This window comes from Cinclus cinclus, chromosome 7, assembly GCF_963662255.1.
Source record: "Cinclus cinclus chromosome 7, bCinCin1.1, whole genome shotgun sequence".
NCBI classification, from domain to species: domain Eukaryota; kingdom Metazoa; phylum Chordata; class Aves; order Passeriformes; family Cinclidae; genus Cinclus; species Cinclus cinclus.
Window position 1 is genome coordinate 15,923,998 of NC_085052.1, and position 72,089 is coordinate 15,996,086.

The window sequence follows — 72,089 nt, forward strand, 5'->3', positions numbered from 1 at the left end:
AATGCCTTTGACATTTAAGTGCTGCTTGAATCTATTTAAATAACCATGTCTGTCAGTTATCCTTCTTAGGAGTTTCCATGTATCACCAGGGCTCAGGAACGGTCTACTACTAAGAACTACTCCATAAATAGTTTGGCTTCTGTAGGTACTATGAACGTCAAAGGCAAACGACATCATATGCATTAAAATCACAAAGCACACATACTTCTGTGAGTGTCTGAAATTAAATTGTTTAAATACAAATGTGAATTAACTTTAATAAAGATAAAATGTTCAATACTGTGGGAAAAAAAAGGAGAGTAAAGGAGATTGAACAGAAAATAAAAGTAATATTCCAGCAGAGAAACTTTAAAATTCATGACAACATTTCAAAAAGAACTTCTATTGGTTTCTGATATTTCTTTCCATGTCATTTCACACCTGACAGCACAAGAGTGCAATTTTAAGAGTGAAAAATACAAGAGAAGAAAAATCAAGAGAAATACAATAAAAAATGCTTAATGATATTAGAGTGATTATGGGACAGCCCAGCTACATCTGAAATATTTTATTACAAATAAAATGTATCACCTTACAGTAGTACCTAATTAAAAATTCATGCTTGTTATCTTTATTGTTATACACAAATAGTGTAGTTTATCCTCTCTAAAAATAGATGAACATGAGGGAGATTTGGTGAAAGCCTGATAAGCATTTTAGATGATCTTGCACATAGAAAAATTGATAATAAAATGATAGTAAATTTGTTAGTTTACAAAAATGTAAACCCCCAACCTCCCTGCCCTGAAAGAAAATGGTATCACTTGGTCAGGTTGCCTGTATTCACTTATTCTCCCTCCAGAGAGTGGCATGCCACTCTATTTCACTGAATTAATGTGATCACAATATAAAGAATTGATGTTTAAACTGATTTATCATGTGTGATAAAGATGAATATGTAAGCTCTACATAGAAGTTAATTTTTTAGAATTTTTTAGCTGGGCATGAGACAGATCCTCTAGAAGCACCTTCTATTTCAAAGAAACTACTATATGGAATGTTCCAAAGTCAGTAAAAAAACATGACTGAAGACATAATGCAAGAAAATATTATTATTCCTTCTCATGATTTCATTGAGACTCCTCAACATCCTCTTCTTTTAAAGCACAGAATGAAAAGTAATGAGCTAGAAATACCGAAGATGACAAAAAATAATTTAACTCTGTATAGTTACATATAAAATTCTTTTCAAGTCTCTACTCTTTTATATTGATCAAATATTGAAACTGCTAATATTGAAATTGAGTAAGAATAAATATGCCTTTCTTCTGCTGTTTTCTTGTAAACTGTGTGTGTGTACAATGGTGAGAACACTTTAGTGTGCTGCTCCAAGTTCCTATCACTGAGTCACCTGTCAAGAAGATGCTGCAAACACACACCCACCAGGGAGGGGCCTGGCCCCCAGGCTGCTGGGTGCAGCAACCCAGTCAGAGAAGAGGAGACAGGCCAAAATATGTTTGTAATGTGCTGATTTTCATACACCTTTTAAAATCTGTAGAGCAACTGCAGTCTGACAAAAACTAGTGCCATCATAGTGTTTCATATCATGGTCAGAGGGAAAAGTAATGTTAGGTGTCATTGAGCATCTATCAGTGACCTGTTCTTCACGCTCAAGAGTATTTGTGTCAGTTGCCCATGTTGATTCTTTGAGATCTGTTGATAAAAACAAATGTCAACACACTGTGGCTTCTGGCAGACAGAATATGTTGTAGTTTGGCAATATTCTTTTCAAATTAAGAATGGCCAAAGGGTGTATGTGTTATTTTCTTACACCAAGACTCTCTCATAGCTTCTGATCTATGGGGAGGCCATAAACAGAAGTAAGGTTAGATGTGATGCAGTCCTCCTACTGTACTGGAATTCAGATCTGTTTCAATGAGCATATATAATTTACTGTCATAGCGGGCACTTAAATTCAGCCTTCTCACTCATGTAGCTTTGGAATGTTTGCTCCTCAAATTCACCACATTTCCCACCATTCCTTTTCTATTCATATGTGTAAGGTTGAACTTCTAATGGCAGAAAAATTTAAACATGCATAACCATATATCTATATCTATATAGAGACATGGTTTTCTATGGCATATCTATGAACAGATTCAAGATTCCCTCTATGCCTAGTATTTGTTAAATATCCTTTTCATACTATTTGATAGAACAGACATCTCCAACTTTTCTGAAGAAAATGTAGACCCTGACTGAATATTTATGCTTATAGAATAAAAATTTTACTGTTTCCTCAGTTTGAATTTCATCAGTTTGCTGATTTTATTCTTTCTTTTGGCTCTCTGTTTTTGAAGAGAAAAAAAAAAAAAAGGATAAGCCATATCTGGCTGTGCTAAGCCAAATTCTAATTCTTTTGTTCCATCTTCACCTAGGTAAATCATTTGAGCACTTGAGCAAGTTCTGTAAGGTCTTAAGGATTTCGCCCATTTTATTCACATATAGCTTCATAATTATTTACTTTTAGTAATCCAATTTCTATCATCTCCTGACTATTTCAAGGAAAACTAAGTTCCACCATTTAAAATATTTCTTCGTAACATTCTGTTTCCCTGCCCTTAAGTGCCTCTCACAAATACACGTGTGTACATCTGTGCACGTGTATGGTGTGGGGTAAGTATCTGCATGGAATTTCTCATATGAAGTTTTAATAGGAATTTCTGTGCACACAGTACAGTACATATACTGTGAATGAAGGAGATAACATACAGGTATAGATACCTCCATATCAGACAATTTCATAAGAATTAATTGGTTAGTTTAAAATGCTAAAATGATTCCCTGAGGATTTATGAGCTAAGAATGCTCAGGGGTTTAGTGTCCTGACATCTCTTTAATTAGCGGTCTCCAAGATCTCACACTAAGAAGAAGCTAAGCCAGTGCCTTCTGTCATATCTCAAGAGTATCAGAAGGCTTGGAAGCCACAGAGGAAGATGAATGTATTATGTCTGTGAGCTATACAGTATGTACAAAGTACATTTTTCTTACTAGTAACAGGTTAGAACTTCTTGCAACCATTCCTGCTTTGATGGTGATGCAGTTCTAAAAGAAATCTAAGAAAAATCCAGCAAAAATGGGTGAGGTAAATAAAGATGCCGTTGAAAAATACTTGGAGAACAATCCCCAGTTTGCCAAGGAGTATTTCGACCGAAAAATGAGACCAGAAGTGGTGGGAAGTATCTTTAACGTGAACCCTGGAGATGTGAAGGAAGGAGTCAGCTTCAAAGACATGTCCCGTCTGGAGGAGTGTAACATAATTTTTGAGTTGATAACAGAAATTCAGGATGAGGCATGTGTTATGGAAAAGATAGTGCACAAGACCCTGCAGAGGCTGGCACAGCTGCTGGCAGCTGATCGGTGTAGTCTGTTCATTTGTCGTTCCCGGAATGGTATTCCAGAGGTAGCCTCCAAGATTCTTGATATCACTCCAACTTCCAAATATGAGCAGAATTTGGTGAAACCAGAAAATGAGACTGTTTTTCCTCTGGACATCGGGATAGTGGGATGGGTTGCTCACACCAAGAAGTTTTTTAATATACCTGATGTGACAAAGGTAAGTGACTTCTCTTGAGGAATGGTGTTCTGTGCATTTGCTCACTCAGCTTCCTGCCCCGGGCTTGAGATAAAATAGTTGCTCTTCACAAAAATCTCAGAGACAGAAATCTAGACCAACGTGAGAAAAGCATCAGTAGAGATGGCATAAAATCCAATAGAACCACATCATGTAGCCTAGTTATGTGTTTTCAGTGTCCTTGTAGTAGTTGTAATGCCAATGACTATAATAATGGAGGAAAAATATTCAATTAATAGAGACTATCAAATACCTGAGTTTCTGATGAACAAGGCAGGTTTGTATTCTGTTTTCCAGTATGGGCTTGCAAGGGTTCTCTGTTATTATTCCATGCTGCCATACATGCATCTCTAAATCATTTAATTTGCAGCTTTTGTAATGAAGATATATCCCTATTAGTAAGTGAATGAGGACAGAGGAGGATGATGTCAACATACATGTACAGCTTCATGTCAGTGTTTGATTATGAGTATGTCTGGATCCAGGGTTTTTGTTCAATACTATCTATAGAAGAAAATTATTAAGTCAGAGCTGTTCTGACATTTTTGAAGTCCCTGTTGAATCTGTGCTGAATCACCTTCTTTACGGTGCTGATAACAGTTTATTTATTATATTATTTATTAATTTTATTTAAATCTTTACTATTATTATTTTTTACAAATGGTAATTAAAATGATGAGAGGCCTAACAACAGTGAAACACACAAGATGTCTGCATTAGAAACTGCTCTGAAATACATGGGGAAATTTAAACATGTTTTGAATTTTAAGATTTCTTTAAAAATAACTAACCTTGTATCATCAAATGCTAGCATCTTCATTTCTTTTTAGTCCTATGTCAAAAATCTGAACATAATCAACTGGTGCTAAGATAATTATCAAGATAACAGTCTGGATTCTCAATATTTCTTATACAGTCAATTTAAAATTCCAGAATATTTTAGAGATAGAAATCACTACAGTGTCCTGAACTCCACATAAATAATCAAAATATTTACATACTGCAATTAACTATGTTTTGCAGGAGGTAAACAAAAAATAATATATTTTATCATGCTAAAAGTTATAAAGGACTGCTTTTAAAGCTCAGAAACAAATGAATATTTATATATATGCAAATAACATTCCAATATACAGTAAACTGCCCCAGATATAAGCAGGAATCACAGTGGGAAACAGAAGACTGACTGATTTGAAAAAACAATGAGTTCGTTTTCAACTGACCACTAATATCCTTTCTTCAATGGCTGCTGTTCTGACAAGAAGTGTCTGATTTACTGCCTCTTACCACCACGTGGGAAGATTGGAGGATAATCTGTCCAAGTTCATAAGACTGATTACATGAGAAAAGATCAGGAGGATCAAGAAAGATGTGCCTCCTATCAGACACTGCTCTGCTTCTTAATATCATTATGTGAGAGGTGCCTGGAGCAAGACTAACTAAATATTTCTGTGTTTGCAGTAGGATTTGTTCAAAATTTTGTAACAAATATTATTTATGTATGCTAAAGGAAGATAATTTTTCTGTCCATCTGATCCTGCTAGGTGTTTTGTGCTCACAAATTAATTTATGTCAGATAAGTATCTCTTACTATTCAATCATTATAAGGTAATCTTTACTTAGGCACCCATTTACTCTCTTAGGATTACTGAGGTCTATGCCATTAGGCACACATTTAAAAATGCAATTCAACTATGTTCCCATTAATCTAAATTTGGTAACTAAATATCATCAGAATATTGACAGTTTATTAGATAATTGCACAACTCCCAGAGACTTCTCTGGGACCAAGGTTTGATATGAACAACCCTGAAGATCGCAGAACTGTCAGCATTTTCATTCTTTGTGCACTGAAAGTCAATGTCCAAGTTCACACACCTCACACAAGCAGAGCTCCCAGAATTATGTCACCAGAATCTTTATCTCCACCCAAACCCAGAACTGCAGCTTGAGTCAGTAATGTTTAAAGCTACAATTACTCCATGGCAGCAGAAATACGCAGCCACTGAAATCTTTATGACATTTTAGAAAGGACAATTATTTTTCAGTTCACTACATACACACTTAAGTCAAATGAGATTGTCTGCTACCCAAATTCTGAACAAAAAATGACAGGAAGAGTTAAGCCAGAGAAGAATTTTGCCCCTACTGCCTTGTCAGAATACAAAATGCACAATGATTACATATAGTTGGCTATAGTACCTTAAAAATGTTATGTCTAGCCACTTTTTACTGTTGACACAGTCCATATGCAAACCGTATAGTGTTTTTTAAGTCTTAAGTACATGACAACATCAACAAACTCATGGTGTGACATTTTCACATTTCAATCATTACCCCTTTATAACAAAAGTAAATGCAATAAAAGATCACAACAGCAATAAATAATTGAAAAAAATAAAAGACTCCACTTTTAGTGCCTGGTAACCAGTTCTTTAGGGATTATCTCCTTCTTCTAACTGGAAAGGTACCAATAAACGTGAGGAAGCTCCTCATCCTGACTAATGCTCCAGAAAAGAAAAGCGGAGGAAAAGATACAGACCTTCAATAATTAACTTAGTAGTCAGTCTTCTCCCCACAAGATTATGGACCTGTTGACTGTGAGAGCTAATAGTGTTTAATCCAGGATTTAATTGTTGTGAGAAACAGGAGGCCAGACAGGACCATTACCCTAATAATTTGTCTCACATTATTCACAGGGTCTAGCAGAGCATGTGCCTCAAATATTACAAAGTAAATACTAGGCAACAAAAAATTGCGTATTTCCATTAATATTCTTTTAACACTAACTGATAACACAGACAACATTATAAAGGAGAGTACAATTACCTTACATTTTTCTCCAAGGTAGTATTTCCATATGAAACTAAGAACTAAAAAATAGTTCTACAAGAAGTATGTATTTTTTGGGGAATCAAAATCTCACATTCTTGGCTTGTAAGAACCAATAGTAAAGACCTTATGTATTTGCTTTAATCAATTACCTATTTAAATTATTGCACTGTTCCTTTCAATTCAAAGGTATTTGAAGGATTTAATGAAGGACTGGAAACTCAAGAAATAACATTGTCTTAGTTGAGTATAAAATTATAAAAATGGTGCAAAAATGCTTCAAAAGAAGTGACGGCTTTTGGATTAGACCTATAAAGGGGCTGAAATATTTTGATGCTGAAATTACCAGCATTACTGGTAATTACTGAAACCCCTCATTTTTAGAGGGGTTTCTTCACCCCCAGCGAAGAAACAACACCATGGGAGATTCCAATTCAGATTAAGCAGCCAGAAGAGTGATCCTTGCGGCACCTAATTTAACCACTGGAAACCTATGATACAAATCAACTTAAACACATCTTCAACTTGCAAGCATTGGTATCATCCCTTTGTAAGCTGATCTAGCTTCAGAGCAGCAGCTCCACACTTCAACCCAAGAGTGGGAGAGACTTTAATTCCAGGCCTCTCTAAACTGACAGGAGTTTCAGATTAATGTAGATGTTCTGGTCCCCAGACTCCAGGCTGTCTGAGGTAGTTTTTGCATGGGAAAAATATGCACTGTAAATGTTAATGTCTACTCTTCCATTTCATCTCATCTTGATAATAAACCCCAGATTTTCAGAGACTCATACTCAACAAATACTAACTGGTAAAATGGAAACACGTTTCAATCTTCTATAATGGCAAGATTCAGTCAATTTACCAGAAAATATTTTAACACAGGAACAAATTTATATTAATTGTTCCTTCCAGAAGAAAACCTAACCAATTCTTTATTTACTATTCCAAGAGGGAAGTTTCCAAAACTGAAGAAAAAATGTACATCAAAAATTAAAATTAAAAGCTCCCTTTTATCTAATTTTCTTGTTTCACATGAAAAAAAAAAAATAATACAAATCCATTTTCAAGAAACTGAAAAATAGTCAATACATATGGCAAATAACAAGCAGGTATTTCATTGACACAATTGAAAAGTTCAACACCCAAATGCTATTAAATATATATTAATTTCTCCTTGATTCAATTTTAGAACTCTAGTCACGTTGACAATAACAAAGTAAATTTGTTCTGTAATGCTAGTAAGCTATGTCTTAAAATTAAATTTACATCTCTGAAAATATGTAATTTTTGGAGTGTGGCCTAAGAAAGGGCCAGGTAGATGACAGTATGTGCTTTTTATTTTCTATTCATACACAATTATATCATTATGAAACAAAAACATTTTTGAGTTGAAATTAGGCTAAGTAGAACTAAGAGATGAAGCATTGTAGCACATTGATACCACCTATCAAGTGGTTAAAATTTTGAGATATTTGAGCCAATGGAAGACAACCAGTGGAAGAACAAAATATCAGGAAGAAAATACTGTAAAACTACCAGAAAGAAAACCAGAAACATGTGGAGATAGCGCAAAGAAATACGCGCAGTCTGAGCTCATCTATCCAACACAGAACCTTCCTTCCACCCAACAGGAGCTAAACAGTCTTAACTGCAAGGGCTCACAGTAACCCCTTCTTCCTCTGTGCTTTACAAGGGGGAAAGGAAAACAGGCATCAGCTGTCTTGGCCCTATCAGCTCACCTGCAGGATTAAGTCTTATCCCTTGATGTGTTGGGTGACTTCACCCGCAGGCAGCACTGCACGGAGGAGTGGCTGGAAAGCTGCCTGGCAGAATGGGACCTGGGGATGCTGATCAACAGCAGCTGAACATGAGCTAGCAGTGCCCAGGTGGTCAAGAAGGCCAAGGGCATCCTGGCTTGGATCAGAAACAGTGTGGCCAGCAGGAGCAGGGCAGAGATTGCTGCCTTGTACCAAGCACTAGTGAGGCTACACATCGAATCCTGGGTCCAGCTGTGGGCCCCTCACTACATGAAACACATTGAAGTGCTGGAGCACCTCCAGAGCAGGGTGACAAAGCTGAAGGAGGATCTGGAACTCAGGTCTTATGAGGAGTGGCTGAAAGAGCTGGGGGTGTTAAGCCTGGAGAAAAGCAGGCTCAGAGGGGCCGTATCAGTGTGTACAAATCCCTTCAAGGTGGGGGTCAGCCACTTCTCCCAACTAACAAATGTTAGGATAACAGGGAATGGCCTCAAGTTGTGCCAGGAGAGGTTCAGATTGGATATTAGGAAACATTCCTCCATCAAAAGGGCTATGCTAGCTGCTCGTGCTAGCTAGGTGCTGGTGCTGGCTCCCTGCAAATCCAGCAGATGTTGCACATCTTAGGGCCTGTTTAAAGAATGGATCATTGTACAGCAAATGGCTTGGTGTCTCAGCATTAAATAGAGCTAGTAGGAAACGTCTGCAAATGTACTGCAGTTAGGGAGCTAGCAGCAGACTTGTTTTCTGTAACTTCCATTTTAAAGCATATTTTGTGATTTAACTGAGAGGTGAAAGTTCAAAACATTGCTCTAAAATATAGTTTGATTCATAAGATCAGGCTCAAGTAGACTAAGTGTCCACATTCATGTATTCATGGAAGCACCAAGATGTTCTTCTGGCTCTGGTACTGCAGACCACATTTCTTGGTGATTTGTTTATCAACATGATTTCTTAGATATTGTGAAAAGTGATTTTCTTGAGTAAAAAGAAAAAGCTTATGTTGCCAAGAGAAAATATTTTTAAAACTGTCAGAAATAAAGGCTTCAAAACTCCTAGAAATTACATATAAAATATCCAGCAATGAAAAGCCTAAATCAAGGCATGTTTTGCTTGTATATGCAAATCATGTGAGACATGGGTCTTTGTATGTGCTGTGGGAATGCTGCCAATGCATTAAAAGGTATTTTTATCTTTCTACTTCACACTATCTAGGCATAGGATGGCTTGAGATTACTGAACCTTCTGTTTATTAACAGAGAGTTGTATTAAAATGTTTCTATCCTTTGCAAAAATTGCATGACCAAAGTGCTTTTTCCAAACACTTCTGGTCACCACTGCTTGTACCTTTATTAAGGAGTTACTAAAAAAAGTAAGACACAGCAGCTGAATCCTGCTGATTCAGCTCATTTGGTGTCTTCAGATCCTCTTTATGTGTTCAGAAATCCAGGAGTGTCTGAAATGAAGGAATAAATGTTATTTATTCCTTCACAGCAGAATACAGTTCCCCAAACCCAGGAACCTGGGCCTCTCCAGGGATGCTAAATGCTCTTAGTGACAGAGGGATTGCAAAACAGGGTCAAGTTAAAAGTCTAATTTACTGGGTTTTCAATGGCTAAAACAGTCAGAAGCGCAAAACCTGAAGCTCAAAACCACACCCAAGTCCAGAATGATTGTGTCAGTAGATAATACATCCCACAGAAAACCGAGTATTCCCACGTAATAACATACTTCTTTAGCAAGCTGCAGGACAATATTTGATTCTTACACAAAAGAGACAGATTGCCTGGCATTTCCTCTGGATATCTGTTAAGTGCGATACTCCTATACCTTTCTCTGAGAAAAACAGAAAATAACAACTTAGGGAGTTTGCTGGAAACAAAGAAAGCATCCCCTTTTCAGGTGAACAATATATTCAAAAGTGGCTACACTTTCGAGGTACCTAAATAGAGCCTGATACAATGAATGAGATTTATGGGGATGACATAAGCTGTCCTTAAGGGAGTCAATTCTCTGTAAGAGAGCCCAGAGCATAAATACAATATTTAAGAGTGACTTCCAGACATTTAATTTGTTTAACTGAAATGCAGCCCTAGAAGGAAATATAAAATGGAAACATTAAAGACGGACTGCCTAAATACTATGAAAAACAAGGGAAAAGCCCAAAGTCTAATACTTTAATGATATAATAAAATTCAGTCTTTCTGTTAGAGTTGTATGCTATAAATTCAACATACATTAGAAACAATTGCTAGAGGGAAGAAGGGCAAAAGGAAATGAAGAGGAAAAATCTAAATAATAGACAAACAATTTTAGTTCTGGCATTTCCAAGCATTGTCATGCTTGATTTTATAACCTAGAAAATGCTTATTTGTTTGGGGTTTGTTTAAGTAGCTTTATGTATAATCTATGAAAGCTGAAGTTGCATTATGTGGCGTCCTGCAACATTCTCCAGCCTATCAGCAAACAAAATACCTAGGGATGCACCACGCAGATCAGGTGCCCAAGCTGATGCAGTAATGAATAGCAGCAATGTTTGCCAGCTCTGGGGATAGACATGCAGTGTAAGTGGGTTGAGTGCTCATCTCTGAAGAAGTTTGAGTACTGACATGTTATCAGTGAAATGTGAGGGGGTGGAAAAGGCTCCAGGGAGACAGTCTGGCTATTTTAGCTGCTTAGTAGAACCATGGCATTTCTCAGTACTCACATATGAACAGATTTCAAACCTCCAACTCCTGACTCACCTCATTCAGATGTATTTTCCTAACAACATAACATATCAACCCTTGACAAACAGATTCTCCTGAAATTGTTTAAATCCCTTTTTTATTAAATTAAAGAGAACACTAAAGCATTCAAAGAAAACACAAAGAATTACTTGGAGATGAGGAAATAAAACAGTTCTCCACAAAGCATGAACTAGCTTCTCTGTATTTTTACATGCAAAAAATAAAATAATAGCTTTTGCTAAACCCTCCTCAGCATTTGGTTTTAAGGATGAAAATGTAAATATGAAGTAGTGAGTTGTGGCTCATTCATTAGTCACATGGCCTTATTCCCACAGGATCATACACTCAATAAAAGCAGCTCTGGTACTATATCCTCTACATATATCCTTTCCTTTCACCAAAAGAATCTGTAGAGCTGGGAGTAACAGGGATGGGAGTGTGTCAGCCTAATAAGAAACAGGTCAGCCAGATGAATACTTGCTGGGGATGCTCCTCTGCCATACATATTTTTATACAAGACAGGAGGTACTTTTAAATACTGTATGAGGGAAATGCATAATGAATTTTATTTAATGAAATAATTAATTAATAAAAATATTAACATACCTATTAAATAATTCTCTAAAATGCAAGCCATATATATTAAGTTCACAGGCAGTCACAAGGTCATATTATTACTTCACTTACTCTAAATTTTGCACATTTTTAATTCCTCAGCATTATAATAAAGATGTGCACAGAATTTGGATTCAGAAGCTATCTTCATAACCAATGCCTCAGTTTAGCTTGCACATATAATTCTAAAAGATTGAGTTAAGTAATGATAGTGAGGGCTTTTTTTTCAAGTATAAATCTACTGCACTGTGAAACAGTGCTCATAGCATTGCAAACATCAGATATCAAATGAAATGATCATTTGCTCTTGGCATGGTAATTGTTGTGCATTTAACTTGTGATTTTTTTCACTTTTCTTTCAGAACAACCATTTTTCTGACTTTATGGACAAAAAAACTGGCTATAAAACAGTCAATATGTTGGCAACTGCAATTACACAGGGTAAAGAGGTGCTTGCTGTTGTGATGGCACTCAACAAATTAAATGCCCCTGAGTTCTCAAAAGAGGATGAAGAGGTAAAATGTCACACAATAACATGGCTTTTAGTTCAACAAGTAGTTTGAGTGACTCTATATCTTAATTTAATACTTCTGTCTTATTTTTGATCTTTTTCATTTTTAGGTATTTAAAAAATACCTCAACTTTATATCTTTGGTGGTAAGAAATCAGCATACATCATATCTCCACAATATTGAATCACGAAGAAGCCAGGTATAGAAGCAATTTCAAATAAAAATTCTTCATTTTTCTCTGAAGCAATTGTAATTCCCACTATTTTAAATTCTTGTAATCTTATTGAAGTAAGGATATAATCTATTTATTCCTTTTTAATTTGTTAACAGTGATGCACCTTATAATTTAATTCTGGAATGCCTAGGATTCCTATGTTTATGTTTTCTTACTGTTTTGAACATTATCCTCTTTCTCTTTTGTTGTAAATAGATGCTTCTGTGGTCTGCCAACAAAGTATTTGAAGAGCTAACAGATATAGAACGACAGTTTCATAAAGCACTGTATACTATTCGAATGTATTTGAATTGTGAAAGATACTCTGTTGGTCTGCTGGACATGACTAAAGAGAAGGTAACAACTATTTTTCCTATTTGCTAGAAACTCCTAAGGTGAAGTCTAAGCAAATTGTAATTCACAGATGTGATATTAGCTAAGAACACAGAACTGATTTGTTTTTTCCTTTTTTCCTGTGTATCATTTTCTCAGGAGTTCTATGACGAGTGGCCAATCCGGCTGGGGGAGGCAGAGCCTTACAAAGGCCCCAAGACACCTGATGGACGAGTGAGAATATTAATTTTTCTTTTTGCGAATCTTAAGTTTGACATTGAAGTTGTACAAGTCACCTAGATGGTTTTATATTTTTATTTAGGAAGTCAACTTTTACAAGATTATTGACTATTTGTTACATGGACAAGAAGAAATCAAAGTTATTCCGTGAGTATTCCTTGGCAGCTTGTGAATGTGGAAATCACTTATTGCTGGGATAGAATAGCATGTCTACCTTGTAGAAATAAATTAATTTCATTGTCTCTCAAAAGGTCACCTCCAGCAGATCACTGGTGTCTTGTCAGTGGATTGCCAACATATGTTGCTGAAAATGGTCTTGTAAGTTCATAGTAAAACTAAAAACTAGCATTTTAAATCATGCAGTTGTTCTGATTGAACAAAAAAAACCCCAAACCTCCCCATAGCCAAAATCTTCTACAAAAATATTTCCAGTGCCTTTGGTTCCCAGTGTAATAATTTGAATTAGTATTTTGGGTGGAGACAAGGCCTCAGCACAAATGGTGAAAACAGCAGGATAATTTCCCTCAGATTGTGGTGATATCAGAAGAATAATGTGTGTGTCTGATGTCACTTTCCAGGTGTGCTAAATGTCACCAAAAATGTCAAAGTAAGAAAATCATCACATGCAAGGCTTTAAATTTTTCTTAATTTCCTATAGATTCTTGCATAGACATACGTAATTCAAAGTCAGGATGCGTGACAGTTGTGAGTAAACCTGAGGTATTTTTAAGAGAGCCCTTAGTACTCAATTATTTCTTTCTAGAAACCCCCATGCCATTTTAAATTATAAGTGATTTTCTTAACCATTATGCTTTTGCAGTGTAAGACACTGAAGGACTTTGCTACAAACATTCCAAAATTATGTCTGTTAGAATAACCACATCTAATTTAAGAGGAACAGTTTTAGTTTCTGTAGCTAGCTAGGATCCTTACTATTGTTAGCTTAGAAAATAAATATTCCTTTAAAAAATATTAGACCAAGTGTTGATGCACATTATATTCCATTTAATGTGTCATTTTCTTCATACTGCAGATTTGTAACATGATGAATGCACCAGCAGATGAATACTTCACATTTCAGGTAAATTCAGTAATGCTAATAATTATAAATACTGTAGAAAAATATTCTAGTGCTTGTCACTAATTGGTTATACAGTTGATTGTATAAATAATTTCTCATTTGATTGTGATATACAAACAAAATATTTTTGTTACATTGCTTATGTCCATAGCTGTATTATTACTTTCAGAGAAATACACATTTCCTGGTTTTTGGTTTTCCTGCAGAAAGGACCAGTGGATGAATCTGGATGGGTTATCAAAAACGTCTTGTCATTGCCTATTGTCAACAAAAAAGAAGAAATTGTGGGAGTTGCAACATTTTACAACAGGAAAGATGGAAAACCTTTTGACGAGTATGATGAACAGATCATTGAAGTAAGCTTAATAGGATTAGAGAGTTTGAGGAACGATGTGATGTTAAAAAAAATACTACAGTAAAAAGTAATTTTTATATGCCTATTTTTTTTCAAATTAGGCCATATTAGCATTTAGCCAAATGTCTATCTTCTTAACAATGCAGTTTCTTCAGAATCTGAGATTTTATCTCCCTTTATAAAACTAAAAATTTTTGAGTGATGGTTTACATTCCAGTGATGAACAAAAGTTGCTTATAATTTTACTTTTAATCCTTTGACTTCTTAATGATGGTCAGCATCTCCTAAGTAGCAGTGGATAAGCAGGTATGGTGTGCTGCTTGCCAATGGATGCCAAGCCTGTGATCATGGGAGTTCACAGAGCATTCATAATCGCATGCACTCAGGCAAGATAAGATGCTACACAGTGTACCCAAGTCCACCTACCTGACTTAAGCTTCATAAGCCTCAAAGTCCTGTATATAAAGTGGGAATATTAATTACTTAGTTACTAAGCTGAGCCAAACGTCATTAGAAGCTGTGAGTGCTAACAGAACTGGCTGAAGGAAGATAAAGGCCTCTAACAAGCAGAGTAGCAGCTTGCTTTTCAAAGGGCACTAACAGAAATGGGACTTTAAGAAAACTAAGTTCAAATTCCCAGGTTCATCCTGTGGTCATGGCATCATCTCTGCTTTACTTCACTTTGTTGCAGACTCTCACACAGTTCCTTGGGTGGTCTGTTTTAAATACTGACACTTACGACAAAATGAACAAACTTGAAAACAGGAAAGACATTGCTCAGGAAATGCTTATGTACCAGACAAAGGCCACACCTGCTGAAGTTGAATCTATTCTGGTAAGTTTCTGTCCACAGCCAAAAAATTAAAGTGGGAAACTTACTACACAAAACCTGAATTTTCTTACTCTTTTTTGGTTTTAGAAATACAAGGAGAAATTAAATGCAAAAAGTTTAGATGAATGTGAGCAAAAGGATCTCATCAGGATTTTGGTAAGTCATTAAACTGAAAAGTCTGATGGTATATTTCTATCAGACAGTAATGAGTCCTCATAATAGGAAAGGTTGTGTATGGTGAAATCCTGATTAATACAATCAATATTAGCAGTTCCACAGGCTAGACAGAGTTGATTTAGTAACACATCCTCAACCTCTTCTCTCTTTCTTTGTGCAGACCCCACTGCTACCTACGGGGAAGCATTCTGTCCCAAATGTACATCAAGACACACAGACAGTCAGAGTTACATAGACATTTTAATATTAATTTACATTTGAAGTGTTAAAGTTCTTAGAATATTCATAGGGGAAATGCTGTAACTATAACTGAATTTAATTTATTTAAAAAAAAAAGAAAAAAAGAAGGGATGTTGTGGTGAGGCCACTTTCATTCTTGGTAAGAGAATGTAGGTAGGAGTGTCCAGTGGAACAAACTTACTTTCAGATTACTTTTCCTGCACTTCCGTAGGCAGAGAAGTCTAAAGACAGTGACCTATGACTCCACAGTGACAAAACAGATTTGACCTAATGAGTTCTCTGCTTTACTATTCTGCTGCTATGAAAACAAAAATGAGTTTGTAGTGCAGTCCTCTGGCTGCCTTAGTATTTCAATCTAGAAAGGCAGTGTCTTTGGAAGAAAGCTATTTTTGCCCTTTAGTGCACTTCAGTCCTGGAGCACATGAACTGCCTACTTTATCTGAAAAAACCTCAAATTCAGAGTGAAAACATACTCTGAATGAAAACACTGAATGGACTTCCACTGTTAATGGATCAAAACAGAGATAGGTTGAAGAATAAAGGTCAAAATATACACAAATCTATTGACTTCCAGTACCAGCCACTTCACATATTTCCTCTTATTACATCACATTTGCTGTACACATAGCCATAGGGGAAAAAAAAATCTCATGAAACTCATTTTAGTTATGTGTATGTGCATGCTGGAATGCATTGGTGTAAATGTTTTACTGGCTTCCACACAACAGATGCTCTCACAGCTTGCAAGTAGTGAGGTAAAAAAAATCAACAGACAGTGTGTAGCTTCACATGCCTTTTAAAGAAAATTTAATTTAGCAGCATGAAAATCTTAAAAAAATAATAGACATTATAAAATTTCTCCACAGGTAGAACAAAATCTGATTATTCTGATACAGGCTCCAAATTTGAAAACATAATACTGGTATGAATTTTAAAATCTACAAAAAGCAATTTGTTCTTTCAACATTGTGGAGTTACAAATTCAAAGGTCTAATATCTTCTGCACTCCCAAGTTCCAATGCAAGTGCTTTATCCTATTATAAGACCTGGAATCCCAGATAACTAATTGGATAAAGCAGGTGTTTCTAGATCTGATGATTCACCAAGTAATGGGTCTTAAAACAGCACTGGTCTAGGTTTCTCTGTCCTTGATCTCAGACCTGTGTAGATATAAAGGAAAAACCCAGGGAGAAGGAAAGGGATGATCAGCCTTATTTGTTGACATATATGCCTACATTCACTTGTCTTTTTCTTTCTCCATAAAGTGAAGATCATTTATAGACTACTGAGGAGGAAGGGAGTCATTGTGATAATATAAGCTATTTTTTGTGTTGCATCAGACTTCCTTGAAGAATTCCTGTTTGGAATGGAACACATTCTTTAAAATATAATGCTGCTCTCCTGAGGATTTGAGAGAGATGAAGAATGTCAGAGAACAGTTCACTTACAGCACTATTACCAGTTAGGCTATTCAATGTGAATCTGTATCATATATACAAAACAGGGAATTTAATTTGGTTGAGAAAAAGATGAATGCAGCCTTGAGATCAGGTTAAAAGTGGAAGGATCATGGGATTTTATACCAGGGAACAGAATTTCCATGGACCAAGATTTCTAAACTAAGGAAGTGTTGAGATGATCACAACACATTGTGTTGGAATTGAGAGTAGGAATTTCCCAAGGCTTTTATCCATTAATTTTGAGAAGAAAGCCAGCAGTATCATGATTGTATTTCATAATTTAATACAAACTAGTTCATATTGACACCTGAGACCTTTGAAGACATAGTAAGCATACTGTCCTTGAGCAATATTACCACTGAAGAAAATAAAAAAAAGAAAACCCCTTGACAGAAAACCCCTTGTTTTTGATATTTCCTAACAGAAAGAAGAATTACCCGATCCAAAAGATTTAGAACTGTATGAATTCCGCTTCAGTGACTTCCCTGTTACAGAGCATGGCCTGATAACCTGTGGAATACGACTGTTCTTTGAGATAAACGTTGTTGAAAAATTCAAAGTCCCAGCTGAGGTATGGTTAATTTTTCTTGTTTATTTTTATTTTTAAATAGAAGAAAAAATAGCTGGTTTTACATACTTTAATCTAGAAGTAGGCAATACTAAAATATTAGTGGTATGGTTAACAATCTTCCATTCTCAATGAAACACATATTTGTCATAAAAACATAAAATTAATCCTGAATTGTGCAGGCTAGGTAAAGAATTAAATCCACATGCATCTATGTAAGAAAAAACTGCTGTTTCCATGTTTAATTCAATGAAAAACATTTGTTTTCACAGAATTTGCAGAATTAAGTAATTTCATAGCATATTCTAGTTATTTAATGAGAATTCCTTTGTTCTGTTTCAATTAAGAGCTGTCTGACTCACTTTTGTTCCCAACAGGTCCTTACAAGATGGATGTACACAGTCAGGAAGGGTTATCGGGATATCACTTACCATAACTGGAGACATGGATTCAATGTGGGACAAACAATGTTTACTCTACTGATGGTAATGTTGCTAATACTAACCCCAAATTCATTAATTAGTATTCTTTCAACTCCAGATGGAAAGTTCAGGAAAACACATGCTCAGAGTTACCTGTTTTCTTTCACAGACGGGCAAAATAAAGAAATACTATACCGATTTAGAAGCCTTTGCCATGGTTGCTGCTGCTTTCTGCCATGACATTGATCACAGAGGGACCAATAACTTGTATCAAATGAAGTAAGTAAAAGAGATCAAATATATGGAAATGTACTAGTTTCAGTGGAAAACAAACAAACAAAGTCAAAACTTGCAAAAATATAAGGTATATATTCCATACTCACCTGGCATGAAAAAATAACTATGCTACAGAAGATTTCTGTAGTATCTGTAGTATTCTGTAGGATACAGAAGTATTCTGTAGTGCCCCAGAGCACTTCAGGCAGCTGAAACACAAAGACAAAATGCAAAGGCAGAATCTTAGAAGGATCTCCTGAAGCTGCTGTCCATTTTTAAGACTCTAGCTTTTTAAAACTCTAGCAATGCTTGGATTGTAGCAGACAGAGCCTCATATGCACAAGGACACAAAGAATTAGTAAAGTAAATTAAAATCCGTAACTGGATTACTTTTCCAAGACAGGGCACTTTTCTGGAGAGAGATTCAAGATGTGACATAGACAAGGGCCAGTTTAGAGGGAGAAAGAACTTTTTCTCTGTTTTCCACAGTCTAATTTGACTAGTTCATTTGTTCCTCCCCACACTCAGTTTCCTGATATAGGTCCTTTCCTGAGGTGTAGTCTTACATTATACGAATGTCTGAGTCAACAAGTTTGAGTTTTACCCTGGGTGCACAGACCCAGAAGTTACACGTGATAAGGTTAAAGCTTTGCAATTCATGCTGTAATATGTTCTGAGAAAATATTTTAAAGGATTTGTAATTTTTACCTTGTTTATTATGAAAAAATATTAATTCGTTTAAATTTTCCTTTGTATTAAAACATTACATATCATGGTGAGATCCACTCTTCTCCTGAGGAGTGAACATCCTACCATTTAGTCTTTTATGTGATCTGTGAGGGTTTGTTTCCATGTGCTAGAGAACACATTTCTCAGAATGCCATGTGTACTAAAAGATTATAATTTTCTGGCTACTTTACACCAACCGTATCTCCAGAGTGATTGATCCCTCAGACCCTGAATCCACTCCTCACATTTCAGCCTTTTCAGACTGCATGCTAGAGGAGTGACGTAAAGGGATTTTCTGATTATGCCCAGGGATTCTCCAGGTGACGTAGGAAAAAGAATGACAGATGCTGGTTCTTATCCACTGGACTGCCTCTCTAAACAAGTTTAACGGGGATTGTAGAGGGTGGGGTTTAAATCTTCCCACTGTGGTCTTCCCTAGATGAAAGCCCTCTACATAAGATCATACGCAGTAAAGCTATTTATAGAACTCATCACTCTTTACCACAACAGTCCTAATCACATCAGAAAATACAGGTGCCACGTAGCAATCCACCTTGAGTTATCTGGGAAACAGAGCTATAAACCAAAGGAAAAAAAGAGGAAAATACACTTTCAAACATGTAGAACTACCTGGAGCCCATGTAGGTAGGATGCTTCTCCCTTCATCTCACAACCATAATCTGATGCAGAATTTCCTCTTCTTGAAGTTTAGTACAATGTCAGGGGAATGCTTTAAGACCTGTGGTAAAACTGAACAAACCTGAGCTGTCAGGACTTTTGCTGTCCATAAAATGGCAATTTTGGGGGAGTGAAGTAGCCCAAGGGCATTAGAGAAATTAAACTCCATTATATTGTTACTTTAGATTTAAGTTACAGTTAACTAGAATCCCAGGGCACAGCCCAGTCATTACAGACTTAAAAGAGTTCAAAAGCCATGCCACAGAATAAACACTAAAAGATGGATTAAGGTGCATAAAAGTAGCATAGATCAAACAAACAGCAAAACTGAACACGCAAGACAAAATGAAGGCATATTTTGCATAATAAAGTTTTTGAGTTTTGAGGTATCTAACAATGATTTTTACTATAGTGGGCATTGAACACCCAGTGCTCTCCAAGCTGCATCACGACACAGTCACAAAAATGAAGGGAAGCAAGTTGGGTTTTTCTCTCTGCATCATACCAACAGCTAATATATACAGATTACACTAACATACCAGTAATATGAAATCTGAATAAAAACTGTTGTCTTCAAATTATATATATATATTATACGCTAAAGAATTGCTTCTTTTTCCACAGGTCAGCTGCTCCCCTGGCAAAACTTCATGGCTCTTCAATTTTAGAAAGGCATCACCTAGAGTACAGTAAAACCCTGCTGCAAGATGAGGTGTGTCATGGACCTTCTGCTCACACCAATTAACACTGAAGATTCAATTAAGTTACAATGTTCCAAATTTCACAGGGTCACATCCATTTCTCTTGGTCCCCATAAGAAATGCTAAAATTCAGAAGTTTAAGAAAAATTCTTATGTATTTTCCACTTTTAGAGAAACACAGTGATTCTGTCTGGAACAGATTCACCTCAGACAGAAAAACTATGGGTCTTGCTCACACTCGTCCGGTTTTTTTTGTTTGCACAAAACAGCTGATATTGAAACCAAAGCAGAAAGTACTATATCAATCTACATGTAGATATATATATATATATATATAAAATATAAAATCTTGTCATGAAACGGCCGTGCCGGGTTTATGAGGTCTGAATTCAGCTGCAGGCTCTGGCAGCTAAGGAACAAAAGGAGATGTTCATGGAGGGCCCCCTTGCCCTCAGGCCCCACACCGTACCTGGTTACCCGGGCCGGGTAGGGCAGGATGTGCTGCAGCTCCGGTACCGATGATCCTGCATTGGGCAGCCATGCCCAGCTCCCCTTCCCTTGCCCTTCCAGCTGCCCTTCCCAGCAGCGGGGTGACGCTTCCACCGCATCCCCGGGCTCATGGCCCTGCTCCTCCACTGTCCCTCAGGGCCATCCCGCCTCACCCTGTCCCTCATGGCCCTGTCCCTCATGGCCCTGTCTCTCATGGCCCTGCTCCTCCACTGTCCCTCAGGGCCATCCCGCCACACCCTGTCCCTCATGGCCCTGTCCCTCATGGCCCTGTCCCTCATGGCCCTGTCCCTCACGGCCCTGTCTCTCATGGCCCTGCTCCTCCACTGTCCCTCAGGGCCATCCCGCCTCACCCTGTCCCTCATGGCCCTGTCCCTCATGGCCCTGTCCCTCATGGCCCTGCTCCTCCACTGTCCCTCAGGGCCATCCCGCCTCACCCTGCCCCTGGGGGCCCTGCTCCTCCATTGGCACCCACCTCCCCTGCCCTCAGTGGCAGCCTCTGGCCCAGCTACAGCAAAGGAGATTACTTAAACTCTCTACCATGTATTTTGCAGGATGATTTAACAGCAGGGCATGCACATATGCACCCCTTCCATCCCTTGTTTGCAGCAGCAGGGCAGGTACCCATTTCATCCTCATTTTCTGCTTCTAATCCCTGTGGTGATGCTGTTGCCTGACCTCATGAGGCCACAGAATACATCTTTATGCTAAGCAGTAGCAATATGTTAATAACAACCTCAGAAGATTTATGATGTGAAAACAAACAAGCAAACAAGCAAGCAAGCAAATAAACAAACACCCTTCCCTTTATTGATGGCGACGTACTTTTTCATATGTGAGACGCCAGGGACTGATTCCTCTTGGGCAGAGCAGCTGGCAGGACCTCTGGGGGCTCTCACCAGCAGCATCACTGTGCCCTGGCTCACACAAGCCTTGTATCTCTGCTAAAGAAGGAAATAAAGCCAAGACACTTAGGAAAATGCTGTATGATGGTCACATTCCCTTTACCTGGGGAAAAGGACATTTCACATACTATGGTAGGTCCCATACACTACTACAGGCAATTGTGCCAACCCAGTTTAACAGGAAGAAAAGGGGAACTGGGAAGGTTTAAAAAGTCAGGAAAATTAGGTTAATGGAATGTGAATTTTTAATATTTATCATTATTTTCATTTAAAGACTGTAGTTGACCAATTTTGTTACCTATTCTGTGAGACAATCTGTATAGTACAAACCAAAGACAGTGTTATAAAAGGAATTGAAATCCTAAACTTTCCACCTTGCAGAGTTTAAACATCTTCCAGAACCTAAATAAGCGCCAGTATGAAACCGTTCTACACTTATTTGAAGTTGCAATAATAGCAACTGACTTGGCTTTGTATTTCAAGTAAGTACTAAATTCTGTATAACTTCCTATTGAAAAAAATTCAATCCTATTGAATGTATAACTGTAATTTTTAGTTGTTTATATGCAGCATACAAAGATGTTTATATGAAGAGAACAGAGCTCTATTTAACATTGCCATTGAGTCTAATTCTTGCAAAAACCAAGACATTCTTAGTTTGATGATAAGCTTTCAAATTAGAGAATAAATTAATGTATATAATACTTAACAGGCAATACATTTAGTAGGTCATTCGAATATACTTTTAGTTACAGCAAGCACTGTATTCCAGAAGTGTGGATTCAGTAACCTAATCATAAGTTTGTGTGCCTGTGTGATATTTAACATACCATACAACAGATACTCAGAGTAAATAAGAGCATGCTGAAAATTAAAACAAAAAACGGCAGACATCCACTGATCCTAGTGCTAAGTATGCCAAAGACTCCAAAAATCAAACTATTAATTTTGCTGCTAAGTTAGTGAATTAATGTTCTTTAATAATGGGTGTCTTCCTTAAAGATACGTGGAGACTTTTGTTTTTTGACTGGGACAATTTAAGACAGGTAAAGAAGACAGGTGAAAATCCAGGAAATTGTTTAATAGCAGTTATTAAGATTTAGAGAACAGTAATTTCATTATTTCATTCATTTTAAACATAAAATAGAAAATTTATAAAGCAATAGCAAGACAGGCTTGTTTTTGAAAGTTCTTTTCAGTCAGGTCTTAGCAATTCTTAGTATTTTTGATGGGAGGGAGTGGTAGAGGATCTATTAGTATTTGCTTCACTGTTCCCAATTCAGTATGTTACAGGAAGTAACGAACATGTAATGCTAAAAAATGAGAATGTCACCCCAAAGAGTTTAATCTGAAGAGCTAGGAAATTGGTTATTTGTTTCTTTGTCAGGAACTCTGACATATTACTTCACATGTCGGTGGTATGTAGCTAAAAGAAGTGTCTAGGTTACCTAAAAAATTTGCATTCAACAGCAGGAGAGTATTACTTTGGTACTACTATGACTAAGAGGGTACTTGGGAAAAGCATAAATACCACAAATATGATTTTATATTTTATTTTTAACACAGGAACTCACATTCAGTAATATATGCTTTATTGGTTTGTTTTAACAGGAAAAGAACTATGTTTCAAAAGATTGTGGATGCAATTGAAAAAATGGAAACAGAAGAGCAGGCAATTAAGTATATATCTATTGACCCAACGAAAAAAGAAGTCATCATGTAGGTGGTTATTATTTTACTCTTTATTCAATTGATTATCTAGGACTAGATTTAAAAGAATCTGTGCACCTAAACATGCAAATTTGAACTTAGTGTTATTATCCAATGAGGAGTATAATGATGACTTTCATTTAGAAACTGATGCCTATAATCTTCTTAAAATGTGCAAAATATTAATTCATTAGTCATCTTAAATTCCTTAAAATCTAGACCTTTTATTTTTTATAATCATCCTAGCACTGGATAGTTAGGATTGGTAGGGACCGCTGGAGATCATCCTGTCCAACCCCTCCCCCAAGGCAGGGTGACCTACAGCAGGTTACACAGGACCTGGTCCAGGCGGGTTTTGAATGTCTGCAGACAGACTCTACAACATTCCTGGCTAGCCTGTTCCAGTGCTCTTCTACCCTTGATGGATATTTGTTCTTCCCCATGTGGAGGTGGACATTCTTGTGCTTTAGTTTATTGCCATTGCTCCTCGCCCTGTTGTCGGGTAGCACTGAAAAGAGTGTGGTACCATCCTCCTGACATCAAAAACTATACTCTTGCTTTGGTTTTTGTTTTCAAAGGGCTATGATGATGACTGGATGTGACCTGTCTGCAATAACCAAGCCCTGGGAAGTGCAGAGTAAGGTAGGCACTTTTGAAGTAGACAATACTGCATTTACTCTCTGTGTTATTGCCTATTTGGTACATGATCAATTAAAAACAATAACTTATTATTACTTGATACATATTTAACTACCTGTTGTTTCCAGAAAAGAACCTCTACCTTTCTGTCACTGTGAGTGTAGGTGGTCAGTAATGTCTCCATCACTCTACAGTTGTCAACCCTTCTCTACTTGTCCTTCCACTAAAACTGGCACTGCTGATTCTGGCAGCTGTTCTAGCTACCCTTAAATATCACTCAATTATTTCTTTGCTAGACAACTTTTGCTACTTTCCAGCTACTTTTAAGGCACAGATTTAACAACAGTATGGTTTGAATTGTGTATATTCTGTAGATCTTGGCACCATTGCAAAGCAGCTTAAACACACTAAAATTCTGTGATAAATTTCACACTAAAATTCAGAGTGGTACATAAGTACAGCAAGTGCTCCAGTATTTATTCACCATCCTGCTGAAGCTCATCACATACCCTAACAGGAATATGTTTTAACAAAGCATAATCAAAATGCAACTGCAAATACTTACTCTTCTAAGTTATACATGTTACAGGTATTAAAAGACTCTTATGTTGCTAAAATTGCCTTGCTGTTGGCGATAATCTGTTATTTACTCAGCATGCATCAAAATATTGCTAGTGATAATCTGCTAGGAAAAGCCTTAAGTACCGCAGACAGTGCCTGTAGGTTTTTTCACGGTTTCTGGAAAGCCTTGTTTAATTTATTTAAATGTACTACTTTCTGCTGACAATCAACTGAATTGTTCCTATTCAGGTTGCCCTCATGGTTGCAAATGAATTCTGGGAGCAAGGTGACCTGGAACGAACTGTGCTACAGCAACAACCTATTGTAAGTACTAAGTAATTTAACTGTGTTAACTGTTATTAAAACTGTTATTAAACTGTTATTAAATTAAAACTGTTATTAAAACATTGAATACTGAACCATGATGCTCATGAGATCACTATACCCAAAAGCTACATATTCTAAATTCCTGCTCTTCTGTTTTAGCCCATGATGGACAGAAACAAAGGAGACGAACTGCCTAAGCTCCAAGTTGGTTTCATAGACTTTGTGTGTACATTCGTGTACAAGGTAAGAATAACTGGTTTTGTTTTTCTCTTCCAGCAGTTCTGATGGCACAATTGGTGACAAGATGTTGCAGCAAAAAAATTCTAGACAGTAGCAGTACTCTTGGTCACAGGGTGAACAACTATCACAACCACTATAATTTTTCAGCATTTTGTTACATCAAAGAATTGTTCCCACAAAGTAAATTCAAGAGACGTGAAGTAAATTCATAAAAGAGGAAGATCCCAGTGAAACTTCAGGGTGCTGAGGTTTTGTTATTGCTTTGAAAGACTGAGTTACAAAGTCCAGCTTGATTCTTCCCAGGCCCATTTAATATAAGCAAGCAACTGGGATGATTATAGAAAACAGTTAATGGCACAGCCAAGGGAACAGGAATACGCAGTATTTGGAGCATGTAGCTATGCTGTTTCTTCTGTAAGGCACTGAAATGTCCACATGCTTAATCTCTGTCTAGTTTTTCATATTATCCAAAAATGTCAGGCAAAAATGTCATGTGATTCTTTAACATCTTCAGAAATATCCTCATCTGCTTAGAGTATGTTATAGGATAACAGATCTTTTAATTGTATCCTGATAGTGATAATCACAATAAAGTATCATGTATCATAGTTGTATTATATGAGTCAGGCTATCATATGTGGGATTAGGGAAGATATTAAAATTTGCAGCATATAAATTCCAATATTTTCCTAACAGATGTACACAATAGGACATTATCATCCCAACACAGTATTTTCAACAATATGCCTTGGAATTAGATGTAATAGAAAAATGAAATGCTTTCTCAGCAATATTTCCACAATTTCAGACTTCAAAAATTCATCAGTGCTTACAAATTTCTAATTCACTAATTTCAATTGCTTGTACAGGAATTCTCAAGGTTTCACAAGGAAATTACACCTATGTTTGATGGTCTTCAAAACAACAGGGTTGAATGGAAAACACGAGCTGATGAATATGAAGAGAAGATGAAAGCCATTGAGGAACAAAAGAAAAAGGAAGAAGAAGCAGCTGCCCAAAAAGGTTAAGTAACTTCTTAGGTTTTCATTTACATATATTTTTACAGCAGTCAACATACTCTCTCTCTCTCTCTCTCAAATTCACACATGCAGTGCAGTTGTGCAATATGAAACTTTGTTCTGAATTAGCTAAATTAGTTTATCTTCACTTGAAAGAGAAGTAATCTTCAAAGAGTATACAAATCCAGTACATAGGCCTCATTTTCTGAACTGAAGAATTATATAACATGACCATCAGAAAAGTGAAGGGAATGTAACATTTCTTCTATCTAAAGACTTAAAATTGAATGTGATTAAACACTTGTTTATCTGAAATACGAGAGATGTATCAAAATTCTATGTGGCATCAGCCCCAAATGTATTCAGGTGCTTTGTTTCCAGCTGAAAATGAAAAACATCAGGGAACAGAGAGTATGCATTCAGAACATAAAAGAACAGTGCCAATCTCCACTTCTCTTCCAAGTTTAAGATAAAGCTTTTGGCTCTAGTTTCCTAGCACCAGTTTCTTGGCTGAAATACAGTCTCTCATATAACAAATTTTACATTAATCTTCCAAAGACAGACCAAGTCCTAAAACTGGAAGCATGGTTCTGCACAGCATAACCTAGAAGAGAATCTGATTTTTATAGAAACTTGAAACCTGTCACTCAAGTATAAGAGTGAAGTAATAAGTACTTTTATTCTTTGTATTGCATGTGGCACAGCAGGTCTACAGCTTTGCCAATCGATTGAGATGACTGAAAAGGTTCAAAGATGAAAAATACCCATGTGTGATTAAAATGGTCATATATGGTCAGCTAGTTTAAGAAGAAAAGGTAGTTTATTCTGTGTTTCACACATCTTTAAAAAATAAAGCAGTACCAAATAATTTATTTGTTAATCAGTATCAGTGGGAAATAGGTGAGTATTCTTCACATTTCACACAAAAGAAGCTATTTAAAGCTACCCATCAAGTTATTGTTAGTCTGTGAACTACTTATTATCTCCTACAAAACTGATACTAGGTTACAATAAAAAGAAATGTTAAAAAAATCAAATAGTTGTGGTAAAGTGGTTTAAGAAGTACTGTAAGTTACATGATTTAATCAAAGCACATTTTTGAAAGAGTTTAATAGAATGAGTCAAATATTTTGGCTTGCTCACACTGTGATACTACTTATACATATTTTCCCAGAAATTCCACCCTCCTAATTGCTCCCAAATTTATTTTCAATGACACTTTCATTTTCTGGAAATCATATAATTTTATTTAAGATTCATTTGTTGCTGAGAACTAGCTGATTGTCAGTATGAAAAAAGTACTTTTTCCTTGCACTGGAACATAACCATCTGAACTTTACAGAAATACCAGCAAAACAAAACAAAACCAAACCTGGGACCTCCTTATACAACTTTGCTTTTTCAGCAAACCTCCTTATACATTTGCTTTCTTAGCAAAGAATATTACAAAAAAATGTTACCAAACTCAGATCCAATGCTCCTAAACATAAGCTTCTTAAATAGAAATTAAATAATCAATTTAGGAAGAGTCAGGTATTTCTACTCTCACTTGGATGGTATGACCATCCTACGTCATTGGCATTTTGGAATCACTTAAGTCATTGAATTAAGAAATATTTCCCTTATAGGAAAATAGGAAATCTTACACAGCAAGCATGGACAGACTGATTTGCAGAAGCTAAGGATCTGGCCTTTGCATATCATAAATGGCAACACAAAACAAAAGGGAATTATTCTGCATCCTTTAAAAGCATACACTGGAATGAGGCCATGGACATTTGTGAAGAACAGATCTGACTCTGTCAAATCAAGGCCATGCAAATATATGAGTTTGTTAAGTCAGTTCATACAAGTAAAGATTTGATACATGCTGAACCACGGCGGTTTCTTTAGAACACACTGACCTGGCTATTCTTAGCCATTCAGTAAACACAAAATATGTTTGCTGAACCACTACAGTGGAAAGTTCAGAACTGAAATAAAGAAAAATACAGTACTAAACTGAGAAAAAACAAATACATATTTAGTAACATAGTGTTGATTATATCCACAAATTACAGAGGGTAGGACACTGATCATGTGACATGTTTCAATGCAGGTGGAAAGGGTCGAAAATGACCTAGTAACATGGTGATCCACAGCTTTCAAATGTAAGTTTTAATTCTAATATTGGTATCTTACCTTAAGTGAATCTGGAAATGCAATTTATTACATTGAAAGAATCTTAACAATGACCAATGAACATCTGTGGCATCATTTGAGAGAGAGTAACAGAATCAGTAGCTCTAATTAAAAACATGAGAAGTGTCTCTCTCTCTTAATTAGTAATTACAAAGGGATTCATGCAGGGTTGGAAAAAGGTTTATGCAATTAGGTCAAATTAAAGTTTTTGTATAATCTGCTTCAAAATTAGATTCACAGATTATATTGATTCAAGAATTTATTTCTTTTGCATGGCTTGCATACCTCAGTTTTGTATGTGTGGGACAGAGTCATATATTTAAATACTGAAACTTTCCAGTAAGAGTGGTTCAGTGTGTGTTTGGTCCCTTGAGAAATGTTGGTATCAACTCCTACACTATATACACATATGTATATATAACATGTCATTGTTTCTTATTCCACTATCCCAGACAAGCAGTGAAATTTCAGACAGCCTAACACACATAATATGCATAAAATAAAAGCAGCATTCCATAATAAGGAATTAGAGCAGCTAAAATGAACAGAAAACACTCATTTTACTTTCCTTCCTTGTTTTTTAACAGAAGGTGCTGCTGGAGGTGGTGGAGGTGGTGGTGAAGATGGAAAATCCAAAACATGTGTAGTTTTGTAATTCTTTGTCTCAGACACTGTTCCTGCTACAAGAAAAGACATCTAGAAAGAACTTCAATGAGTCCCAGTGGATTTCTGCTTTGCATAGAATAGTATAGATCCATCTCTTGATCTTCTTAAATATTTGCCATTTGTTGGAAATAATTTTTAATGCATTAAAAAAATGGTTACAATTAAAAACTGGAAAAAATAATGGTGCGAAATGAGTTAACTGTGTGCTCTAGGTACTTTTTCATGTCACTCAATTTATATACAGTACTTTTATTAAAATATGTAACTTCTTCACACTGTCCAGAAAAAATATAATTTTGACAGATGTTATACAAAATTACTGAATGAAATCTAAGATGTAAAATTCAAACATTCAAAAATCACAATATTTGTAACTTGGATATTTAGTTTTTTATATCATGTGTATTTCCTTAATCTGTAATTCTGTCATTTTCCTTCATTCTCAATACTATATAAAGTCCTAGAGTAAAACATTTCTTTCACTTTAGGAATGCACAACACAGTTCCCTAGCTCTTATCTATAAAAAGCAGGCCCATGGTACACTGTATTTTTTCCAAAATTACCAGTGATAAATCTGTAAATTAGAGCCATTGTAGCCTTTTGATCGTATGCAAATGGCTCTCCCACAGTTCCTAAACTGACCGGCTTTTGTTGTAAAAATCCAAAATAGCAGATCACAAACATCATACTTTACAGACAAGTGAAAGTTTACTAAGATACAGCATATCTACAGCAGGATCCCCATTCAAGGGCATTTTGAAAGGCTCACGTACACCCAGTGCATCTCTTTCAAAATGCAATAAATTAAAGTATTTGAAAACAAATTAATTGGCACCAATTTAATCTTCTGAGGGAGAGCAAAGCAGAACTAAAGCACATCAAAATTCCCATTACCTGTCTTTCCACAACTAAGTAGACAGACTGCACACAAATTGGCTCTTCATGAACACTGTTCTTTCCCCCCAGACCTTTGGAACAAGTGCACTCCACACCTTCCACTCAGGAAGCCAGCTCCTCCTGCGGATGGAGGAAGGCAAATGGCCACTAGGTTAGGCACAGACCTGAGTATTCACTGGAACCAGTTTTAAATCTAAAGAAACTAATGTCAAATGCAACTCCTGCAATAAAGAAATTCAACATTCAGACTCAATCCTGCCACTTTTCCTGCTCCTTTAAACAAAGCAGACCCACGCATATTTTTTTTTTCCTCCGAAGGACCTTCCACATCCACATGGAAGGGAGAAAGAGCAAATTGCTCATTCTAAACCTTTCGAAGACTGCTCTATGAACAGAGCTATTGAGTACATTTATCACTCAAAATTAAAGGAATCCACAAAAAAAGTCCAAACACAACATTCTGACTTATAAATGGGCCAAATATTTTATGCAAACAGTTATAACTTAAAACTGGGTATCATGCTATTTTCTGTATTAAATGCCACTACTAAAGAAAACCATTTCAAGGTTGTTTGATAATGCAATTTTATTCAAACTGTATTAAATTATGTATTTAGTATGTATAGTGTAACTTTTTATAACTCTGTTTTGAAGACCTAAAGAGAAGCTAGTTATTCAGAACACTTACTTAATATACAATACTTGAAGCAATAAATATAGCAACGTAGTCGACAAAAGCCCCTTTGGGCAAGTTGCACATGTTTAAGCAGATTGCTGCAGATTGGATTTGACTCTCAGCCAAGCTGGCAAGATGCAAGATGACAGAGAATTAACCTTTAAATCCACCTTCTTACCTAAAGAAGCCTTCATGCAAGGATACGTTTATTTCTTACTCAAGGACACCCTAAATATGCCCTTGTACTGTCATCTATTATGTAAGTACGAAATGTTTAAAATGTAATTATGTTAAGTAATACTTGTAAATAGAGTTCTCAACTTATTCATATGAGTGTATGTCAAATGTTCATAAATACACTACAACCATCTCTGCTCTGTTAGACTGTCCACAGCAAATACTTACTAGAAATACTTTCTATACCTACAGTGAGTATTTATCAAAAATATATTTTATACATTAACTTCCTCAGATTAACTTGAAAACTTAATTTTAAAAAGTTTGACTTTCATGTCCAAAGTAATTTTCACCAGAAAGAAAAAAATATAGGCATGGTACCTATTCATGTGCAGACTGTTTCTTTGGAAACATGAATGTTTAAAGATGTGTTGCAACTCAAAGAAGAAGATGAATTCAATAAGTTTCTCAAGCAATATACATGCTTTATTTATATATTTAGGATTACACGTGAAATAAGGATTAATGTCCTATCAATGGAAAGGAGATCAGAAGGCACAGATAACATAAAAGTCACATACATCTCCAGTAGAAAGCCACACATTCTTTTTTACATCAAAAATTTCACCAACCAACCCAATTTTTATAGGTGGAATTGTAAGACACTTCACTTTACAACTAAAATTTAAAAGAAAGTCACAATAAACTTTTTAAAGGAGTAGGAGAGATTTCAGACATGGTTTACTTAATTCAAGTAGAACACATATTTGACAAAATTTGAACTTCTCCAATAGCATTTGAAGATATTTACAAGAGACTAATACCCATATATTGAAGTCTAAGTAACCAATAAATTTAAGGTTATTAATTCTTGTTTAATAAATTAAAAATATAAATATATTAAAGTGTATGGCTTTAAACTACTCACATACTCATACAAAATGCTCCTTTACAAAAATCTGGTAATTACTGAAGTTTGGGATAAAATAAAAGCAGTGAACTTCCTTGTTATAATGTTAATAAACTATATTCTTGTTTATTTAAATTTGGGTGCCATATATATTTTGCACTGAACTGAAAAAATTATTTCTCTTGTTTCAAGAGTAGGCAGACTACTACAAGAAACAGAAAAGTTTTGAGATTTGAAGCCTTCTACAAAGACAATCCACCCAAATGGTCCATGTGAGTGACTGTAGAAAGATATGCTGGCAGATAGAGGTCTCTGGAAAATTTCCACACTTACATCTTGACAACTCAGGAAGAAAATCAGCCTACATCAATTGCAAGTTTTAGAGAAAAAGGTCTTGAAAATACTCCTCAAACTCCTCTTCCCTGTAACAACAACAACAACAACCAAAAAAAAAAAAAGTCAGAAAGTTCTGCTTTGGATTTGTACCTAGAAGATAATCTTTGTATGAAAAAGTTTTAGCAAACTTCTGATTAGAATTGTAGAAGGTATAGATAATTTTATAGATGACTTACTCACTACATTCCAATACCCTTCACATTTCCCTGTGTGAGCTGACTCTTGGCATGCACTGCTCAGATAATAATGGTATAGTAGGGGGTAAGGCAGCAGTGGTATGGTAGTGGCTTAACAGAGATTTTTCCTTAAGAGTTGCATATGTCTCCTCTTTAAAAACACATTTTTAGGTTCACTGCATGGAAGGAGATTTGACACAACCTTTTATATGTGAATACTCATTGAAACACTCAGGATGACCCTGTCTCTGCAATTCTGAATGAACCCTGTACATTTCAGTAGCTGCAAGTACACTACATCAAACTAACCGTGATTTTTCATCTGCTTCTCGTAGAGGACCTTTCAAAAAGTCACCTTCTGAAGGACCATCTTCTGAATTGCTGTTATCTGAATCTGCTGAAAATTTTAAAATGTTTATGAAAAAAATTTCAAAATAATTTATCTTTTTTAAAATTAGATGGTATTTTGCCAGAAGCAATGTTTAATTGCAACCATGAGAATAAACAGAACACTTTACTTTGCATAAAGTGAAAATGAAAATGTTTTGCAATTTTTCTTAGTGTAGCATCGAGAAGATTCTTAGGTATCACAAAGAAATGTTTTGGTCAAACATAACAACAATGTCAAAACAATGATCTTGACACAACAGCAACACAGCACTTTTCTTCCTAAAACTAAATAATTACAAACCCAGAATTGCAATACAGTTTCAATTTATGATATTAATCAATTACCTTACTTATAGTTCTTATCAATTGTGACTTATCAGTGAAATTGTAAGAAAATGTGGGTTATTACATAACTATTTCATATTAGTACACAGGAATTTTATATCAGAAGCTCTCCCCCATCCCTCAAATCTTCTAATAAGTTTCCTGACAAAACAAATACTTTGGACATGATCCAAATCATAAGCAAACTGCTTCAGGTCTTCCTGTATCTAACTGGAAAAGCTTAGGGGGTGAAAACATTCTTAAAAATGCACAACAGAGCAGAGAAATCAGTGAAAACAGTCAATCACTTCTAGACAGTCTGCAACACGAACTGGCATGACCAGGAGATGGGGCCTGCTTCACAAAAAAAAAAAAAAACTGGAGACTGGAATCACTGAGATACAAGCAGTGACTTAGCAGTTACTGAATGCATCCAGCCACAAGAAGTAAGTCTCCAAGGTACCACAGGTGGTAGTTGGAAAAGACATTAATTAAAGCTTAGGATTTATTTAAACTTTTTTTTTAGCAGAGTACATATCAGTATAACTCCCTGAAGGAAAATGTAGAAGTTATTGTATCAGAAAAGTACTATCTCTACACAGTACAGACTACACAGTATGAAATTATTAACAACGTACCTATTTTTGCACCCTCTACTCTTTTTTGGAACAATCTGACCTCTCATTTTTTTGGCTATTTCCATTCTGTTATCTGCCCACAGTTTTATTTTTTGATGAAACAATTTCCTCCTTAAAATTCCCTACGCTTTTTCTCAAAGATATGCAAGTCACTCATTCAAACCTTCATATTTCTGTTCATTTAAGACAGCATTCTTGTAATATAAAATATTAAAACAGGCAGCTAATAAAACTAAGAGCAATGAAAACTGTGTATGATATTATACAACTTACTACGAAAACATAAAGGATATTAAAATACCTTTACCTTTATCAGAATTATCTGAATCATCTGAAGAAACCTGATCTGTAAAAAACACCAAAATAGAAAAAACCCAGTAAGCTTCTTCTGGTGTTATCTGTTATCTTAAACAGTTTACAAATATATTTCCATAACAATTTATTACACTAAACATGTGCACATGCATGCACACACCACATTCAAAGAAAGTGAGTGCAAACAAATAAAAAGATTTTTTGCATGAGTGCAAAGGTCATCAGTTTGAGCCTAATTATGTCAACCCCAGATCTCTGATGTAAGAAGGTTATCTAATATTTCCAAAAGGCTTTCAACCCCAAAGCCTCATTGAATGAAATACTTCGCAACCCTTTTGAGTGTGCAACATGCAATGCTTGCACAAATTTCCCTTGCAGTACATACTTCTCAAAAGGCTGTCCCTCTCTGTTAAATATAAGAAATTTATTTTTTTCTGCAACTAGGAAATTTTACCTAAGAAATTTATCTTTTTGACTACCTGTGTTGCGGTCAAGAAAGTTACATATCTGTGTGTATAACTAAATGTATTTATACATAATTATGTGTCTATGCAGCTGTAGCAAAACTAAGGTTCAACTAACCTATCTGAGTATTTTAAAAACTAAAGCTTTAAACTTTAAATTTACCTTTATGGGTCTTTTTTTTGGACTTCTTTTTTGCTGAACGAGATAATTTTTTCTTCTTTTTTTTTGGCTCTTTTGAGTTCTGTGCAGCTGTGCCTCTTTTCTTGCATGTCTTGACTTCTTTCCTCCTTTAAAAAAAGATTAATGTACACCTCCTCTATTATATGTACTTCTTATGCAACAGTAAATCTGAAGTATTTAATTCAGGCAAACAGGTGTCATTTTTTAGACACCTATCAGTAGTTAAACTGAAAAAAACTGATTCGGTTAAAAAGAAAAGTGTTATTAGAAACAGAATAAAGATAATCACTGGGCTGAAATTAAGCAAATGAAACTTCTGTAGTGGTAGGGATGGAATTCTTCCAGTCTGAGGGGTTCTGTGCTGTCATTAGCACAGTATCTTAACCCTCAACAGTGACAAGTCAGTGGCTTTATATGAACTCCGGAGTCTTTATGCTATTTCAGGATAAATGAAGTTCCTTATCATCTCACTGAAGTTTTTGTCCCTGTGTGCTGTTTATCATAATTGCGACTTATCAATAATTCAGCCCCCATTATTTTCAAAATATTTCATTACCGGTGATGGAAGTTTAGTTTGTGGGAACATTCTGGACATAGTCCTGAAAAAGAGAAAATGAGAACATTGCAGCCAAGAATCTGATAAGTGTAATTTAAAAAACTACAGAATTAGTTAGAACTAGATCTTTCAATATCAGCAGCTTTTCCTTCAAAATACTAGTTACAATGTAATTGCAGTCAGGACTGAAAAAATACATGATGAAAGTCTCCAGTACAAACTCAGATTTTACTAAATGTGAAGGACAATCATAAGTTTAGCACTGGTAGCTCTTCTTGAAAGAAGTATAAGTGGTGCTCATGTACAGACATTCCATTTATGGATCCTTGTGGATAGATCAAATTCTTCTGCAATTATACTGAAGACATATAAGTCTCTTAGAGCTTTGTCATAGACCAAGTGCTCCCACAAGGAATGTCTTGTACACAAAAGAAAAAAAACCCCACTACTCAATCATTTTACATGAAGTAACTGCATAACCTGTACCAAGTTTAATTATCTGATAAACATATCATCATGTATGCAATACTGAATTAGAAAATCCCAATCGAGATGTAATAATGAAAAATTGTTTAAAGACAAAATATTTGTAAGAAAACACAAATATTTGAAATAAAATCAGTCGAGCTGGAAATGTGCAAGAAGTAGTCTGGTCCAAAGCTTAAGGACTTCTAAGACAAGCAACTGAATGAGCAATGACAATGCTGAAATTCTCCTTGCAATGCAGTATTAGCCATTAAAACTATAAATGCTTCTATACAAAACAGCTTATAGCCAATTATTCTAATTTTATGACATGCTAACTACACAGACTAAAGTTCTTAATCTGTAACAACTTTGTCATATATGACAACAACTGTTCTCTCTAAACCAAGAGCACCATACTACCACCTGTGATTAATTCAACAAAATGATCTCCTACTCGGCACTTGTCATGAACTCATTATCACTGGGTCTCAATACCATTTGAAGTACAAGGTACTTGTCTTCTTTTAAGTGTACATATCCTTGAAGGGCTGACTTACTCAATTTCACAAGTGCATTCCTCTTTTCGCCATGTTCAACATAACCAAAATTCACCTCCCAGCTCTTCAGGCCTTCATTCTCATCACAGTGTTTATTTCCACAGGAAAACTGACCTGTAAAGAGTCAAAACCAAAAAACCGTGGTTCAATGATTAACATTAATAAATATGGAGTTGTTATTTCCAGTTCTGCTCAGTTTTTGCTTTTCATTTTCCATTTCTTTCAAATAAAAAAACCCACAAATCTAAAAATAACATCTAGATTAAGGAAATAACAGGGAACAACAAAGCAATCAACCATACTTGTACAATATTGCCTATTTGCAAAGGAAAACATATATCTGTGTTTTGAAATGTATGGATGAAGGCATACATTATGAAAGAATAAGCCTAATATGAATTCTGAAAAAGTGAATACCACTAGGATACATCCTATACCCTAAATGATTGCTTACTTAGCAGAGGATGATGGATCAGAAATTGTGATTCAGACATGCATCTTTAATGACATCAAACTATTCAAAGAATCACGTTTGTACCACATGAAGATGCCCACATGCTTTTTACATAAGTAGTGTACCTGATATATTGGATACACAATTTACATTCTAGTGACTGTCCATAAATGCCTTTCTTTTAAGAAAAGGAAATTCAACTTTGTGAGAAATGCTACGTCAGCTTTAAATGCTTCCTTTGGTTTATTATGTGAAAGCAACACTGATTTAAAACAGATCTGCACATAATCAGTTTTGTTTACACCACTGAAGTCCCAATATTGGAGTAATAAAGATACATGCATTCCCCTTGCAGAAGGCTGATTCGGATGCAGAGCAGCAGAAAGGATGTGTATTAATAGGCTCACAAGCAGGACTGCTGGTGAACGATTAACCTCAGAAGATTCTGCTTAAGCAGCTAACTAATAGATTGGCAGTGTCCTCAGATACTTCAGTTCTGTAATAAAACACCACTTGCAATGCAAACATTTGAAGTAAAAAGACCTCCAGAACTCCCACAAAAAAGCAGGTTCCAAATTAATATACATTAAGTAAGTTTAACCCTATGTAAGGTATGGCTATAAGGTATGGCCCTGTGCCATAGCAATCTCCAATATGACCTCCTTTCAAAACACTTATGGCAAAGACTGGAAAGAAGCCAAAGAAATAGTCTGGCATCTACAATTAATAATAGAAGTGTCACTTCTTCTTTCATTTATCCTAGCCCTTCTTCTCTGTGACCATGCAAAGGCAGCCACCAAATGCAGAGCACCCAAAGGTGAGTGCTGCACTCCTGCATTCTCTTGTTACCACCCCCAAGCCTCAGTACCAGGGCACCGGCAGGGGCTCTCATCCCCACTGTGCTGACACGGCCACACCAGCGCACACAACAACTACCTACAGAGCTAATGCTAATTGTCAGACAGGTAGGTATCGATGTGTTATTACACTTAATTAAAGCACTTTATATGGCTGATTTATAGTTCAAAATAGCATAAAAGTCCCATTAAAAAAAAAAAAATTGCTTGGAACGGCACTCGGAGAGGGCGTCCGACACCCGCCGGAGGGTTGGGTTCTCGCGCCCCCCGGTGGTGAAAGGGAGGATTTACCCACTCGCATCCCAATCGCTCACTTTTCATTAGGATTTCATTAAAAAGCTTGAAATATGTAATTCTCCACTTTCTCCCATATTTTAAAATATGGAGTACCACATATTAAACGTACAAAGCTATATCTTTCCTCCACGAAGACGTAAAAATAATTTACTTCTCATTTCATTTTAATTATCTTGTTAAAGTATTCAATAAAGCATGTAATTTTATCAAATGTTAACTATCAATTAATATGTGTAGTGCTGAATGCAAAATATGTCTACGACTACCTTTAGAGGCTTTAATATTTACAGTTTTAAAATCCCCACCATTAGTTTTCATGCTTTCTACTCTGAAATACTCCTTTTTTAAAAAAATCATAAATGCATTACTAACTTTTTGAAATTTATTATAATACAGGTGTTTACAGAATACAGCTGTTTAAAGAACTGCAACTGAGTGAAAATGATCAGCAGTACAACTCCATGCAATTTTCTGGCATGTGCATCCATGACTTCTGACAACCACACCTGTATAAGAATCCACCCATGGAACAGCAATACCTCATTCACCTAATTTTCTTACTTGTTCAGCAAGTTAAAAAAGCCCAAGCACCTCAGCCATGGAACGAGGACCATTGTACAAAGTCCCAGTAACACACTGGTAAGACTTCCCACCCAGAATTAAGGTACTGATTTAGAGACAGGATTGGGAGACATGACAATCATTGCCACTGAAGCTTTCAAAACCAATTTAGCCTAAAATAGGTATCACACAAGAAACTTTAATTAAAAAGTTAACATTTTTCAGAACAGAACTGGAGAAATTGCTAATCAATAAATTATTTCCTGAGGAAAACTACTGAGAGACTTCAATTACAGGTATCAGAGGCCAATGAGGTAGCAGAACTACTGGAGAAAAGCAGCTAAAAAGCCCATCCATGAAATTCTACATATCAAACTCATTATGGTGGTGTTCATTACAAAACTGACCTTGTGAATATAAACTATATGCTTTTGTAATTGTAACATGCAGATCAGTGTGCAATCTATACCTATGTGGCATAAAACAGCAAAGCTGGAAGACAAGTAAATTTATTGTACATTATTATCTGATAAACTTACCAATACCATCAAATATTATCTAACAAAATTATGTCAAAAAGCAGCAAGAGGAGCACCAAGAAGAAATGTAACATAAAATGAAAGACAGCATTACCTTTTCCTGAAATTACTTCTTTCTCATGTCGCCATCTAAATCCAAACTGTTAAGATAAGAACCAAAATTGAGTTGTGAATAGTCAACATATTAAGCACTGTAAGGACTAATTTCACTTGATTGACTTCCTGCATGTGGCTCATCCATTTAGCCATATGAAAAAAAATATTTTTTTCTCTTTTTATTAAAAATATCTCTCTGCCTCTGCTTACCAGAATGGTATTTTTTTTAATAAAAATACTTTAAATATTTATATTTTTACAGAAAGTCCTTCATGCTGAAAAACAATTACAAAAGCAAACATATTAATATTTCCAGTAGCAGACAAGTTGGCCTAGAAATCTAGAATTAAAAACAAAATAATAAATGTATTTTATTTAATGACCAGGTGTCAAACAGATTTCATTTCTTAGCAAACAGGAGACACTTCCAATCTGTAAAGTTACAAAACAAAGTACAGAGACAGCAAATAAGAAATTCTCTAGGAAAATAAGACAACAAAGGGAACATTTCCAGTCCAGTGCATATCAAAGTAAAACTTAAATGCAGAACATCCTCCTGTGCTGCACTGCAAAGCTGACAATAGAACTGAACTATCTGACAATACAGACGGTCATTCATCAGCCTCAAAGTCTGCAGACAAGATGCACTGAAGGTTCAAAGACAACCTTGACCTAGAAAATTCTTATCTAGGGAAAATGTCAGGAGTTACAGACCCAGCACAAGCAAGAGCTGTCAGAACACTCTTCCACTGCCCGTGTAGCCTCACACCAGAGGTTCACAGAGGCATTTTTGATTAAAAAGAAACACCAGTGAAGACCGAGCCAGAGTAGTCAGAAGCAGGTGAAGCGGCCTGGGAGCAAGAAGGATGAGTGTGTCTCCAGCTCTGGCTGTGACAGCACTTGTGACTCTCCAGGGACGAGAGCAGGGGAGTCCCAGCCGTGTGTGTGTGTGTGTGTGTGTGTGTGTGTGTGTGTGTGTGTGTGTGTGTGTGTGTGTAGAACAGTCTGAACCAGCAACTGGAATGTGCCTGTGGCTTCAGGGGTTCATATGTCTTGGGGCTTCTTACTGTTTTCTTCCAAGCCTCAGTCTTTGAGAAGTTGGTTCTGCTTATTTTTCAGATTCTCAAAGGAGATGCTCCCATGAAAATGGTCCTTATCATTATACAGTCCTTTGTAAAACAGTGGTTTATCTGAGAAGAAAAGTTCCTAAAGACATCTGAGCTACAATCTCTATGCAGAGATCTTTAGAAAAATTATCTGACTCAAAGATTTTGGCCAGGAGCAGAACAATTACAGCTGTAAAAAGACCAAGGAGCACATATGTGCAAGTCTCAATCTCTGCAATATACGTATTCAAAACACCACAGAAAACTGACCTCCAACTTTTGCTTCGGCACCAAGTAGCACAATATAGAATCATAAAATCAAAGAACAGCCCAGGTTGGAAGGCACCTCATTAGACCACCATGTTCAGCTTCCCATGGGGAAGGGATCCCAAATGAGAGATTGTCTGTCGCTCTGGGCAATTGCATTTGAAAAACCTCCAGCAATGGGGATTCCACTGCACCACTGGGGAGGTTGTTCCAGTGACTGAGTGTTCTCACTATAAAAGAATTCCTTTCTTATATCAAGATGAAGCATCAATACGTAAAGCATCAACAACTATCATGCAAAAAGCCAACTAGCTGACAAGCTTTTATCTACCCTGCACCACTCATAGCATCAGAGCTGCAAAACAGAAGGCACAGGGGGCTGAAGATATGCAGCTTCCAGTTTCTGGAAATGCAGAAAAAAAATTAAGGCAGGAAAAATCTGAAAGCAGAGACTGTATTCCATTGGTGCAAATGGCATGAGCAGCTTATTTAAGATTTCCAAGAAAAAAAGCCTGCTTTGAAATCCTTCTGTACCAAACATGGGCATGGATAAATCAGTCACTGAGAAAAATCTCATATTTTTTCTACTTTTAGAAGGATTTCTAAGAAAGGACTTTCATATGATCAGAACGTATTTGAGAAAAGAAAGCATATATATTTTACAAATTGCATGACACAGCAGTTATGCTGACATGGCAAATCCAAAAATACAGGTAATGACTTAGGAGCATAAATGGAACAGAGAGTGACCTCAAAGTTAGGATAGACACACTTGAAGTCTGACAGGGAGATACTGTTCACACAACACAACAAAACACACACACACACACACACACACACACACACACACAAATCTGGGGCAGAACACTTTCCCACAAAAGAGAGAAAACATATGGAAACTTGGCACAGTAGTGAGAGAAACAAAATCTGTAAGCATGCTCAAGGGAAATCAGCTGGGGGAATGGGGGATGGAGAGAACATTGAGGGATATGAAATAGCTACAGGAAAATAAAATCAAATTTACTCAAAAAAGGAGGGAAGGTATCTTCAGCATTTTAGTTTCTGTTGATTTTAATTAAATATTCACATTTTACTGTCCCAACTGTCTTTAGATGACTATCATCTTTTTTTCCTAATACAGCTAAGCCCAGTCCTTGCAAATATTTACCAATGTAATTTTCAATACTGTAAATAGTGGAAAAGAACTATATAGGCTGGGTTACTGTGTGCTAGAAACACCAAGACACATCTGAGTTCAGCCCCAGTCTCTGGAAAATCACAATAGAAAATTCATGTATACTCTTTGACTAAGAAGTTAGTCAGCCAAAAACTTGGAAAAAAACAAAGGCCGTTCCAGTTAAGAAGAAAACCTGGTACTGAAATTGGGTTGTTTCTCTTAAGAAATTCTATTTATTTACAAGGCACATACAAATCCTGTTTCCACAAACAGAAAAGAACAACCAGCAAAAGATGCTGCTTTAGAATAGACTTTTCCAAAATTGTTTCTGCCAGCATTCAAGTATAAAACTCTTTTTAGACATTTTTTTTTTAACAGTAACTTTCCATGGGTTTTTAGGCTTCATCTACTGCTCCTCTCCAAGCAACATCTCCAGCCTTCTTTCTTTAACCCCTTTGCATTTTCTGCCTTTTACACACAATATACCTCTTCATAAAACATCATCTGACAGAAATGTTCCTATTCCCACAGAAGCATATTTTTGAGGCAGTGACAATGCTTGGATTCAAACTGCTGCTTACTAAGTAACTTGACAAATTCTCACAACTCCATTTCTGTGGAAGGGGTACTAACATTCTGGTTTTACAACATATCCACAAACATAAGGTAATTTTAAAAATTCTTCAAAATCCAAGATGATTTACATTAAGGAAAGATACCTTATTCTCTTTGTATCTGCTGAGATCTGCTATACAATATTCTTTGAACAATTTGTCATAATACTTCTTTGCAAGCCTCTTCTCCCTAAAACAAGAAGTATTATTTTGCATTAAATATAAAAGACAACATAATTCACTCTGCATTGTAATGACATTAGGAAGACAAAGGTATGTTATGTCATTGAAAGAACACAAGTTATAGACCTAGAAATGCAACAGATACACAGTCATTAAACTAAGGAGTAATTTCCATAAAACTGGAAAAATAAATATAAAATAAATCCACAGTACATACTAAACCGTATTTTTTCACGCTCTGCTTTCAGAGTTTTTGATCAGTCACTTGAATCTCAGAGAATCTGTTATTATTATTTATTAGGTCTATAAACTATTATTTTTAAACTTTTATAAATTATTATTAGTTCTTTCTGTCATCAATTCATGTTGGCATTTGAACAGTATTACAATATGAAAGACCTTCTAATGGTCTTCCATTTTTAAATGCATCAAAAAATGATCAAGTATGCACAGTAATTCTTAATTAGTAGGTGAAACCACAAATTTAGTACAAGTGATCTAAAATTAACATATCCTGTCATAGTTTCAGGTACCAATTCATGTCTGCTTCATCTTCTTCATTCCACAGGAATCTATGGTTTTCTCTAATAACATCAAGATCCGTCTTGTCATTTGCCCTAGAAAAGGACACACCATGTTTTAGTACAATGTAACATTAACATGAAAATCCATCAAATAAAAATTTGGTAAGCACCAATATTTTACAGTTCTGATCCCTACCTCACAGCACAAAGGAATACACTTCTATGAAATAAAACTATCAAAAATGTATTCCCTGGCATACCTGTTCCCAAATAAAAAACTCGTGGAAGAAAATGGCCACTGAAATTGTGGATGACTTGATCCTATCTGAAAACGCTTTTTGTACTCTTTATTGAAAACAGTGATGTTAAAAGGCAGTTCTAGGTAGCTCTAAAGAAGTTATTATTCTGGACAATGGATAACAATTCTGCACATACAGAAGTATTTCAGACTGTTATTTTGAAGATGCTGACAGATATTTCTCAATGTACCCTCCATTAATGATCACCTGTCATCCTTCCTTTTACATAACAAAGCAAGAATAATTCAGCTCATGGCAAGTTCTTACCTAAAAATATGAAAACAAAATGAAACAAGGCAGTTTTGTGTTTGATTATTTCCAATTACTGTAGTTACCATTTGTGACCAAAATAATTAGTAATTTATATGCAGCTACATCCATCTCTGTCCCCCAAAGCTGTAACATATATTTAACAGCTTTACATAACAGGAGAGCTTTGATGTCAGGAGGGGAAAGGTTGCTAACAGTTCTCACCCAGATCTTCGGAAATCCTCTATTTTGCCACCATAGTATAAAATGTAGTCATGCACAAACTTTTTATGTCTTTCATACTGAATAAAGCAATTAAGGATTGTTTCTGAACATATTTCCATTTACCACAGTTTAAAACAAAAAACAAAAAAAAAAAACCAAACACCCCACCCCCAAAAAAACCAACCAAAATATTTTTATGTATTTAAGAGTAAGACCTTTCTTCTCAGAAACAGTTCAGTAATTTCCAAAGAAAACCAGAATGGAATTAATTAGGAACTTTTATTTCATAACTTCTCATAGAAGCTAATTTCCAAGTACAGGAATTCATGGCAATTTCATCTTTAAAATCTCATTCATCATTTATAAAACTGCCTTCCTTTATCAAAGATGCTCTGTATGCATATACACAGAAACTTGTTTCATTTTCTCAGCTGTGGTTTAGACAACAGCTTCTCTGTACTGCAGTTTTGGTTTAAAACAGGTTTGTACATTTCTATTATAAAAAGAGTCTGGCTACTAAAATGGAATAATCTGTTACATTTTTACCACCAACACACAAATAAAAGTTGTATGGTTTAGTTTGGAAATTAAAATCATGGAAAAATATGCAATACTTTTTAGAACACTTTGGCCTCAGTGTGAGGCCAAAACAGAAACATAATTTGAAACACATTTTGTACCATAGTTTGAGCAAAATATGTAATTACTTATTCAGAAAGTGTCTTCATGAATAAAAACTTTATATATGTCTTCTTAAAAAGATTTTCAATTAACTTTTATCTCAACAAAAAAAGAAGCTCCTCTGAAGAATAACTCAGTATCTGGTGCTGCACTGTCACCTAATGTGATAACTGAGAAATCCCAGTATTCTACCATAATGATAACCTGTGCCCCATCTTGAAACTTGAAAAATGAAACAGTAGGATACAGCATCCATCGATATCAAGTGAAATCTTCTTTTTCTTGCTTCTTCCCTGTTAATAACAAACAAAAGTTCCAGTGAAAATGGTCTTTCCATTAAGAGGAAAATGTCTCACAAAAGCAGTAAATAAAAGATACCTATCACATTCTTCAGCTGCAAATTGTCTGTGAACCATACTGCCTTGTTTTGCTTTTTGGAATGGCTTTATCAGAAGGGCATCTTCCTGTATTCTAAACAGGGGAAAAGGGAAGAAAAGTTAGTCAAGAACTTTCATAAGCAATAAAATTTTCATATGCTAAACCTTGCACTATCTTGAGTAACAAAAACTGTTATATCGCTATTTTCTACAAGAATGAAATGAAACTTCGGAACCAACATCAGCTTGGACTTTACCTCATTTGCAGAACAAAATCAGAAAGGCATTTGCTTCCAGTTGGCATTTAAAGGCAATTGCTTAAACCAGCAATTTGTAATATTTGTTTTCACCACCATTATCCACTATAGAACCACAATGACAAAACCCAGAAGATTCCTCAATTTCACTCTGACATTTAAAGTCCTTTACAAATCTCAGCTACACAGCAAAGCAGGAACAGGAAGGACAGTGCATTCACTGAAATAGAGTGACTGGCAGTAACCCTATTCCACCCTTTTATGGCAATGTCACAACACCTCATTAAACAGCTCTGCCTCTTGTAGTGCAATGGCAAGAATCACAAATTTAAAAGTCAATTACAATGTAATGAATGAACCGTACTGTCAGCAGGCAGCTAAAATTACTTTTAGAGTTCAACAAAGTAATAAAAAGTTAAAGATACACATTTTATCTAGTAAAAGGTATATTTCGTTAATTTCATTCATAAACTGAAATGAAGAAAAGATTTTTTTTCCCATAATTATCAGCAGGCAGAAAGCATGGAAATCAGAAACCTGAAGTAAGCAAGCCAGGGAATTTGTTTCTAGCTATGGAATATAGGAATCTAGAAATTTAAGGTATCATTTACTCAAAAGGACCTGTAAGCACAAAATTCCCATAAGAAAGGTCTATAAAAAAGCAATTTGGAGAGATTAAGATTACTGTTTTCTTTAAAGTGAAAATAAATACCATGATAGAGCAAGAAAAGGAACCCACATAAGAGCCCTACTGGGAATCAGCAGTGGTGTGCCAGAACAAGGATAATGATGACATTTTTGAAAGGCTCCTGATGCTTAGTTAATATTCCACCTAGAAAGTGGAATGGTAGAATGTGCAAGGGCATCTAAAGAAAATGAAATCTGAACAAAACCAGTCACTATTTTAATGGAGAACAGCTATATTTATAAAATAAATTAAATGGCACAATGCTTCCTATTATTCCAAAGATTAAAACATGATTTTTTTTCCCAGAATGCAACCAGGCACTACAAAATCCATTCTTTCAATTCTGCTATAAAGCAAAATATGCAAGAGTCCTTGGAAAGTTTCCAGAAAGTTTTCTTAAATAAAGTCCAATAAAAGAGCAAGGGAGAGACAGGAAAAAGTAAGAAAAGCATATTCAAAATGTAGGCCAAATGTTCAGTGTGGTGCAGAAAGTATCAAGGAACTATAGTACAAAAGCAAAATAAATACATAAATAAATAAAAAAACTTTACAATGCTGTCAGATCAGACTACAAAATTCCAGGTCAATAACTACGCAAACCACTGAAAATATTGGCCAAGGTCATCTCAAATAAGAGATGTGCAGGTACATTTCAAGAATTGATTACAACACAATTTACCAATTCCTAGGTCTCTTCACAAATTTATTAATAAAAAATTAGCATCAGTTCTTCACTTTATATCTCTGTGTTTTATATCTACAAAGCCTGCTACCACTTGGCCTTTTTTGCTTTGCTTTCCTAGCAGTTCCATTTGTCCTGATGGATCACAGTGGTGTGAACAGCAGTGCCAAAACCCAGCAGTGGATACTAATGCTTGGAAAAACAAAACACTCTGCTTCAAGAACTGAGGGGCAAATATACACCAGATGGAGATGGCAGAACAGATCTTAATCAGCTGCCCTAGGAGATGACAAACTTTGGCAAGCTTGAGATGAGGAGATACAGAAATCAAAGAGATTGATTTCTTCAAAAACCATTTCAACACCAGACCTTACGTGCAACAGCATCATCTTCTATGCACACTAAGAGGCCATTTGTACAAAATACATAATGCAAAGTGTTAATTCTGTACTACGTTACCTTTTAGTCTTTTGCAGAGACTTCTCTCCACTCTCCTCATCACTAAAATCAGAATCATAGCCTCCATGGCCATGTGCCTGAAAATAATAGATCAGTCAATATATTTGCTAATGTAATATGGATATGGCATAATTACAAATCAGTGCTGTCCATCATGCATAAAGAAAAGGCAGAAAGACAGAGAGCAACAGAGCAAGTGCAAATTCTCATGTGTCTAAGCCAAACAAAATTCCACAGACAATGCAGAGTATATTCCAGATAATATAGGGCAAAGAAAGATCACTTCATAAAACAGATTATTTTATAAATAGTTTATATGCATATGTCCTCATAGTTAATCTTCACACAGATGCAGCAAACTAAAAGTATGATAAATACCTTGGGTTTTTATTTTCTAAACAATGCTCCTTATGTAAAACTAAGGTGACTATCTTCCCCAGAAGCTAGTCTTTCAGGGGGCTGGAGGACAGCAAGTGATATGCCCACATTATAAATGAAGGAAAATGGGAATAAAAGTTTCTTGGGTGCAGCATTTTAGATCATTAGATCTTACATTAGATCTAGATTTCCTAGCTGGAAATCCGATTGAAACAATAACTAAAGTACAAAACAACAGTATGTCTGCAAAAATGTATTGCCTCATCAGCACAACACTCCCACCAGAAAATGAAACCTTCTTTTCCACACACTTTGGGACTACAATGTCAAATTAATGCATATAAGGAAACCAAAAATATCCATATTGTAATGCTTTCAAATGACCAAGCACTGACTGATGCCCAGATCTATCATCTCCATTTTCCAAGGCACAGCTCCATGTTCAATTCCTTCAGGAGATGCAATGGCTTAAGTAGATCCCATCTCCTCTCCCTCATTCCTGCTCTGGTACCTTCCTTCCAGGAGCTTAGTTACAGTTATGAAAGTATACATGAACCAGATCAAACAACTCACCCAAGTTACAAAGGAACCTATGCAAAAAAAGATTATTTTAACCCAGATAAGTTTCCTTACAGTTCATCCTGAGCCCCCACAACCTATGCTAGCCATCTGAAGGGGCAGCACAGGAAGAGAGCAGCCAGAGCTGGCTACCAGGTAAACCAGCACGGACTCCAAGCAAGCCTTTACACAACTGAGGTAAAACCAAGAGGGATGGTCATTAATACAGCTGCATGGGGAAGGGTTCCACACACGCTACCAAAGTATCTTGGTAAGTGAGACTGTGGTTAAGGAAAGACAATGTGTTAGAAAACAGGCACGTTTGATTCAGCTGATTCTTACATTACTTACAGTTATATTCCTCCTCAGCCAAAATGCTGAGAAAAAAAATCTGAAAAAAGACACAACTCCTCAGGATGATTTTGATGAGGTGCCTTCTCTCGATGCAAATGCCTCACAGAAATGCCATGCTCAAGAGTCAGCTGTATCCTCTACTGACACCAACAACTGGTTTGTATCGTGCACAGTATGTTAAACATATCTTCTCAAACTGACAGTGAAGGGCTCTTCTTAAAAATTTAAAAAAATACTTTACTATTATTATTAGTAGTAGTAATAATAATAATAATAAACAAATATTGTAATGTTCCTCCCACTCTTCTGGGTGCTTCTGAAGGACACATAACTCTCCTACATGTATATATTTCAACAAAAGCAAATCAGAACTTTTTCTTAACTATTTTCTATTTCCCACAAGATATAAAAATTGTCCAAACCATAAAAATTGGCCATTACCAAACAAAACAGAAACAAACCAAAAAAGCAAACCCCCTCCCCCAAACAAAACAAACAAAACCCCAAACCAAATAAACACATGCAGCAGATGTCTGCTGTAAACCATCCTCATGCACCATCAAAAAAGCAGCAACTATGTAGTCTCATAGCTAGGTGTTTCTAGTAGCCAGCCTGTCACTACTTTTGTTAATGATGCTTATATGGTCTTTAGAAAAGTCTAAACACTCTATGAGTATGCAGCAAATATATTTATACTTGGGCTCTAAATTTTAAAAATATCATGTTAATCTGGGAATGTTTTAAATGGCATTAGTAATGCCTCCCAAATGAACATCGAGAGCTTCCTTCACACTCAAAAGGGAAGTCCCAGCTAACACCATAAGCATGAAAGCCCTAGACAGATGAAGTACTGAAACAGGCAAGAATAGGAAAGCACAAATGAAAGGAGGTTTTCACAAAGCAGTTGCCCTTGGATGATGTACCCCCGGAAAGAAATAGACATCCTCACTAATCAACTCTCAAGTGATTCTAGGAATGATTCAAATAAAAGAAAAAATATGCAAGAAAAGCTGCTCCAACAGAGTCATACTGTAGGGCTCTCAGAAGTTGATGACTGCCTTTTGTAAAGCTGACTGTGAATGTAAGGGCAGGTATGCTAAGGACCAGGCTGCTCTTCCAACAGGAAAGCTCTTCACAGCCTCAGACATTGCTCTGAATCACTACAATACCTCACAGATAAATTCAGAGTGAAAAAGAACACAACCCATGACTGATGTCCTGACACTTTGGATCTCTCTTCTGTGGAGGGCAACAGCAGGATGGACAGGTACTGCACTGGCCCTGGGTTTGACACCAGGAGCTCCAGCAGTGCTGGACCACACTCGCAGAGACTGGGGCTGAATGATTTCTAACCTGACACCTTAGGATGATTTCAAGATGACCTGACTTTTTACCTGACTAGGTAAAATTTACCTAGTTTGTTTCATGAACTCCATCAAAGAACCTCATACATAAATGAATCTTGCCATTTTGGAAGGACAATGTAAACAGACATCTACTTAATACTGTAAAATACCATGACAGATTTCTCCCCTTCTGCACACAAAAAAAAAAAAGGAAAAAGGAAAAAAAAAGCCAGACAACAATCCCAGATAAGGAAAGTATGTTTAATATTTAACTGTAGAAATAGAGGAGCAGATACCAAAGCTTTGTGCTCAGCCTACAGATATAGACACGGACATGCATAATCATCAACAAAATTTAAAATAACTACTCTCACTATTTAATAAAGCCTTAAATATAAACTTTGCTTTGATGGAATTTGTCAGACTCAGAATGCTTCTAGTAAATTACTAATACAAATACCAAGTGTTTTATCAAAACACGAACCTGAAAGCTTAAATGGTACAGTGTATTTTGCTATTGCACCAACTTTGAACTCTTTATTCCCAAACAACAAAACAAACTGAAACCACAAAATTAAAACAAGCACAAATATGCTTTGGGGTACATTTAGCTCACATTCAAGTAGTCCAAACATCTTGGATTATTTAATAACGAAACCACTGGAGACGGAACAGAGTCCACTAAACTCTTGGCTCCTAAAACCCACACAATACACAGTAAATGCATGAACGTTGTATACACAACTAATGTCAGACTGAGAGGCCAACTCTTGATGTCAATACAGGACACTACAAACTGCCCAGCACTGCATTTACAGCAGGTATTTGCATCCAGAGAAGGCACCTCTTTCAAGCCTCTCCAATGGGGTAAACACACACTTGTGAAATGGCTACATTGCAGCTGGTGTTGACTGCTAACCACAATATGTGGCTGAACACAAAACAACATGAGTCAAAAAGAAGGAAAGGCAAAACAATCCTATAAAATATTCCCAAGTCATGGCTCCTGACCTCGGGCCCAGACTTGTCAGCGTCCTCATAAGCATCGCTCCTGTCCTTCCCTTTCTCTGCCCAGCACGCAGGTCTGTGGCCGTGTCTGCTCACAGCCCAGATGTGGCCCACAACAGGCCCGAGTGCTCGTTTTAGTACAAACTATCTGGGGAGGGTCTGAAGGAAGCACAGGATCTCTAAGAGGACTTGAGGAGCCATCCTTGATGGATAAAGGATGCTGTGTGGAAGGTCAGAATGCTTCGCTACAACATGCTCTTCCCACCTTGATGGTGTCTATGAAGCTTTGCCACCTCCGCTTGGGGAAAAAAAACCTGAGAATAAGTACACCTAGCTTCAAACTTATTCCTCTTTCTAACACCTGTTACAAGGAGTGCCTGCGTATGCTGTACAGTGAACGGCTCTAACGAAGAGAAAAGGCACTCGCAAGACACTACCCCTTTATTACAGCTATGAAAGAAAAAGTGGGAGTAAAAGGCAAGTAAAAGCAGACCACAACACCGACGATGAGAGCTTTTTTGAGCTCCCGGAGAAACCGAACACCGGCCAGCGTGGGTCGGACGCAGCTTCCGAAGCCGTTCTTTCTCGCTTGCTTTCCTGCAAGCGGCCCAGCGCTGTCCCGGCCCGCCCGACCCTTCCTCCGCCGCCGCAGCGGTGCACAGGCACGGCCCCTCGGCTCCCGAGAGGACGGCTCGGCCCTTCCCCCCGCGGGCACGGCCGGGCCCCTCCGCCCGCCCCGGCCCCGCCGCCATGGAAGCCGCGGCCTCCGCCGGGCCTGTCCCCGCCCGCCTCTGCCGGGCCTCCTCCATCCCTCCCTCCCGGCCCCACTCACGGCCGCGGAAAGGCGCAGCTGGTTGGGCTCCATGGCCGCGGCGCGGCGAGGGCCGCCTCCGCCACCCGGCCGCGCTCCCGGCCCCGGCGCTGCCGTGCGGGCCGCTCCCGGAAAGCGGGGCAGAGGCGGAGCAGGGCCGCACCGGCGGCTCCCTTCCTCCCTCCGTCCCTCCCTCCGCCGCGGGCGGGCGGCGCGGGGCAGCGGGGCGCGGGGGAGGGCGAGCCGGCACGGGAGGGGAGGGGAGGGGAAAGCCGCTCATCATGTTTAGGGGCGAGGGGAGTCTCCCTGCCCGGGAACCCGGTCAGCGGCCCCGGCTGCCGCGGTCTCCGCCTCTGGGAAGGTAGGACTGCCGCAGGGGCTCCGAGAGGCCTCAGTGCGCCCCTTTCTCCCCCCGGCCCGGGTCGCCCCCGCACCATCCCCGGCGTTTTCGGGCAGGGCAGTCCCTGTCGTGGGGGCACGGGCGTAGACCCCGCTGTGGGTGTCGGGGCTCGGCGGAAAGGGTCCCTGGGGAGGGATCGGGGAGGCGGGGGTCGTCGTTCGGGAGAAGGGGACCCCTCAGGGAGGGAGGCCCCGCGGGCGCTGTGCGGTGGGCAGCAGCTGCCAGGCGCGCCCGGGAGGTGCGCGCTGCCCTCGGTGCGGCGCAGACCGCGATCTCGGCCCCGGCACGGCGATCTGTAACACCGATTTCTGCCTGTGCCAGCGGCTTCTCTTCTTTTCAGTCGCATCTCGCAGTTAGAAGAACGAAAGGCAGTATGTGACTCAGTTTCCCTGTGAGGACCGACGGCAACTGGGCGATAAGAGTTTGGTAGCCTGTGGGTTACATCATGAAAAGGAGTTTTATAAGCCAAAAGTAATTGCTGATAAAGTAGCTGGGAAGCGCCAATATTCGGCATTAAGTCATCAGATACAGCAATTAGCTGTCAATGAATTGGTAGTTTCCCATCAAACACAAACTGAACTGCTGAGGTCTGAACTGCTGTAGTCCATCGCAGGTACTTTCTCTGGACTGTGTTAAGAGTTTCCAGTTGTGTTGTTGATTCCTGGATAGTTAAACCACAGACACACTTAATTCAGGGAAATACTAAAAACTCAAATACTGCTGCTGCCCTTGTAATATACAAGTTGTAAAATACAAGTTGCAGGTAGTTGCTTTTCTGCAGTAAGGCAATCACACACCATAGTTGACAGTGTATCTCCTTACCTTGGCTACTAAATATCTGTTTTCAGATTTTTTTTTTTTTCTCCTGACCTAGTGTTTGTGTTACTTGTTGTGTCATTATTGCTGTGATGGGATGCAAAGATGGTGCCAAAGTGTCCCACGGAAAGGAACTCAGTGGCGCTGTATGTATCTGAGTGCATGCAGTATTCTGCTGAAGTCCTACTGAATGCAGTCTGTTTCCTCTAAAGGGCAGAGACTCTGTTGCAAAAATGGAATTATCCTAATTAATAATTTAAATATATCAAAATAAATAATGTATACCCTCAAAGCTGTAATAGCAGGCATCTTTTTGTTGTTCCTATCCTATGGAAATGACAGACTGCTTTAGTGTGAATGAATTCTGACATGATTCTGGAAACTGGGCCAACATATCATTGATTATGCACTTTGAAGAAGAGTGGGAAAGGTAGAGGGAAGATTTACAATTCTTGAATCTCTTGGCATTGTGTTGTGGCCACAAAAGCCTGCATATAGAAAAAATACCGTTTCTGGGACAGGAAAATTCTGCAGTAAGTCCAACTATAGCAGGTTCTTTAAATGCTGAAGTTATGTTGTATCAGCTTTTCTGGAAATAGCAGCTAGATAATTTCATCTTGCTATGCTATGCTTTTCTGATTTCTACCTGTGTTGCTTTAGAACATCACTTCACTGCATTTTATATGTGGGCTACAGTAAGCTACAGCTGGGAAATGGTTTCAGAAATGGCCTCCTAAATAAACTGGAAGTTGAAACTGAATGTGTCCTTACCCTTGGTATATGCATTATACTTTCCTCCAATGGGAGTATCTCCATAATTTAATTGTAGCAACAGTATGTTTTGACACCAAAAAGGCACTTCTCTCATATGAGTCCCACAGGACTGGAAGATACAGGAAAAAGAACAGGAGAGATGGGCATAACTCTTTACAAGGCAGGAGGTGCTACATTTTAGGTTGAATTTCAGTGAATGTACAGCCAAACCTCAGCACAGCTTTCCTTTACAAGTAAGCCAGTCTATGCCAATCTTTACAAGTAAGTCAATCTTGCCACTGAAGAACACATTCTTCTTGAACTGGCCCTAGTGTTCATCTGACTGCTTCTGCTGAACTGCAGAATTTAATTTTCTGCCACCCTAGCTCCTGTGACTATCCTGATGTGGTGTTTGGATGAGTAACCCTGGTGGGGCAAAAAAATGTTAGGGATGGAGGGATGGGACAGGAGGGAAGCGGGAGGTGAGAAACAGGGGCTGCTCTTTCAGCAGCAGCTCTCTTTTAGATGAGATCAACAGTAATGTGAAACAGTAGTCTTAAATTACAGTAGCCTTCAACTTTGTGGTCCACAAAGGAGAAAACATCACTAGACCTTTAACTTTAGTTCTACCCTAAATCTAGAATGGGCTAAAGTATGAGACCTGGTGTATCCAAAAAGTTTTAAGTCAGACATGGTGCGTACATCAGAGAGATGCAGAATTCAAAAAATTATGCCTCACATACTTACTGAACTGTTCCTAAAAGGTTCTAGTACAGGAGATTTCACAGCTTGATACCTTAATCTATTAACCTCTTAGGTTAATAAATGGGTTTTTCCTGCTATCTAAGAAAAATCTTCTTTGTTGCTACTTGAGTTAATTTCTTAATGTTCTGCACTAGTTTGTACAGAAAGCAAGAAGTGAACATAATTTGAATAATATTTTTAAATACTGGAAGACATATACCCCCACAGTTTTCCCTTTTTGCAGCCTGAGAAAGTACCTGTATAGGTTACATATTGGAGAATTCTTACATTTTAATGCTCTTTTTCAGACTCAGATTTCTCTATGTATTTTTAAGAAATATGAAGCATAGATGTTTGCTCCTTAACATTAGTATTTAACCAGGAAGAAATACATCAACCTTCCTGCAGAAGATGATTGCCTCCTAAAATCTTCTGGTGAAGTTGTTTAAACTCAACAGCTTCTGATTTGTTGAATCAAAATTAGTTTGGTCAGCCAATTAAAAAACTGTTCAAATTTTTAATGAAGCAAACCAGGAGGCTTTGCCAGCAGGCCTGAAGAGGCAGCTACCACTGGTATGGAGAGCAAGGGCAGGGCAGTCAATGACAACTACATCCATTGTGGGCTGTTGCTGGAGATGACATTTGAGTTTGATTATGATACAGTAATGTGGAACCATCAATAATGCTAGTAAAACTGAGATTTGTCCTGTTTAATCTTTCTTCTTTCTCCACTAAGTCAGTTCTTCTGTTGACAAATGACGAAATTAGTTCTAATGCTATTTGATATTGGCACCTTCCTATCTTCTACATGTCTATGAAGTTGCCAAATCACTTATTTTTTTGTCTCCTCATTGTACAAACAGTACTTTGGCATCTGTCATGTTCCTGATTATCTCCTCCTCTTTGAAGCCCCCTAGTAATTTGTAGAAAAAGCAAGTAAAGCTAAAAAAGGACATTCACATATGCCAGTAACATCACATTCAGTAACTGTAGCTCTTTTTCATTTAGCTGCACCCGTGTACAATTTCAGGGATGCACTGTGCCTCCCAACAAGCCCTGAGAAAGGTATATACTACAATCAGGCAGCTGATTCCCAAGCTTAAGTTTGCCTGACAGTCAGGGAAAACCAGTGGGGCCGTACATAAGGGGCAGTGGCTTACGCTCTCCAGTTCCCATCACAGGTACTGGTCACTCCAAACCAGTCATCAAAGACTACTGATATTCTGTAAGCATCTAGAGGCCATGTGGAGATAGCAGGCAGTGCATATCTGGTTTGTCAAATTCAATAAAATAGTGTGTTCCATATTTTTGTGTCATACAGGGAGTGTCATACAGCCACTAGATGTCAATGTTGCTGTGCTAAAAGGCAAATGCAGTTTTATTTGTTTGGCTGATAATTTCCTCAAGAAAAGAACTTCTGTATTTAAAGATATTTCCAGTATAGAGTTAGTTACAAAAAAAAAAATCATCGACAAGCCCATGCTATGTCCATTATTTCGACAGCAGTTGTGCAGTTCTATGATATTTTGAAGTTTCAATTACCATTTCAGTGCCTAATAATTGTTAGAAAAATGCCTTTGAAAAAATAGCATCTGATTGATCATCAGTTTCCTCCCTTGTTCTAAAATCCTAGACCTTTGTATAAGTAGTCACAATCATTGCATTGCATTTCACTCGTTAATAAGATAAAATGGAGCTAATAATATGATATCTAATCCTGTTATAAGAGTATAGAATTTCCTAAATTCCTGTGATCTGTGGACATTTTCCTCTTAATTATTCGTGTTTAACACCATTGGATATCAATGTCAGATACATTGTGTGGAGACAGAATTTCTAGAATATGAAGATTTACAAAATGATAGGCAATTTGGAAAACAGTTCTTTTGAAATTTAGTATATCTAAAGGCAGATCCAACACATGATGGCATTTTAGAAGGACATGCAAGGTAGAATTTGACCCATTTGTTATTCCTGGCTCCTCTACCTCTAGGGTGAACAAATCACTGCCATCTCCACAACTACTTGCTGCCTAGTGCACTGAAGGTGCTGGTTCTATTGCCTGTCTATAGAGCATTTATTCTGAGACCAAAGTTTGGAAATTGGTTTAGTAAACAGTCATGGAAAGCTGAAGAAGACAACAGTGCACACCTTGAATTCACATTAAGCTTGTTCTGCTGTTAGGATAAAAACAAATATCAAAGGCTCTTACTAAAAATGAAGTTGAAACTTCCTATTGATCTGAAAATCTCCCAAAAAGTCAAAGATGTGGAAATTGCACCCTTATTCTCAGCTGATCAATTTGGTAAACCGAATCCTACTTTAGGCCACAATGTTAGAAAATACAGCCTAAATAACCTGTTTTATTCCCTTTGCTCCACCTCCTGTGATGCATGTAAGGCCTCTCAACTTCATATACAATTCACAAGATTTTTTGTTTATTACTCTTGACAGAAGAGCAGCCTTAGTCTTCATTATCACAGACTGAAGTAGTGGAAGTCCTGCTCCACAGTTTATTTGATGGTAGCATTACTTCCACTCTTAACACGCTAAAGAATTACAAGTGCACTATAGAAGAATTATAACTGTTTTAATTCCTAACATCTGTTTTAGTTTTCTTGCCTATGACTACAGAGTTATGTAAGAATCTTATAATAATATCTTGAAAACCATATTGCTTCATCAATTTTGTTGTAATTAAGGGAACACTCAAAGCATCAACCTTGATCCTAAAACTTCTGTGTACTTCAAAAAATATCATTTAAAATAAAGTTTTCTGCAAGTCCTTGTTAAAGTATGTAGTGCAAATAATAGCAGTATGATCCTTTAAAGACCAAATGATTCAGTTATAGAAATAATAAATCAGACTTTGATTAAAAATAATTCTTAGAATCAACCCCCCATATTATCTCCAAAGTTTGGGCTTATTTTTGCAAAATATACAGAATTTTTACTAAATAAATCCCCTAGAGATACATTATGTAGACTCCTGTCTAGTGTCCTTTAATTGCCACTGCTAGTTCCACATTTGTTTTGTGGCAGGTGATTTTGGTCTCCAGAGCTTAGTCTGGCAACTCTCCTCAGAACAAAGCTCACTACAAGATTACACATGCATGTAGGCATGCATAAACTTGACTAGTGATTTCAGCCTATGAGGAATTTAATTTAAAAGTAATTACCAGTAAGTACAAAATACTTCTTAGTTTTATCAACCTGCATCTAAGTGAGTGGAATATAGAAACTAACTCCTCCACCATGTTCCAGTTTTCATTTGAGGAGATTTTAGAAGTTCATTATGCTTAAATTCCCTGAAGTATGAACTATTTCCTAAGAGCAAAGAATGCCTAATCCTACTGTTATGGCTAGATCTGCTTTGGTGGAAAGTGACTGATGGCATCCAATTACAAAAATACAAGAGAAAGGTAAATTTATTTTTACATTGATATCAGAGTTATTATATAAGATGAAAAAATAATAGAAAATAATAAGAGAAGGAAAATCTAGTAATGTGGAAATAAATAAAGAAAACAAGTGGCAAGCAATGTACATATTTTCTTTAAAAAAATACATTGTTTCCCACTGGATTTTTTGGAAGGAGAAAAAATAATAGTTGAGCAAAGTTACAGTCCATTGCATTTTTAAACCATAGTGGAAAGGACAAGCATTCCTTCTTTTCCTGACAAGCATGTTTGTGCATAATGTCTATCATGTATATGTGTTCATAATATTCACTTAGGAGAATTGAGGAAAGGTACAAATCATTGACAGGGAATGTTTGGAATCTGAAGTCTTCTGTATAAAAAGGTGACAGACGAGTCACTGTCATCTGAATCATGCAAGTAGTTAAGCACTTATTTGTGTACCCAGCATTCTACATAACCTGGAAAAGAAAGGTGCCTCTAAATCTAAGATGTAATGTTAATAGAGAAGTATGGTCTCATTCCTGCAAAGATGTTCCACAAAACACCTGTGTTTTAGAGATGTGCTTCATCTTAACTTCAAAGTTGAGCTCTTAACTCAGGAATCCAGAAGGCCAGTCATGAAAACTCAATTGTGGACCTGGTAAGATGAGTTCATCACAGTTTTCCGCTGGATGTCCTTAAGCAACGAAAATAAATCTGAGATTTTTTGCAGTATACAGTGCTGCAGTCAGTTGTTTGGAATCTCACAGTCAGATTTTTAAAAAGTAAGGTATAAGAGCATAATATAATGTAATGATGACAGAATCGACCCTCACTTTATCTTATTTTCAGTGGGATCACATAGCAAAGTAGTACAGTAGCTGCATGTAGAGGCTGTTAGTATCCAGGCTGAGGTGATCAATAACTGATCCTTCAGTGAAAACTGAAGGATATAGGGATATAAAAAAGCTGTTCTGAGCACTGATGTAGGATGAATCAGTTAAAAATTCCTATTTCACAGTTTTTAATGAACACGTTTATAGAGTACTGCTGTGAGACCTCATTTAATTAATAATGCCATGAGCCATTCTGCTAGAACTGACCTCTTATTAGTAAAAGTATACTGCTGATAGCCAGGGTTTGGAAATAATAGGGATTATATTTCAAATTAGATACAATTTTATGTTATTTAATCACCAATATCATTAAGACATGAAGTACTGAAATACTATCAAGCTTTCTTTTGAAAGTATTTCCAGGACACTATTCATTCCATGGCATATAAGTGGAATGGGAAAGATAACTATCCTAAATGGCAACCATTAGTCTAACACAGTTACAAATATCAAGTTATGATATTTATAGCCAGCAATACTGAGCTGTGCAATATCCACAACTCTAGAAGTAAAAATGGCAGACTCAAAAAACCACCAAGGAAAGTTATCTGCTGCAAGTAAAAAGAAATACTGCAGCTTGCACCCCGGGGGAGATCCTGCTACTTGCTGAAACTACATTCAATTTGCAAGTGGTAAGTCAAAATGTTTACAGTTACATATCTAGATGACTGCCTTTCTTGAATGGAAACAAAGCATAACCACATGGAAGATAAAGGTCAGGATGTGAAGTGAGTTTTGAGTGAAAAAACATTTCCTTTAGCATTTCATAAAATATTCTCTCAGGTTTGCATTACACTGGCCTTAAATACACTGCTGATAAAAGATGGATTGTGTTATTTAGATTTATATTCGGATCTGTTTTAATATTTTTTATCAATCTTGGTTTACTAAATCCATGCCACTCTTTCACTGTAAAACTTGTATTTGAACCTCAGCCTTTAAATAGAGTCAGTATTTGGCAGGTTTCTTTAATATGAGCCTGTTAACAAAAGAAAAATACTATTCTGACTACCTCATTTATCTTAGATATGGTCATAACCCAGCCACTAATGTTAAGAACTAGAAAAAGTAAGAAGACTAGTGAAGCACTTTGATATTTTCTTACTTGAAGACATCAATACCTGCAGAAAAATATGCCCATACAACAGAACACTAAATTGTTCTCCCAGTTAAAAAAGTTAATATGTGAATATTAGCTTCATTACTACGTGATCTAACACTACAGTATGAAAAACAAAGCCTTAAAGTTATGATTACTCATGATTTATATTGATTTGCAGTCCAGTACAGCCTTAAGAACAACCCAAATACCCCATCCTTGGAGCCTAAGAGTCTTTATGAAAGGGCATCACAGCCCTGGTCACAGACACCCATCACATGCATCCACACAGATCCTCAGCAAGGAGGGATTTAGCTGTCTTTGGAACATCACCCATTCTGAATCTATAGCAACCCTCCTCTAATATGTGGAGCTATTTTTAGCATCAGGGCAGCCTTGAAAACAGCAGGTAAAACACAAAAAGAATGAATAAGTGGTTGTGGTGCTCGCCTGTGAATAGAAGCTATTGTACAGTTCTTGGGAGAGATCCTAATATATATGTATAAATATAATGTACATATGAAGGGGTATCTGCCTCCCTGGGGGGGATGCAGGGGTGTTGGAAACATAGAGATTAGAAAGAACATAGAACATAGAAACATTATTACTATTTGTGATCTGGGCAGTTATCTAAAAAGTCATTATTTCCAATTGTTCTGTTTAAGAAAATAAATTGTTAATGGAATTGGGTATCTTTGATCCAGTCTTTATTTGCAATGAATGTATAGCCTTCATTTCCCTGAGTGAAGAGAAAATTCAACAGCAGGAGACTATTTGCAGTTCCAAGGTCTTTTCAGCCATTACTTGCTCCAAGAAATTCAGTAGCGAATTTCTCAGGTCCCCCTTTCCATGCCTAGGAGCCAACATCTCAGTTTCTGTGATGCTAACTATTCTCTTGAGCTCCAAACCTGGTTTTTTTTGTTTTGTTTTGTTTTTTATTTGTTTGTTTTGTTTTTGTTTGTTTTTTTGTTCTTTGTTTGTTTGTTTTTGTTTTGTTTGGATTTTTTTGTTTTGTTTTTTTTTGGGTGGGGGGAGGTTGTTTTTTTTTTTCTTTTTTGTCCTTGTCTTTTTCTCATATATATTCATCCATTTGCTTGTAAAAAAAATCTTGGGAAAAAAGACCACGTGCCTTTGTTTAATCAGTACTTTGTGCCATTTATTTAGCTGGGGAGCTATAATGCTTCATGAAGGAGCTTATTACTTCTTATTATGTGTTATATTGAGGCTGGGAATTAGGCCTTCCAGTTTTAATGACTCTTTGCCTAAACCACAAGGGCAGCAACAGTGGAAACTTACAGATGCCTACAAGTGATTGATGTCAAAAAGTCTGCTATATAGTATTTGGATTATTGTCTCACAAAAGTCATAATTATGAATTATTTTGATCTTAAATTGTGAATGTTAGCATGTTCAAGATAGGGAAAATCCTTTAGCTTCTGAGCAGTCATAACTAAAATGTGTATTTCTCTGTTGCTATGAAAATTATATTTAAAACTACAGTCAGTTCTTAGATAAAGATGCTGTGTTGGTTTTGTTCTCCCACTGCAGAGGGAAAGGGCTAGCAGCCAAAAGAGCAAATCTTTTCTTAAAGCTGTACTAAATATGTAGCATATTGGCATATGAGCAAACAGATGTAATGAAATTTTCAGCCCTCCAAAGTCTCCTCTGCAGGGTGAATGTGATTTGTAAGAAAAAGGAACCTTGGAGTTCAGCTTGGTGCAGTACTTTCCTTTATGGAGAATCTGTGGTAGGCCTGTGCAGTGGCAACATGCCTGCCATAACACAGGGTGGGATGTCAGGCAGATTTGGTATTTCTTAAGGTGAAAAGGATGAACTCTTACTGAAATAAGTTATTTTTCCAAATTTCTTGAGTTGTTGCAAACAATAAAAACATCTGTAAAATACACTTGTGGAGCTATCACCAACAACCCCTTAAAATGTTTCAGTGCTGATCCAAATCTCTGCTTTGTAAAGCATGTAGATTAGCAATGATGAAACAGTAATATGTGCTTGATGAGGCACATCCTTCCTATTGTGCAGTTCATTAGGTCCATGGCACTCAGCAAGGCTTCAACTTGAAGTATTTCAGTGACTTCAGTGGCACTAAGATTTCTTTAACTGTAAATTATTCAGGACATAGAAACCTGTTTTTATCAAGTAAAGACTTTCTCCTCAAAAGCCTGTTATCTCTGCCATGTAACTAATAAATTTCCTATGTATGTTTAAATAAATAATACTTTGTTGCTTCTTTTCTGTCTGCAAAATGACAAGGAAAATTAAAGACAAGTTTATTAAGATTAGAATAATTCTTCAGGGAGCCAATGCCACGAAAAAGTACAGAAGGGCATGTAAGATAGCACAGGTCAAGGAAAGGATTTTGTAATATGCCGTCTGTTTTTAATTAGCATCTTGGCACACTGGAAGAGCTCAGACATTTTTCCATGAAGAAATGTATTATAGACTTTTCAAGCTGCCAATTAAATGGCATTTAGCTACACTGAGAGTAGTATGTTGTTTTGTGTCTGTAGAAAGCACTTGCTTATGCTAGAAAATCTGGGACATTTTGTTTTGTATACAGGGTTCTTACTGGACTGGATTTTCTATCCTTCTTATTTTGAATGTAGGCATGAAGGATATTTTCTATGAATAAATAACAAATTAAGTGTGTAAGGAGCTGTTGGAGTGGAGATGATAATTATGAAGTGTCAGTTTGTGTACAGTTGTTGAAAGTCTGTCCTCCAGTTAGATGATAATTTTTAAACAATGGCAGCTAAATACTGGGGTGTTTTATAAGGTTCATATTTTATCCTGTTCAGTAGAGACTGGAGTACTTTGTCACCAGTTCTGTCCTATGGTTCATTTAAATATGAGTATTTGTAACTTGAAACTGCCCCTCAAGTGTGCAGCTCCCAATGCAATTTCTCTAACAGTGAAACTAATGCTGTCTGCCCACTCCTGTCCTCAGCTGCTTGTTCTGGCTCTGGCAATTTTTGAGGCAGGGGGTGGGTTCGAAAGATTTGGGCTTGTTTAGGGGTTTTTTTGTTTACTGGCTCTTTTACCAGCTAATTTATTTAACCCAGTTTAGAGAACAGCATTAGAACAGAAACACCAGTGGTGATCTGTGGAAGAGGGCAGAATCAATTGTACTTGCTAGAGTTGGGAAAAGTGAAACCATCCTATTAAGGAAACGTTGCACAGAAATATGTTCTTAAAATCACCACGCCAGTTCTGAAGAAGCTGGCGATTACAAATTAAGCATAGATTCTCTCACTAGTATGATGGCTTTAATATCTGATAGAGCTATGTAGGGGGAAAAATTGCAAAAAGTAACTTGCATATTTGACCAAGACTTCTCCTTGCTGAGAGGTTCATATAGAAGGCACTTAATCTTACAATAGGATGTATGCTGGATGGTGAGTGTGAAGTCAGTTCCACTGAAATGGATGGGCATGTTAACTGTCTCAAAAGTGTCCCCATTTCCAGCACAGGAGAAGTTGATCTTCCCTGAGTAAACTACAGGCAAATTTTCTGGAGCATTGTCTTGAAAGACTGAAAGAAAATCCAGATTTCTGCATCAGGTGGAAACCTCGTGTTCTTTTATATTGTTTCCTTTCTTATACTTCCCCCTATATTCGGTGTGTTATCAGTTCCTGCTTGAACCATGAAGTAGCATAGCTTCATACATCTTTGAATTAGGCTCTGGTTTGCTCTTGAGCTTGTATGTTTGCTCTTTCATTTCCCCCTCAACTTTGAATATCCATTGTTAGCATTTTCAAGGCAAAACACAGACAACAGGAGCAAAGCAAGAACTATTTTTGTAGGTCTGGAGAAAAGTGGCTGGTTATCAGGAGAACTGTTAATGTGCTGCTACTGGGTTGGGTGCTGCAAAGCACACTGGTTTGTAACAGAGCTTAGAAGCAAACAAAGCATCAAGAATCATAAGGATGTTGGAAGTTCTTAGCTGCAAAAAAATAAAACCTAGAAATAGATTAATTTTGCCTGGTTTTCCTTTGAAAGAAATACACTGTGCATCTGTTTTCCTTAAAGAGAGATCATTCAGGTATCAGTACATCTGTCCTGACATATTTTTTGTCATTTGTCAAATTCTGATGTACCTAAAGCAGCAAGCAGTTCCAGAGACACCTGCACATTCACCAGGATTTACTCAGTGGAGCAGGTGTTGTACATCACTATGAAATTTTGGCCATGAGAGCTCACTTCAGAGGTGATCACTTCTAAGTCCACAGTGAACTGTGAACTGGCTACTTTACTTAAGGGAAAGGAGACCACCCTCCAAGTCTTTCTTTCCTCCAAAGCAGGCAGCAATTAAGCAGCAACTTCCTGTGCTTTTTGACACAGGGACTGGTGTGGTTGTTCTGCTTTTAATGAAACCAGTATAATAAAAAGGATACCCGTAATACAAATTGTATAGACAGGATAGGGCAAAGTCAGCAGAACTTCCCAGATAAAAAGTTTTGGGCAGTCTTGTGATCATTCCCAAGCTTATTTCTGCTATGAGCTGTTGTAAAGGCATCTCAAGTTTTATTATGCCTAACCTGCAGAAGGCCTCTGGCAATGACTCTTGGTGCCAGATCCACCAGGAAGCATAGTCTTTTCAGAACTGTTTAGAATTCACAAGACTTAGTTTTGTTTACTGAAAGTACAGCCTCATTCTCAGCTGCTTTAAATTTGCCATTTGCTGCAGAATTTCTTAAAAGGGTGGAGCCAAGAGAGCAAAAACTTGGACTCATGAGATACTGTGGGAGTCTCAAAATTCTTCTACTCCAAACACAGTGGTACCATAGCAATGACAATGTTTTGTTCTTTAGGAGACCCGAGAATACTGGGTGTGATTCCGGCTATTGCCCATCTGTGAGGTGTAATATTATGAGCTTAACACCAAGCATAGGAAAGTCTCATCATCACCATCAGTGGATTTTAGATTAGGCTATGTATGTGCAGGCAGCTCATCTGAACAGAGAAAAAGCAACACAGTTTTCTAAAAATGGGGTGAAATTAAGGATAGCTGTAACAAGATATGGATCTGCAAAGGGAAGTGTACTGAGCATGAAATCACAGGAAGCTTATTCAAAAACATTCTAGTCTAATGCAAATATGCAAATATTTGGCATGGAGTTAATACCTTGAAAAATATTAAATATTTTTTAAATAATTTTTGTTCTGTGTTCTGACCATTTGTGTTTGCTGTCCTCAAATATTTTAGCAAACAGGTTTACTTGTAGCAGGGTTAGTATTTTAACCAGATATTGGAGAATACGTGCTAAAAATGTATGCTTAAATAATAAAAGTAATAATAGTAATAATAATAGTAATAATAACAATAATAATGCATATGTTTTCTCTAGAAATGAAGCCATGAAAGTTGTGCTAAGTCAGACCAAAGAACACAAGCAGCGGTGGGTGGTGAATACCTCTAGTGGCAGCAGGCAAAAGTAATTTTAATTTTGACTGTCATATACTTGCACCAAGATTTTTACTAGATGGCTAATTATAATCAAAAATTGTTGTTACCAAACAATTCGGATACACTGGGAAAAGCAACAATTTGTTTCTTACCACGCAGAGCGACTGCGTGGGAAACCACGGGTGCCCGAGGCGTAGCTGGCTCCGGTCAGCACGGCAGAGGTGAAACATGAAGGCACATTCCTGCAGGGAAGGGCCCGCGAGGCTCCTTCCCGCCGCCGCAGCGAGGGCGGGCACGGCGGCCCCGCGGAAGGCGAGGGGCGGCCCTGGCGCTCCCTCGGGCCCGGCCTCGCCCCCGCCGGCCCAGGCCGCTCAGCGTTGCCAGGATACGGGGCCGAGGCGAGGCGGTGGCTCGGGGCCCGGCGGCGTCCCTCAGGCAGAGACCCTCAGCCAGTGTCCCCCTGCAGTGTCCCCACCCCTGCCGGGAACCGCCGGCCCCCTCCGCGGCACGGCAAGGTGCGGGGGTTTTCGGCTAGAACGTCAAGTGATGGGAAGCAGACCGAGGAACGCATCCCCAACTCCCTCATCCCCCCTGCTGGAACCTTGCAGAAGGAAAAATAAGTGAATTTTGAATCCCATTGTGCCTACTCAGTCCCTGAAACACCCGGGGAAACAAGCAGGGACCGAGCGGCCGGCGCTGGTCCGTGGGCGCAGCAGGGCACTGCCCGCTCCGCTGGCCCGCAAACAAACAGCGGTGGCATCGGCAAAGGGTGAGCCAAGTGTCGCCGGGCTGGAGAGAAGCTATGCCACTGAAAATCCACGAACCACTTTGTTTTAAAACTGCTACATGGCAGGAAACGAGATGCTGAGCTTGGCAGAAAAGGACCCTGGAAAATGTGATTACGCCTCTCTTTTGATGGAGCTGTTATAAATATTCATAATATTGCAATTTTGGAAAAAGTGGTTGTTTTGGCATGTGGTTTGGAATCGAAAACTAACTTCCAGGCGGTTCTCTGCTTGAACAAAACTGGAGTCAGGTTACTGCTCTGCTGCAGAATGTGCTTTTGTTACCGAAGAAAACACTACACTGCAAAGTTTTCAGGAGGTTCACAATGTGGTTGGAGTATTAATTAAAGAGAAGCGCCTAGGTAATTGATGGTGGATTTCAGTGAATGAGCCAAAGGAAATGAAACACGGGGTTTCACCATCAATGGCAAAATATTACCATGGCAATGGGTAGCTTTGCCAGGAATAAACAAACAAACAACAACAGGCTTCTTTCAGAAAAAAAAAAAAAGAATTTTTTTGTTCTCACCTCACCATGTCTGTGCCATTGGCCATCTTGGAGGGAAAAAGATGGTGTAGCCTACTTATGCAAGTCCTACAAATCCAGCTTCCTTCTCAGTAGGTACAATTAGATAATTTCCAGAGCAAGAAGTCACCTTTACACTGGGGGATGGAAAGGCATTAGCATTTGCTTAGTAATGATTTCAGTGCCTTGGCTACTGCAGTTCTGTTCCATTTTCTTACAGAAGGTGGACGGGCTCAGAAATAACCCAGGTTTCTGTCACTCTTAGCTGGTGCTGCTTCAGGGAGAGACTGCTGACAGGGAAGGCTTTCTTGAGAGCAAAAACATAGGCCCACACTTAAATTAATAAAGACCTTTATGAAAACACAACGGAGAGAGCGAGGGAGCTAAGAAAGCGCAAGCTGCCCTTTCTTCCACACAGGCTCAGATGCCTGGTGAGAAGTGTCCCCATGCACAGGCGGTGCTGTCCTCTCCCAGCAGGGCCTTTGAAGGTGGCCATCTGCCTCTGAAAGGTTTCTGGACATTTCTGGCCCCACCCAGTCCCTCAGAGGATGCAGTCTCACCACCTGGTGTGAGCTCTGGGTGTCTCCCTTCATCCCAGGGAAATGGACCTCAGCCACCACCCAGTGAAGGATTCAGCAGTGCTGGAGTCCTGCCTTGTATCCATAGACTGAATTTCTTGCAGTTTTGCAGGCTGCTGTTCTGCCCATAGCCTATCAAATCCCCGGTGAGCACCTGGATATGCACTAAGGCCTTGCTGGCATTGTTCCTGAGGAAGATAGCCATGGCCTAATGCTCATCTTGTGATTTTGTGGCTTGTAGAGCAGGAGCAATGGGCCAGAGCCAGGTGGCCATGTGAAATCAAAGGAGGGGTAAGCAGAAGTCAAAGGAGATGTCCTCATCAGGAGACCAGGTGTCTCCTAGTGAGGAGACAGCATCCATGTGAAGGAGTGAGCCTGACTGCATTAAATGGCTGTACCACTGGGTTGACCCCAGTAGTGTTTGTGAGCTGTCTAATGTAAACAGTCCAACAGGGAAGTGTTAACACCTGTTAAAGTTAGCAAAACGCATCTAATATATACTATATTGAACAAAAAGTCATCCTGTATGGCTTCCCAGCCATTTGGCATTTATTACTTTTGTCTTACCATTCTAAATAAAGTAATACTTATGTGCTGCTTAAGTTTCCTATAAAATATTTAATGTCATTTACTGTAAAGTCTTCAGGCTGAGGACTATATCTGACAGAGCACTCATACCACACCTAGCACTCATTTTGACTGCAGCCTCCAGGCAGTATTGTAAAGGTTCATTATTACCACCAGGATCTGTCCTTATCCTGTCACTCTTGAAAGAAGGTCCATTCTTAACTACAGGTTTAACACAGCTGGTATTTTAATGACAATTTTCTTTTTTTCCATCTAAAATGATCAAACCAGTTCCAAGAAAATACATTTTTTAAACTTTAAATTATTGTTGTCCATATAGAACTATGCTTGATCCACCTATGCCTTTATTTAACCAGATCAGAAAACATGCAACAAATAAGAAGCATTCTTTTTCTGATGAAAAAAAAATAAAAAAAAAAAAAGAAGAGGAAAAAATAGAAAAAAAGCACTGTATTTGGGGTCTATTTTGCATGAGAAAATATTTTGTTTAGGAATGACAGTCAAAGGCATTCTCTCATACATTGTAATATTTTCCATGTGTGGCAGCTTGTGTTTCAGTGGTACAAATATGTGCAATAAAGGCCGAGGATAAAAATTAATCTAACAGTTTTTGCAGCAATGCTTTTGATGGTTTCATTTGATTTCATTTTCCTGTGGATACTGCCATTAGTTCTGCTGCTTGCAGTATGTGAAGAATAATTCTGAAAGGTTCATGAGGTTGTAGGGATCCAGTAAGAGATGACTGATTTCTCCCCCCACACACATACACTCCACCCCACACCCACTCACCCACCCACCAGCAAAACATAATGCTGTACTATTTTTGGAAACAGGGAAAGGGCCTCCCTGTGAAAACAGAAAGCAGTGTATTTCTCAGTTACATCACTTTGCAATCTAATGCTGTGTTGTGCTCAGTGTTTTTGTGGTGATGCAAGTATTTTTTTTTCTTTCCTCCTTTTTTTTTTTTTTTTTTTTTTCCCTTCAGCCGGTTGGATTTTCCCCATCTTACAGCACCTCGCAGGTCTCTTCTCTGAGCAGTACGTTGCCTGAGTGAGTGGAAACATACAGATCAGCTGCAGGTTTCTATCTACAAAAACAGAGTGAAAGAGAAAGAAAAGGGTTGGGAAAGCAGAGACAAATATTGACCTGGACTTAGAGAAAGACATCCAATGGCTGAATAAAGAACACTGTTCATGTTTTGGGATATTCTTTCAACTGGCTGGAACGAGAGCGGATCAAAAGAATGGGAAATGCCAGCAGACCTTTTAGAAGAATTGCTTATTTCTTATGCCTTTTATCTGTGCTTTTGCTGACTGAAGGGAAGAAACCAGTGAAGCCAAAATGTCCTGCCTGGTGTACTTGTACCAAAGATAATGCTTTATGTGAAAATGCCAGATCTATTCCTCGCAGCGTTCCGCCTGATGTTATCTCACTGTAAGGGCTGTAAGCATTTGGTTATTTAATTTATGATTTTAAAAGAACTAGGATGTGTGGTGTTTTCAGTGCATACAGAAGGATGCTTGCTGCAGAGAGTACCTCCAGCATTCAGAATCATCAGCTAATGTGTTAAAATTGTGCTGCATCCTTGAATCCTGATTTTTATATCTCTTTCATCTGTCTGTCTGTCTGTCTGTGTATGTGCACACATCTCATTTTATATCTGCTTGTATAGTACATGAAACCTGACACATTATATTTGGGGGGGATGGTATTTTTTTTAGTTATATAAATAAATTTCTCTGTGATGACCAGATCAGTGTTATAACCATGGATATATGAGGCTACATTAATGTATGGTTGTTTTTTTCTTCTTTACAGATCCTTTGTGAGATCTGCTTTTACTAAAATCCCAGAAGGGAGTTTTTTGCTCACACCATCTCTGCAGCTTCTGTGAGAAATATTTATATGATACAATTTTTGTTATGAAATGTATATGTATTCATAAATATTTCAGAAAGGGTCTTATTATTAATTGCATAAGAAACAGCAGCAGCAGATTTATTAGATCATAAAATACAAGACTTTTTAGCAATTTGAAAGATAGTGCATGTTTAATTTTTACTTAGCATTTTGCAGGGCTGTCTGTTGTCGGTGCTACTTTGAATGCTTACATGCTGAAGCTTTTGGTGACAGAATGCATGTTATCTTCATTATACTTTAATTAACATTACATTAAGGACTTAAGTATTGCAACAACTATTCTTGTTTATTTTCTGCATTCCTGGGATCTGATTGCAGTATAAAGCAGTCCATTTGCAACTCCCATAGACTGTAAGCTCAGAACCCCTCAGATCAGGCCCATCATTGCAGTGGGACAAGTCCTGAAGTCCTTTTCCATGTAAAATTGCCATTGACTTCTGTGGAAGTTTAGTCACTTCAGTGGGAGTTTTGCCCTCATAGTACCTGGATTTGACCCTGTTTGTTATTTCATGTTAAAAGTAATGACGATTTGACAATTTTCTTCCAATTAAACACTGAAGTAGCTATTTCAAAATCAAATACTGTGATGAGCTATACATGGAAAGAGAATATTTTGGGATGTTTAACTCTTAGCTGTATTTCAACATAGGATTTTTACAGGCTCACAGGCTTTCCTAGAAATGTGGGCATACGATTATATAATTGTGAGCTATACAGAGGTAGAGGGGCTGTAACATGAACTGTTTATAGTGGATGTGCTGCCAGCCTGACACACACCCAGATTTGTCTCAGAAATCCGGCAAGGCAGACTCCCCAGTGTGATCAAAACCAAAATCGGATGTCTGTCCCAGACCGACTTCCCGTGCACTCTGGATGTGGTCAGAGGTGTAATGTTGATGTACTGGAGCTGTCTGGCTGTTAAATTAAACTGGTGGCATACCGATAGCTGAAGCTCTGACCCTGGCTGTACTCTGCTACCTCAAGTGGAGCTGATAAGGAGGTGCAGACATACCGTACAATTTTGGATACAGGGTAAATAGGTAAATGCAGTTACTATGGAAACCCAAATGCTTTTCCATGGTGCTTTATGCCGGAGAAGCTTTTTCCAGGTGGTCATAGATCACAAAAGCAACACATTTCATGTAATTTCTGCAAAAGGCCTTTCAAAAGAGAGGGGAAAAAAAAGCAGCAGCAGCACTGGTGGGGCTGGTATCTGATGAGAGTGAGTAGGACATCATCTCTCTTGGCTATGTTACACCACCTACACTTAGCAATCCCACTGCAAAGCAGACAGAACTGGGCATGGTAGAGTAGGACAGACACAGTCATCTTGAGTGATTATAATGCCTGGCACAGTGGGCTTGGGCAATGTCTTATGGCATTTTGGTAACGATGATAATTTCCATTTCTACTGTACAATGAAATGCATGCTCTACACTGCTGTTTATAAATGCTGCAACAAAAACTATGAGCCCAGAAAAGCAGGGTTTGTTCCACTGTGGGCTTTGATGAGTGATCTATTTTCCAGATATATTTTTAACATGGTAGTTGAGCTGCTTGCCATTCTTGGAATGTCAGGCTGCTGATCTAAGGCAAATAACTCCTAAAACACAGACCATAGAAGCAGGATTGTATCCGTGGGGACAACACTCCAGTTTGTACGTGGGAAAGAAAAATTTTCATCTTTGGCAGAAGATAGTAAGGGAAATAAGAATATGGAAAACTTACGTTAATTAAACATTACAGGAAGTTTTAGCTTTGCATGATTATAGCTGTATTGGTTTAGTTTGGTAGGTTTAATTTAGCCAACAGCAAGATTTAGAAGCTTATATATATTTCTATAATAATAGAAATACATATAGAAATACCCTCCAGAATTACATTTTTGAAGTCCAAATGTAATTGGATATCTCCTAAACACCAGTCACAGATTTCTAAATATGTTGTAATTCTGCCGCTATTATTATTTACTACTATTTTTAATATAGTAGTACCAGTGATCTCTGGAAAAATCATGGTCTTGAGCTAAACACTACTCGTAACTCCCAGTCCAGGAGAGTTTTATTTCTTGTGTAGTGTGGATGGTATGCTCTGTACTCTTCATGTGACAACAAAAATACAAAGAACCTCTATAGCTATGGTGAAGTGCCAGCAGGAGTGTTCCCTAAATGTAGAGTAAACCTCCCAACTCTCATCTTCAGCACTTTCATCTCTGTAGATCAGCAACGTGCCTTTGTAAACTGATGACATGAAAGCCCACAGAAAGAAGGGAGATAGTCATGGCATCAGAATTTGTATCTGCTAGCACTGTACTGTTCCTGCCAAGTGATGCAGTCCCTAGCTACAGCACCATACCTTCAGCCTCTATCCCCAGAAGCTGCAACTATGGTGTTTGGGGAGAAACTGGGGGGGAAAAACACTTTGTGCATCAAATGCATCCCCAATAGCCATTGGGGAGAGGTATGAGTTGGAAGGCAAATGAGCTCACCAAGTGCAAGACCTATGCTGTAAGCCTGGCAATCTCTAAAATAGCAATACTATTTAAAGAGAGACCACTCTGTTCTCTAAATTATGGAGTAGAGTGCAGAAAAGGAAAAAAATTATCCAGTAAAATCACATCAGAAAAGTAGAATTGGTTGCAGGATTTAATAAATTGTTCTTCTGGTTCAAGAATTCTATGGAAATACTTGTTTTCTCTAAAATTTAAGTGTTTCTTGATTTTGACAAAAAAGAAGAATTTCCTGCTTGTATTTTTTCATACATTTCATATAAGAACATACTCAAAGTGGAAAAAGCACAATCTGCAACAGCCAACTGAGAAAATAAATTACCTGCAATTTATTCCGAATGTAAATGTCAAAATAAGAGA

The 72,089-nt window shown here is 37.5% G+C and overlaps 3 protein-coding genes across 9 annotated transcripts in view; 2 read left to right on the forward strand and 1 right to left on the reverse strand.

The window, feature by feature from the left end:
- Window positions 1–3,115: 3,115 nt before the first annotated feature.
- Window positions 3,116–29,105, forward strand: PDE6C (phosphodiesterase 6C). Of its 2 annotated transcripts, none has more exons than XM_062496400.1 (22): window positions 3,116–3,595; window positions 11,906–12,058; window positions 12,165–12,254; window positions 12,486–12,626; window positions 12,762–12,836; window positions 12,925–12,989; window positions 13,094–13,160; window positions 13,876–13,923; window positions 14,130–14,279; window positions 14,970–15,113; window positions 15,198–15,266; window positions 17,412–17,558; window positions 17,933–18,040; window positions 18,147–18,256; window positions 20,285–20,372; window positions 22,155–22,255; window positions 23,385–23,492; window positions 24,062–24,125; window positions 24,933–25,007; window positions 25,170–25,253; window positions 26,120–26,273; window positions 29,038–29,105. In XM_062496400.1, the coding sequence occupies exons 1-22, from the start codon at window positions 3,116–3,118 to the stop codon at window positions 29,103–29,105; spliced, it is 2,589 nt and encodes an 862-aa protein (XP_062352384.1). The 2 variants fall into 2 exon arrangements, with proteins under 2 accessions (XP_062352384.1, XP_062352385.1); XM_062496401.1 differs by having other exon boundaries at window positions 29,062–29,105.
- Window positions 29,106–29,917: 812 nt separating this feature from the next.
- LOC134045958 (protein FRA10AC1) lies at window positions 29,918–51,366 on the reverse strand. 4 transcript variants are annotated; one of them, XM_062496113.1, is made up of 14 exons: window positions 51,311–51,366; window positions 46,835–46,911; window positions 44,750–44,842; window positions 44,619–44,664; window positions 43,691–43,767; window positions 42,927–43,010; window positions 42,316–42,400; window positions 39,045–39,090; window positions 36,243–36,356; window positions 35,218–35,260; window positions 34,644–34,768; window positions 34,009–34,047; window positions 32,659–32,746; window positions 29,918–30,134 (listed from the first exon to the last, which is right to left on the reverse strand). In XM_062496113.1, exons 1-14 carry the CDS (start codon window positions 51,341–51,343, stop codon window positions 30,026–30,028), a joined length of 1,059 nt encoding a protein of 352 aa, XP_062352097.1. In that variant the 5' UTR covers window positions 51,344–51,366; the 3' UTR covers window positions 29,918–30,025. The 4 variants fall into 4 exon arrangements, with proteins under 4 accessions (XP_062352097.1, XP_062352099.1, XP_062352101.1 ...); XM_062496115.1 differs by having other exon boundaries at window positions 32,659–32,743; window positions 51,311–51,354; XM_062496117.1 differs by lacking the exon at window positions 29,918–30,134 and adding an exon at window positions 31,323–32,199 and having other exon boundaries at window positions 32,659–32,743; window positions 51,311–51,354.
- Window positions 51,367–68,525: 17,159 nt separating this feature from the next.
- LGI1 (leucine rich glioma inactivated 1) overlaps window positions 68,526–72,089 on the forward strand; it is an 11,730-nt gene continuing 8,166 nt past the window's right edge. For 2 of the 3 annotated variants that reach the window (XM_062496378.1, XM_062496379.1), the window contains exons 1-2: window positions 68,526–68,734; window positions 69,119–69,190. In XM_062496378.1, coding sequence (XP_062352362.1) covers window positions 68,544–68,734; window positions 69,119–69,190 — 263 coding nt within the window. In that variant the 5' untranslated portion in view covers window positions 68,526–68,543. The remainder of the gene's footprint in view (window positions 68,735–69,118; window positions 69,191–72,089) is intronic. The other variant, XM_062496381.1, reaches the window with a different exon arrangement.

Excerpts from the sequence above, each read along its gene's own strand:
- PDE6C (XM_062496400.1), top strand. The coding sequence starts at position 3,116 with ATGGGTGAGGTAAATAAAGATGCCGTTGAAAAATACTTGGAGAACAAT. Across the intron at positions 12,990-13,093 it reads GAAGAAATCAAAGTTATTCC|GTCACCTCCAGCAGATCACT; the intron begins GTGAGTATTCCT and ends GTCTCTCAAAAG. Across the intron at positions 15,267-17,411 it reads AGGATCTCATCAGGATTTTG|AAAGAAGAATTACCCGATCC; the intron begins GTAAGTCATTAA and ends ATTTCCTAACAG.
- LOC134045958 (XM_062496113.1), bottom strand. The coding sequence starts at position 51,343 with ATGGAGCCCAACCAGCTGCGCCTTTCCGCGGCC. Across the intron at positions 39,091-42,315 it reads GCAGATACAAAGAGAATAAG|TTTGGATTTAGATGGCGACA; the intron begins GTATCTTTCCTT and ends TTATCTTAACAG. Across the intron at positions 34,048-34,643 it reads CAAAAAAAAGACCCATAAAG|ATCAGGTTTCTTCAGATGAT; the intron begins GTAAATTTAAAG and ends TGTTTTTTACAG.